The sequence below is a fragment of the Cryptomeria japonica genome, chromosome 8, assembly GCF_030272615.1.
Source record: "Cryptomeria japonica chromosome 8, Sugi_1.0, whole genome shotgun sequence".
In the NCBI taxonomy this organism is placed as follows: Eukaryota; Viridiplantae; Streptophyta; class Pinopsida; order Cupressales; family Cupressaceae; genus Cryptomeria; species Cryptomeria japonica.
Window position 1 is genome coordinate 213,510,153 of NC_081412.1, and position 72,089 is coordinate 213,582,241.

Here is a 72,089-nt window from a genome sequence, read left to right on the forward strand (position 1 = left end):
TTGCATTAAAACTAAAGTTATGGGGAATGTTCATGAATTTTATTCAATTCCCACAACCAGTCACATAGAGACGCCTGGCCAAATTTAACAAAATCTCACCCAAACTACATCCTTTTGGTCTAAAATATTTTAGATATTAAAAAAAAATCCCAAATCCTCCATTTCACCAATTTTTAGAATTTTCTCATGGTGAATTTGAGAGAAATGGGAAAATGAAGTTGAAACCCTAGGAAAGGGCACTTTCACAGGCTGTTTGGATCTGTTACAAATTTTCTCCCTCAATACTCCACCTCCAGAACTCTGGTTGGATTCAAAAGAAATTTATTTCACCCCTCTAACTCCCCATTAAATAATTTTTGAGTTTGGAGGTCATGAAATTCCGTACCAACTGAAAGAACAACAAATTTTCTGGAAAATTGCAGTTTTTTTAATTTCAAATATCAAGTTTACAAATTCCACCCACAACAACCCCCACACAAGTTTTTGGAGGCATTTTATAGTTTTCCCAACATGTTCAAACTTATTTTAGATGGTCATGAACATTGGGCAACCAATTACAACAACTTTTTGAAAAGTTGCTTTACAAATTGATAACTTTGTTAATTTTTGACAATTTTTTGTATTTTGCCATTCAAACTAAATTTATTATCAACCTAGGGACCTAAAAACATTGAAATGGATCTAAATAGACCAAAAAAACCTTTACTCCCTAATTCTACTCATCCTAAGTCCCTTTGACCATGGTTGACCATAGGGTTTATAATGCACCCTAGGCCATTAGGCCTTACAAAATGGACAATTAGGACCTTATTACAAAACAAAACATAAACAAAGGATTCTTTGATCCTTCCCAACACCTTTCTATCAAAAGCATGAAGTGTTCATACAATAAATTATGAAATTGAGGCTTGTTTCCCTGCACCATAGGTACCTATCCAGATTAGGGTGCCTTCCCATCAGCATGATGCACAGATTAGGGCCCTTCAGATATCTATATTGTAGTTGTAGGCACATGTTTTGGTGCAAAAAATAAAAATTGCCTAGCTGTAGATGAAGAGGCATATGTAGTTCCCCTACCCTAGTCAGCTTTGTAAAACTGGTTTGACCTTGGTTGACTTTTTTTTATGTGGCATTCTTGGATGGTTGATTTACCATTATGTAATGTTGTAGTCAGATATTGTGATTATTGTGCATACCTATTAATGTGCTTTCGCATCAATTCTTATGTAAGTTTAATTGTTATCCTGATTCTTGTTATTAATCTTGAGCTAACACTTTCATTAAAATATATATATATGTATGCTTGTGTGACTCATGGTTGGAGGAGATTGTAGGTACAGTACCGCCTAGGTGCGAGGTTTGTTTCACCTGGATTCGCAGGTTTGAGTGTTCCTCTTTGGCCCTTAGAAATTGGATTAGGTGGTCGGGAGACCCTCATGTGACCCTAGTCATGCCCTAGTGAGAATTGTCAGTCATCTGTCATAATTCCATTGGTTGGGGATGTAGGTCGTTTGTTTGTTTGGCTTTCTTGGTTTCCATGTTTTGTATGTGTGGCTAAATTGAGTAATTATACTTTTTTATTTAATTGGATTAAATGTGTGTTTATGCATAAAAAAATTAAGGGACTAAATTAAATAGGTTCTCTTTATGCGATTAGTCATTTTTTAGAATTGCTCAATTTAAATTTGTAGCTAGTTTAATTAAATGGTTAACTTTAATTGATTAATTTATTTAGTTATGCTTTTGGAAAGGAAAGATTTAAATTAATTTGAAATAAAATTAATTTAATCTCCTTGCCTTTTAAACCAATAGAAAGGTTGTTTTTTAATTAATTAAGAAAATCAACTTAATTAAAAAAAAATGAGATTAAAATGTTTGATATAATTTTTTTTAAATAAATAAATAAAATCGAGATTTTATTTTAGTTAAAAAGTAAAAATAAATAATAATATATTTTACCCTCATATAAGTTTGAAATAGAAATGCTAAGTTGTGTTAATTTAAAAAAAGAAATTAATTAGAAATTACATGAAGAAGAGAAAAGCATTTTTTCATTTTTTTCTAATTTGAAAAAGATAGATGCTCTTATTATTAAATATTATCATTAGGGGAAAATAATTTGGGGGAAAACCTAAAAAGTTTAGGTTGCATATATTTTTTAAAATTGGGAATACCTGGGGGTTCACAGGAAGGAGGCGACTGCCTATAGAAAGAAGAAAATCCTTCATTTTTTTGATGCAGGTTGGAGGAACAAGAATCTGGAAGGAAGGTTGGGCATGGATTGTTGGTGTAAATAATTATTCATCTTGGATATTATTACACTTACTTAAGTTTACTTAGAAAATGCATCTCATAGTAGTTTGGGTATGAGACACTTGGGTGTTTGTACCACATTGGGATAGTGTGTGTAGTTGAAATTCCACCTTTTATGGTGTTGATCTTGTTGTTACACTCCACAGTCAGTGGGTGATCCACCTCATGTGGACTATTATATTATTTCTCCTACCTACCCACACCTATTTCCTACCTACCCTTGTTTCTTATTGAGCCACATGTCATGTTTGTGTGCTCACATATCCCTAGCCTTGCCTATATAAGCAAGCTCATCTACATTGTATGTAATTTTTATTATTGATCATTTTCTATTAATGAGAATACAGTTTATTCTTGTCTTATATTGTGTCTCTATTTTGTACATTTCATTGAGCTCTTGATCTTGGCAAAATCTCACATGGTATCAGAGCAGGTTGAGCTTCATTGTTGAGTCCTAGACCAAATCCGACCTTGCCATTGCGTCCAGAAGGCCGTTTCCATGAATTTTGGTTATAAAGTAGACCTATTTTGGTGAGAAAAAAATTTTCGCCAATTTTGCTATTATTGTATGAATTTCAAAATTTTTTTATATATTTTCTGAAAATAAAAAATCAAAAAAAATTTTGTCAAAAAAAAATTAAAATTTTTTTTTTTTGAAAAAAATTGAAATAAATAAATAAATAAATAAAAAACGCAATTTTTGGGGGGTCCACAGACCCCCCCTGTGACCTGTCGTACCTTGTAGATCTGCAGTGATGTCAGCCCACGCCTTGTTCTGCACGCCGCCTCGTAGAACGTCCCACCGGTGGCCTCGCTCCTACCGTCGGTCGCTTTACCTCCCGCTGCCAACGTCCTGGCAGTCGCCTTTCTCCGCTCGCTTGCCCATCGCCGCGCCGGCTCCTCCCAACACCGGCCCCCATCCTCAATACCTCTGGCGACTGCTCCCCAGCCGCCTGTCGCTACCTCCTCTCCGGCGCCCGCTACCTCAGCCACCACTGCTGGCCATTCGGCTCTGGCCGCTCCCTCCACTGGTAGTCAACCAGACAGGAGGACCCGCGTCCGCCATGTGGCATGTGGCCACTAGCCCACGGGTAAAACCTGTACGCCATGTCATCTACCACGTAGAGCTACCCAGTCAGCAAATTCATATGGTACGGCCTGCATAGTCATCTGCCACGTCATCAGTCTATACAGTACGGACGCCCAGTCAGCAGAGAGGTGAAGTTTTTGTGATGGTCATACAGCCATCAAATTTAACATAGTGACTTGTTGATGTCAGTGCCATGTTATCATTTTTCAAAAATTTTGCATGCCCCTCTCATTGAGCTTTTTGATTTTGCAGTTCAACTTCAAATGGCCATAACTTGCTCATTTTTGCTCCTTTTTGGGAGCAATTTTTTTTGAAATGGGCTAGAATTTCATGCTCTCCGTAGTGGTGAAGAAATTTTTTGATTTTGATGCACTGATTTTTCAAAAAATGCAGTTTTTGGTGACTGTACCTAAGTAATCCCAGTTTTTGCAATTTCAGAGGCTTCGTTTAGGGTCATACGACCTCCTTTTCAGGTTCCCTTATTTTTGAAAGTGCATATTTTTTCGTCTACTTTCACATGATGCTATCAGATTGATGCCATTGTAAATATAAATATGATGCTATCAGATTGATGCCATTGTAAGTAGAAATTGTACTTTCAGATTTTGGCCATTTTTGGCTCTCTTGGTACTTGTATATATGCTTGAATCTCAGTTAAATTCATTGCACTATTGATTGAAGTCTCTTGTATCTCATTTGAGAAGTTGTAAAATTTGCTTCATAAGTCCACTTTGCCTTGTTTTGGAAGTGGCTCATTGTAATCACACTAAGTATAAAGTGCCAAAATCATCACTTTGGGGGGGGTACTTTGATTGAGTGAATTTGGGGGGGTGTCTCTTGTGCTTTTGTGCTCTTGTGTTCCTTCCTTTTTGCTGCTATGGGTTCTTCTAAGTTTCCTCTCTTAACTCCTCATAATTATGCTACTTGGAAAATTGATGCATGGAGTAAACTTATGGAAAAAGGACTCACTCATTACATTGATGGAACTATTGTTGCTCCCGCTGATCCTAAGGTTGATCCAGTTGGTCACTTGGATTGGCTCACTAAAAATATCATGGCAATTGGTACCTTAAGAAAGTATGTATCAAAGGATCTCATTTTTCATATTGAGAAGTGTACTCTAATCAAGGATTCTTGGCAAAAGTTTCAAGACTTGTATGGTCAAGTTGATGAGATTAGGGGATATCAAATTGATAGTGATCTCACCATGTTAGATCCCAAGAACTTTGATACTATACGAGATTATGTCACTAAGGCAAATGAGTTGAGGGCACAACTCAAAGATTGTGGCATTGATAAAAAAGATACTCAATTGATATTCAACTTGATAGGCAAGCTTCCACAAGAATATGCAGCATTTGTTTCTAGTTTCCAAACCCATAGGATGACAATGGGTCCAAGCTACACAATGCCTACATTTGATGCTTTCAATGAAATGTTGATGATGGAACAAACTAAGTTGATAAGCATGGGCATTCTTAAGGCTTTTAAGTCTCAAGCATTAGTGGCAAATCAAGGGAACAAAGGAAATCAAGGAAAGGACAACTCAAACAAGAAGAAATGGCAATCAAAGCCTAAAGAAAAAGCACCATCTTCTCCACAACAAGGAGATTCATCCTCTTCCAAGAGAGATAATTCACCAAAGAGGGAGAGACCTACTTGTTCTTATTGTAAAAAGATTGGTCATGAGGAGCATCGTTGCCATTCTAAGAAGATTGATGAGCTCACACATATCATCAAAAAGAATAACATTGATTTGCCTAAAGTCTACAAGAAGGATGATTCATCAACTTCCACTTCCTCACATTCAAAAGGAAAAGGGAAAGCATTCATGGCTTCTACAAGTGGGAAGACTCACTCTTTTGGAACAAGAAAAGGAAAAGCTCTATGTGCTACTATTAGTCATGATTCAGAGAGATGGCTTCTAGATTCAGGGGCTTCTCATCATATGGCATCTTCACAGTCTATGTTCTCTACATTTGAGCCTTGCACCATGCCACATATTTTGATGGGCAATCATACATACATGGATGTGATTGGGAAAGGATCTATTGACATTGGGGATAACTCTTTCAATGATGTGTTGTGTGTACCCCACTTGACAAACAATCTCCTTTCTATCTATCAAATCACACATGGTGCAACTAAGAGAGTTGTGGAGTTCACACCTGACTCAGTTTTCATTAGAGACTTGGAGACTAGAGCTATCATTGCGACTGGGGTGGTTGATCATGCATCTCGGTTATACTCCTTTTCAGATTTTGTTGATGATGATGATTTCACATTTGATGATTCTACACATGATGATCACACTTCTTGCAATGGTTCAGTTTTTGAGGAGAACTTTGGGCACTTGAACATGGGGATTCTCACATGTGACCCCATTCTTGAGTCTTGTATTTCATCTCCTCATATTGATATCACATCACCTATTACACCTGATGATGCAGATAGTGCGACAGTTTTGCCTTCATGTGATTCAGTGCAGCAGGATATTTATTGTCTTCCAGCTTTAGATTCATGGGATGATTACTTGACAGATATTGCAGGTTTGTTTGTGGAATCCTACATTGCAGATTTGGGAGACATCATTGATGACATTCATCTTCTCTTTGATGAAGGTGATCCTTCTTCGATTGTTGCGAGGGCACACTCTGACCCTCTTGTTCATTCTCTACATGATCATTCTTTCAAGGTTGATATGATTGTGGATACTTATGTACAACAGTTGGAGGAGGTCTCTTTATTTTTTGAGGAGACATGTGAGTCTTTGGGACATGTTCTACATCCATCTCCACTAGATCTTGGAGTGCCTTTTTCAGTAGTGTGGCATAGTTTACCACCTTTGGAGGGGGTATCTTTCAGCATCGACATGGGGACACTTGAGCAGTTTTTAGAGATTCCTTTCATCATGAGTTTTCTTCATACATCTTCCCTTCATGATTGGGGAGACTTCATGGATACACCTTTGGTTTTGTTTCTTCCTAAGGGGAGGAATGTTGTTTGATGTTCGTGGAGAAGTTTCTTCATACATCGAGCTTCTATCATTGGTGCAGATTCCACATTGAGGGGGGGCTTCCTAGCTTCTCTTCTTCTCTCATATGGGGGGGACTTTTTCCTCACATGGGGTTTTGTCCTTCACATTCTTCTATGAGAGTTCTCTTGTATGTTTTTCATCTCTCTTTTTGGGGAAGGTTTTTTCCCATTGGGTTTTTCTCTCTTTCCCCACTTTGCGAGAGTTTTCATTGCATTGGTTTGCATTCATTTGTACATGTGTACCTAACATGGCCTCGTAGCCGGGACCCATCTTGCATTGCTTAGTTGCATTGTAGAATTAAGTGCATTCCCCTAAGTTGCACTTAAGGGGGGGTGTTGGTGTAAATAATTATTCATCTTGGATATTATTACACTTACTTAAGTTTACTTAGGAAATGCATCTCATAGTAGTTTGGGTATGAGACACTTGGGTGTTTGTACCACATTGGGATAGTGTGTGTAGGAGAAATTCCACCTTTTTATGGTGTTGATCTTGTTGTTACACTCCACATTCAGTGGGTGATCCACCTCATGTGGACTATTATATTATTTCTCCTACCTACCCTTGTTTCTTATTGAGCCACATGTCATGTTTGTGTGCTCACATATCCCTAGCCTTGCCTATATAAGCAAGCTCATCTACATTGTATGTAATTTTGATTATTGATCATTTTCTATTGATAAGAATATAATTTATCCTTGTCCTATATTGTGTCTCTATTTTGTACATTTCATTGAGCTCTTGATCTTGACAAAATCTCACATGGATATCTAGTTGCATGAGCTCTTCCTCAAGATATTTCAGGAAAGCTTCCAAGTTTGGATAGCTTCTGCCTATTTTTAATTTTTTGTTATTTATTAGCTTAATAAATTTATTCCTCTTTGTAGTTCTGTGTCTTTGAAAAAAAAGAATAAATGGAAATTGGTTGTGTCTTCCATTTCTAGTTGTGCTTTGCTTTGTGTAGGAATAAATGTTTTGGTTTTCCAATTCGAATTCACAGGGGTTATGCTAGCAAAATTTTGCCAAGATTTCCCTCTTGTGCTTACAGCCTTTGCATTCCTTCTGGTATATTTGTTTGAATGAAATAAGAAAAGAAAAAAATAATAATCATATTTCCTCTTTCTCATTCTTGTGTTGCCTAATTTCTTTGAGATGTTCAGCCAATATGGCTTTGTGAAAGAATTTGTTTGGATTGGTGTTTTTCCCAATCTCTCATTTTTTTTTGAGTATCCGAGTATATTATTTCCTAGTATTTATTTTATGAGTTATTGTTTTGATTTTATAAAAAAAAAAGGATGTAAATTTAATAAAACTTATAGTTTTTTGGAAGAAGAATTATTTTCTTAGTCTATGTGAGACTGGTTTTCTTTTTGGCTGTGTATGTCACAGTAAATAAAATTTTTAAAAAATAAAAATATAAAATAAATTGGGGGGGGGGGGGGGGGGGGTAGCTTGCTACCGATGGTAGAAAGTACTATGGTAGCAGCTACTATCGTAGGGTAGTAGAGCTACCATGCGGTAGCAATGCTACCATACGGGTAGTAGTGCTACTGTACAGCAGCATGCTACCCTATGGTAGTAAAGCTACCAGACAATATTAAATTACCTTAACTTTTTACATGCCTCCAGTGTGTGGTGATTTGTATTTTTTTAATTTATCAATATATATATATATATATATATATATATATATATATATAGTTTGTTATTTATTTCATTATGTGGAAAAAGGTTAAAGTAATATTTTGGAAATAAAATATATTTATTGTTTAGTAAGTTTTAAATAATATATTATTATCTGAGAAATTAGACGATAATAGGTTATCAGGAGATTTTAGAAATGAAATAATATAGTGTATTTGGGTAATTGGAAAATAGGAATATTATATCATTGGGTATTTTGGACACTTAAATAATATACTATTGGAAATATTGGGAATTAAATAAAGTCCTATTAGGAAAATTTGGCAAGTAAATGAAATTTTCATTTAGTAGAATAAATTGTTAATTTATATTTTTCTTTGAATTGGGGAATAGGCAAGATTGTACTAGTGCAATTGTGCTATTGAATTTACCTTGTAATGGTGTTTTGTTTTCTGTTATTGTATTTTGAGAACTTAGATCATTTAGAAAACTTGATCGACATTTAGTTTTTAAATCAATATGGGAAAAGATTGCCTCTACCGGTTAATGCCTATGCAAGTTTAGTTTCTATACTCACTTTTTCTTAAGTAATGACAAGACCTAATATGTTTGTTTGGACCCTGTTGTTTGGTTGATTTGGGGTACCTGTTTATATCAACGATCTCTAGTTCGGTTGTTGCCTTGTGATTATGTTATAATTGGTCTTGTCCTTTAATGCGGGAGTAGTGTGTCGATTTGTGGTTGACCATAGTTGGTCAGGTCTCTAGTTAGAGTACTGTTAGGCAGTGGACCTTTGAATTTGCTTTTAATATGTTTAGTTAGATCCGTTTCTATGTAGGGATCGTCTATGTATTTATTGACCAATTTGGTCATTTGTATATTGGATAGGTTTGCCTTGATGGCAGGATTGTAAACGTGAACCTTATGTAATCTTAACTTATATGATCAGAAGGGGTCTTGCAGTTGAGCAGACCCGAAGATGTAGCCCACTAGGGGTGAACTCCGATATCAATTTGGTGTTATGTGATGCTTTTGTCCTTATGTTTCATGTTTAATGTTAGGATGTATGGATGGCATTTTGATAGAATGTATAAGTGGATTAGATGAGATTTATCGTATTGCATGTATGCAGTCATCTCTTAAATGCAGTAAATTGGATCATGAAAGAATGCATTTTATTATCATTAATGAAAATAAGTATGCTTGAAAAGATCTCACCAGTTATGATGAAATTATGGTGCATTTTGGAATAAGATGTATTGCATGTGTTTAATGTAAAATTGAACGTAATCAATGGATAACGATTAATTGGGTGAACTCATCATGTTACCTAAATTGTAATTCTAATGGATGAACTTCATTTTGTGATTCACATCTTAACCTTAATAAATGAACTTCATCTTATTAGCTATATTTTAACTATAATGGATGAACTCATATGGTTATTTATATCTTAACCTTAATAAATGAACTTCATCTTATTAGCTATATTTTAACTATAATGGATGAACTCATTAGGTTATTTACATTTTAACCTTAATAAATGAACCTCATCATATTATCTATATTTTAACTAAATTGGATGAACTCATCTAGATACCTATATTTTAACCTTAATGGATGAATTCATATGTTATCTATGTTTTAACTTCTATGGGTAAATTTCCTCATGTTAGACTCATCTCCAACCATAACCGTTGAGCGCGTCCTATTTTCTACAAATTTAAAATACCAAACAAATTATATCTATGTTTTAAGTAATAACATGTAATTAAGTTAACCTACTTAATTGGATCAAATGACGTGAGTTGAGTTAGATGTTAAGTTACGTAATTACATTGGGAAACTCCTTAGGTGTTGATTATTCTTCTGCTGTGTTATCTAAGCTTTTGATAACTCAATGTATAATCATGTTGTGTTTAAAACTCTAAAAAAAATATTAAAAAATATATTTGCAGTCCATTTGTGTGTTTTAGCTAAATCCCTTTGGGGTTTCCTAACGGGCATTACATTTGGTATCAGAGCCCATGTTGCAACACTGGGATCTTTGGTTTCGCTTGTTCCCTTAGTTGGTGTGAGGTGTATCGACCTTATGTTATATTCTTGTCCTCCTTGTTGTATGAGTGTGATCGAGCAGACCTTAACTTGTGTGTAACATGTGTGTTCACACCTTGTTTCACCTTCTTGATATGGGTTCTTTGGAATGATTATATGTTCTTTGTCTACTTATTGAGGTCTTTATCTATGATTTCTCTTATTCTGAAAGAGAGTCGTATGTACCTTGCTTATTGATTGTTGTACTCTTTTGACTAATCCTTTTGGGTTGGCTAGTGTTGTCTTGAATCTAAAAGTATGAAATGTGCTTGTTTAATGTTGTGATCTAGCTTATTGTTGTTCACTTGAAGGACTAGTGTGGTACATATTGAATGCTTATTATGTAGCAAACTAAATAATTATCACTCTTCCTCCTCTCTCTCTCTAGAAATTAAAATGTTTTTTATATGTGTAATTATCTCTTATTTGAGTTTTGTTTTGTGAGAGAAGGTTGCGACTTCTTGAGCCTTGTGTGAGCCTTATAACGCTTATGTGTTTTAGATTATAAAAGGGCTTTAGTTTGAAATTTCATATTTGTTATTGAGAAAAAAAAAAATTCTATGTTTACATTAAAGAATTTTCCATGTGTTTTGTAGGAGTAACATAATTATATTCTATCTTAAGTAAGGTGCATTAATATGCGAATAGTTGAATTATGTGAAACTGCTTTGTTTGTAAAAGAAGTACCAAAAGGGAACATGTTATAGTAGCTTCGAGAGTGTATTAATGTGTTCCACAAAAGGTTGTTTTATGTGTTTCTTTGAAACAATTTGATTGAGGATCTATTTTAGCAATGCTCCCTTTAACTTGCCTTTGGATATATGTAATTACCTTATTATGTTTAGAAAGTGAGAATGAAAGACTTTTTTGATGCATATGCATTAATGTGTATTATTTAGTTGATATCTCCTTGCTCATCTTTTTACCGTACCTTGAATTTTCAATGATAGGTTACAAATTATGATATGCGGTTGTATTGTATTAAAGTAGTGAGTGTTCTCAAGAGGTCTTGCACTATCGATAATATTACCTATTTGATCTTTGTTGTTTGGAAAACTAGAACATTTTGTTGCAACCATAATAATTGTAAATGTCTCATTAGGCTATTTGGCATCCTCCTAAAATTGTAGCAAAATGAAAACTGTGCAACTAAAATGATAAGACTTATAGTGAGAAATTTTAGCTTGTAGTGTGATCTTGTTGATCTTGTGTCTTTGTAGGAAATAGACTGGTTATCAAACTCTGTTAGGCCCAATATGGAAAGCTAATGTACTGAGAGGGGAGGGGTGAATCAGTACTCCAAAACTTTTCTTGAATAATAACTTTACTGTTATGCATAAACAGAATAGTGCAGTAACATAAAATAAAGTTAAAACAAGTAGATAACAATCATACATGATTCACTCCATAACACATGTATTTTGGTTATGCAAAAACTCTTGGTTAGAGAGAAAAACTGTGGTGGGGATGGCACCCACAACTTCACTACTGCAATAATAAAGAGTGCTCGGTTAGAGATACATATTAGCTATTTCTGATAGCTTACCCTATTAGGAGTAACAAGATCTATTAGATCTACCTTGCTAAAGGATTTTACAACATTTATTCTGAATGTTGCACCTGGTTAGAGGCTTTACAATTTATAGACTTGATTAGAGTCTTTTACCCTGTTAAAGGTTTCTCTTTCAACTTCACAATATTACAATAAAATCATTACAAATATCTACAACTTTACATCTGAAATGTTATAGCAGATTCTATGTGCTCATAATAGATTACCTTGCTTATAGCATACCTCGGTAACCCATATAGTAACTCGGTAAACCCTTCTATTTACTTTGTTCTTTGACTATTCTCTGAAAACCTTCTCAGTGACCTTTGTGTCTCTGTAACAGTCTTCTTACTTTTTTTTTTATATACACCCTTAACTCATGCTATATAAATAGATCTCTTAAGATGGTGATCTACTTCATTGCTTCAATCTTACAAACAAGATTCCTCAAATGAATAACTATACAAAATATTTCATTGGTTAGATTGATCTCAAAATCATACACAATCTTCTAGTGCAATTTCCAATGTGATAATAGTTAGATGTGCCTCAATCTTGTAACACATTTTTCATATGCATGTCTAGGTTCAATGTATCTGGTAACATGTTTCACTCGGTGTATATCAACTCGGTGTGTCATCTTTTCTGCTTGGTAGCCATAAAAAGATACTCAGCAGATAGCTCGGTCTATACTACATTTTGTGACTGCTTTCTTCTATAACTGACTAGACTGTGCATACCGACTTCTTTGTGTATACCGACTGCATGATTCGGTAGTGTTAACTGACTAGAGTATATAGTATGACTTTGACTATAAAAACTAATGGCAACTTGATAAGTAGTAACAATCTCCCCTTTTGACATTAGTTGAGATGTTTGACAAATACTACTTTCAAAGTCATAACTCAAAAATCTATATACTTTGCAAAATGACTATCTTTGACAGTATATACAATAGTCAATGAAATAGTATATTCAGATATACTCCCCTTACCATTATACTATACATAACTCTGATTTTGCATGCTCGGTTTTGTGCTTGTGTGCTCTGCTTAGTCTACATACTCTGCTCAGTATACTCCCCTGTATACAATACTCCAAATACTATATCAAAATTGTATCACCATAACTGTATCACTCTCAAGATTATCATATTACTCCCCCTTTTTGACAAACATCAAAAACTTAATTTCCATTCGGGGGCGGCAACTGGTCAAAAATAGATTTGTACTTTGTCTTGGCATCGGTGAGTGTGATAGAGAGGGCATCTTTGACACTTTCCATTAAAGAATTTTGTGCTTGAATATCAGCCAATAGTGATATTAAGCCATCAAGAGTGCTTCCCTCTTGTGTAGTAGAGAGGTGTGTGGCTTAGTTAATATGTTCTTGAACTGATGAAAGATGAGGAAGGAATAATGTCTAGAGTGTCATTATATCCATCCTAATCTTATGTTCTTCATTTCTTAGTTCCAATTGTTGAGTCGTGAGCTGTTGAAGCTTGGTATAAAAATTCTGAATTGAATTGGGCTTTGGAGTCAACTTATTTGAGAGATCGGTGATCTCTTTCTCAATTGCATCAGTTTTATTCTTGATATCTTTAATGAATATAGAAAATGTACAAACTTTCTGAAATAAATAAAGAATATGCTTGAGTTGAGGGGACAACTCAGCAATGAATTTGACAAGTTTGACTTTGCCAATAGTGAGAGCTTTTTGTACCTCTTCTATCATTTTTGTAGTAAGCTCCTTGTCTTTTAGCTTGCTCAAATACCTAGATGCATCAACTCCGGATGTTTCGATTTGATTAAGGAGTTCATCCAGTTGAATGTGGATGTCTGCATTATTTGTCACTGTAGCTATAGGTAGCATATCTGATAGCAGTGTCTTCACCTTCTGAAGTACTTTATTTTTCTTTTCTGTGGCCATCTTCTTTTCTTGTTTGGCCTTTTCTTTGCATAGTTCACTAAAATCAATGAGTACTTGCCCCTTTAATTTTGATATATCCACATTGGGCAACACTATTGGTTTAGATAAATCAACTTTGAAACTATGCTTTTTTACCTTCTTCTCTTTGCCTTTGGTTGGTTGGACCAAGACAATAGCTTGAGAGGCTTGCCGACCCTCAGTAGGTTGCTCAGTAGAGGCAACACTTTGGTCGGTTCCTGTAGCTGCTATGGTGTCTTTTGGTGCCTTGGTACTGGGTGTCTCAGCTGCTACATTTTCGGTGCTCGAAGGTGCTTGAGAGGTCTATTCTAGAGTAGTATCTTCTCCTTTTGTAGACTTGTGACCTTCGGTGCCTTATGCTGTATCCTGAGGAGCTTCGGTAGAGATAGGTTGAGTGATCGGTGGATAAGGCTAAACTTGTTCTAAAATGGATTCACTAGATACAAGTTTTGCATATGTAGTGCCTTCTATCATTACCTACTTTGGTTCCTCTGTATCCATGACATCTTCATCTATTTGAATAGTGTCAGCTGGGTCTTGTTCGGTAACATCAGGACCTTGCTCAGTGACATCAGGATCATGCTCGGTGACATCAATGATTTCAACTATAGATTGTTCACCGACATCCTTTATTTTCAAGATTTCCTGCCATTTTGCTTTTGTCTCATTCTCTACGTCAATGTATAGCCCATTCATTAGTTTTAAGGCTCTCTATTTGACAAGAAATTTTGAATTGTAGGTTGTAAAATGTTCCTTTATTTCGGCTACAAACATATCAAGAAATAGATGGACTAGACTTCTTTCTCTGATTTGTTTCTCTAAGTCCATTGCATACTTCCACCTATTATCAATATGCAAGTAAAGTTCATTTGGAAGTGACTTTACTAGTTCCAATGGAGCTAACTGGAACTTTAGAAGTGTGTAGATGACAACTTCTTCAATTTGTCTCTTCTCATCATTATTTTTAGTTTCATACTTGACAAATCTAAAAGAACCAAATCTGCCATATTCTTTCAGATTGGCACAAAATTTTTCAACACTATGTATATTTACCTTCTTGCTCTTGACAATCTGGAATTTACTGGCATCCTCAGATTATGTATCACTAGACTCTTTTGCCAAAATGAGTCTTCGAGTAGATTTCTTGTATGTCTTGGTTACCTTGGGAATAGTAACACTCTTTTATTTCTTACTCGGTGATGTTGCTGATGCTCTTGTATTAGGTCTCTTTGTTGGAGGAGTTGGTAGGGCCTTTGAAGTGTCCAGTTTCTTTCTTTTTAACACTTTACCCTTAGGCAATTCGATGCTCAGTGTTATAGCTACCTCTTGAGCTTCTGATTCCTCTTCGGTGATGGCAAGAGTGCCTTTGACAGGTGTGGAGGAAGAATCTTCTTCTAATTTCTCCGTTAAAACCTTTATCATCTTTGTTTCTTTTCTTGTAGCTTTGGGTACTACAATGCCCATTTTTACTTTTCCCTTCACCTCTTCATAGGTTCCATACCTTAGCTCGGTAGCATGCCTTGGTAATGTAAGATATGCATCAATTTACTATTGTGTGATGTCAAAGTCAATCTCATAACCTATAGGTGGCAAAGATTGAGTCCTTGGTTCCACATCGTTCACATAACAATAGTCAGTGTCTACCTCAAAGCATATATCATCTTTATATTTCTCCACTAGCTCGGGTGGAATTCCGTACCTATTGTGCATTTTCTCCTAAAATTTACTAAAATAATCATCCATTATATCATTGAAATTATCACCTAGCTTCTTGATAAAGTCATTAATCTAATGGGTGATTGGTCAGTGTAGCTCCTAAACTACTTTACCAACTGCTGGAAAGAATTTTTCAAAGTATAAAAACATGCATACAAGAAGTGAACCAAACTTTAGTGTATTTACCAAGTTGTTCTTCTTCAGCTTCCTTATTGTGTTCAGATTCTCAAACAGGTTCTTTAGTAACACCTCACATAAGTCAACTTTCATTCCCTTTTTCACAATTTTATAAGCTAAGTCAACTGCTACATAGGGTACACTATTTTCCCTTCCTGATTGGAAGAAACAGTAACCGATTACTCTAATGGCAAACTTAAGTTCTGCATCAGTGACATTGTTCAGTTTTAGTCCTCTGTAATCAGATTCTACTCCAGTTAAACAAATTAATTCCTTCTGTGATATCATCTTTTGAGCTCGTGCATGATCATAGATAGGATAACCAGTGATCACATGAATGATTTCCTTGGTGATTTTAAATGGTTGCTCTTCTAGCCACATGAAATCATCATGAGCTCTGCTCAAAACAAAATTGACCCACTGGGGTTTGAACACATGAGGATAGGTTAGGGATTTAGTTAATCCTTTGATTTTGATGTGTTCATACTTGTTGTTTGATACACCATCAGTACATAGTTCATCATAGGTGTCTCTTATTTCAACATGACCGAGTTCTTCAACATGGCATTTAGTGAAGAATCTCACATCTTCGACTAACAAGACTCGATCTGGGATGAGTGAAAAGGCGGTTTTGTCATCCGGTTCGGAGGCAACTTTAGGAGTCAAAGAGTATTTCAGTGAGGGCTTCTCTACACTCTTGACAATAATGGGATCTTGGATCTTGGGCACCATTGAAGATTTCAGGTAAAAACTTAGCAAACTATCCTTAGGGTTTGACGGTTTACAAACGGTAGTCACTTCACACTCAGCAGATAATAACAATAAGATCGGTAAGCTAGCTTAACAATGCGATGAGATTTGATGTAAATACCTTGAATTTGCTTTGAATGAGGCTTGATCACCTTGATTCACTCTGCTCTGCTCTTTCAAAAACTTGGTAAGTGTAAATAACTACGGAAATACTTTTAAGTACACAAAATACCTTATCGGGCTCCGTGTGGGTTAGGTCAAAAACATTAAATGCACTCGATTCACCTTTAACCGATTTACTCTCTTTTTTTTGTTTTAACCAAGTAACCAAATTTCCTTCATTTACCGACTTGACAAGCTTCCTGTATTCACCGACTTGATAGATTTCCTATAAAGTGCTTCAAAGACTTTGATAGAATTTTCAAACTTACTAATGCACCTTAACTATGCAGATTTTGAATTTAGTACATAATGGAATAGGAATTGTTATGATTTTATCCTTCAGAGAATGCAGTCCCTTAATACCTTTTCTGATTAATTTGGAATAGGTGCACCTAACTCGGTAGGTAAGGTGCTTTCTTCATTTGACATGATTTCCTTCTTTTTCCAAATCATCTTTAATTTCTCTTTTATTTCTTCAGTGTCTCCGCTAGGTTGATCTCTGCAATCTCCAGCTAAATGTCCAACTTTGTGATAATGAAAACATGCCATACCAGGATTTCTCCATGATCTTCGGTTGTTCATTGCAAACCTTGTAAAATAGTTAGCACTAATATGTCCATATCTTCCACAACATTCACACCATATCCTTGTATTGTAATCCCATGGTACTGTTTCATATTGTCGGTAAGGATCTGTGTGAGTTCAGTAACCTCTAGTGTTTGCTCGGTGTGCAGACCACATGTAGTTCTTTTGCTTAAGCCAACACTTCTCAGTACTATGTCCATATCTATTGCAGTTTCTACAAAACCCTTTGTATTTTTCCTTCTGATAGTTGTTAACAGACTTTGTCCTACATTGGTTAAATGTGTGACCATATTTATTACAATTGTAACAATAACCATTGGACTTAGTGATATTTAGTTGCTTACCTTTTCTGATTTGGCACATGTTGGCAGTGTGACCTTGATTTCCATAGTAGTAGCAAATAGTATTCTTTCTTTTGATGTTATTCTTGTTTCCAGCTTGCTTTGATAATTCTCCTCTCTCAGTAGAGTCTTTTCCTTTGTAATTGAGTCCTGCATCTCTATTGGGTCTTCTTGTATTCAGCTGCTCATCCAACATCTTTGATGCTTCATAACTCTTCTTCAGTGTTTCTTTGGATTTCTTCTCTATTTCAAGTTCATTGGTCAACCTTGATACTTCAAGTTTCAATGCTTGATTTTCATCATTCTTCAGAATTGCTTCATGATGTGCATAACCTAGTTGATCTGTCATATTTTGTTGAATCCTAGTCAACCTTATGATTTCATAATTTTTATCAGATACTAAGACTTCAAGTTGTTGTTTCTCTCTTTCTAGATCTCTTGTTTTATCCTAAGCTATCCTTAATGCATCTATATTTTCATTCATTTGTGTGCTAAAATGTTCATGTTCTCTTTTCATTGCTTTTAGTTGATCAACCAATGCTTTGTTCTTTTCTTTCAATACCCCAATCATTTCTTCAGTCTCTTCAGATATACTGTTCTTAGATGATGTCTCAATTTGTTCCACTAACTCTTGAGAATCCTACAAGTCATCAGATAATCTTCTTCTTACTTTAAGAGATTTTTGCATTTGCCTTTGCATGTCTGCAATCACTTGATTAGCATGATCTAGCTCTTCTTGCAAATACACAATCCTCCAAGATTGTTTGTAGCCTTCCATTGATAAGATCTTTCTCTTTAGGTAGTTAAACCCTTTTCCAAGATTCAAGCTCTGATACCAATTGTTAGGCCCAATATGAAAAGCTAATGTACTAAGAGGGGAGGGGTGAATCAGTACTCCAAAAATTTTCTTGAATAATAACTTTACTGTTATGCATAAACATAATAGTGCAATAACATAAAATAAAGTTAAAACAAGTAGATAACAATCATACATGATTCACTCCATAACACATATATTTTGGTTACATAGAAACTCTTGGTTAGAGAGAAAAACTGTGGTGGGGATGGCACCCACAACTTCACTACTGTAATAATAAAGAGTGCTCGGTTAGAGCTACATATTAGCTATTTCTGATAGCTTACCCTGTTAGGAGTAACAAGATCTATTAGATCTACCTTGCTAAAGGATTTTACAACATTTATTCTAAATGTTGCACCTAGTTAGAGGCTTTACAATTTATAGACTTGATTAAAGTCTTTTAACCTGTTAAAGGTTTCTCTTTCAACTTCACAATATTACAATAAAATCATTTCAAATATCTACAACTTTACATCTGAAATGTTATAGCAGATTCTATGTGCTCAGAATAGATTACCTTGCTTATAGCATACCTCGGTAACCCATATAGTAACTCGATAAACCCTTCTATTTACTCTGTTCTTCGACTATTCTCTGAAAACCTTCTTAGTGACCTTTTTGTCTCTGTAACAGTCTTCTTACTTCTTTTTTTATATACACCCTTAACTCATGCTGTATAAATAGATCTCTTAAGATGGTGATCTACTTCATTGCTTCAATCTTACAAACAAGATTCCTTGAATGAATAACTATACAAAATATTTCATTGGTTAGATTGATCTCAAAATCATACACAATCTTCTAGTGCAATTTCCAATGTGATAATGGTTAGATGTGCCTCGATCTTGTAACACATTTTCATATGCATGTCCAGGTTCAATGTATCTGGTAACATGTTTCACTCGGTGTATATCAACTCGGTGTGTCATCTTTGTTGCTCGGTAGCCATAAAAAGATACTCGATAGATAGCTAAGTGTATACTGCATTCTGTGACTGCTTTCTTCTATAACTAACTATACTATGCATACCGACTTCTTTGTGTATACCGACTGCATGATCCAGTAGTGTTAACCAACTAGAGTATATAGTATGACTTTGAATATAAAAACTAATGGCAACTTGATAAGTAGTAACAAACTCTCCTTTTTCCTCCTCTTTGCATAGATTATTAGATTTTAGTAATGCTTCTAAAGAGTGCATTGATTTAAAAAGAGTGTTTATAAAACATGTGAGATTGTACTTTTTGTATTTTTGGCTTTTTATGGAAAGATGAAAGTCTTGAGCTTCATAACGAAATTTGCATAGTTCTGATTAATTAGAAAAATAGGTTTTCAGGACCTAAAACCTTTAACAAAGGAGATTAAGATAAGACACTAAAAAGTCCAATACTTAAGAACAGCTTACAAAACGACTGGCAAACAAACCAGCAAACCAAAAAGATAGCTAAGATAAAAACAACAAAGAAACAAGGAAAGTGCTACACAGCTATAGTCTTCAGCAAGTCCTTTGCTTTTTTCACTAGTTGGTCATAGGTGGCCCCAACAACTTTGAGATCTTCCAGGTCCTTGTTAGGTTTCTTTTCTTTCTTTTTGCCTCTGGTACGGGTTTTGGGTCCTTGAGCTTCCCATGTACTTTCAGTGTCCAGGTCAATATCCAGGATCTCCTTCTCTTCATCCAGTTTGCTGATGAGAGTGTTAGTGTTGCTAGCAGAAATCTTCAGGATGCTTAAACTCTGTTCAACAATGCTCTTCAGACACTCCTCAATTTTGCCAACTTTACTGGCAGTATCCAAGATAGTTTGATCATTAGCGTCAGCAAGATTTTTCCTTTCCAGCAGATCTTTCTCTATTTTCTCAAACCTGGGGTTGAAGGAGTCTCTTATGTTTTCGATTTTAGCAATTTTATTTTTTAGGTCCTCTATGTAATCAACCATGGTCTTCCCTTCCCCAGTGTTGATGGTTTCCAAAATCTGAATTTTGTTACTAAGTTTTTTGTTGTCGTCCACAGCTTTCTTGTAACCAGTTATAAGCCACTCCATAGTATCCATGAAACCTTGCATACCCTCTGGAGGAGTGTGAGGGGGAGGATCAACCTTACCAGGGATATCCTGTTCCTTTTTTGGGGTGTCCTAAATAGTAGTTGTGTCTTCAACCCTAAGAGCCTCATCCATGGTCACCTTCTCCGGATTCTGTTCGGCTTCCAAGGTCCTTTCTTACTTATAAACCTCCATCTCCTTAACATTCTCCTCCTTCCTCTTGTGCTTATTTCTGGTCTAGGTGTGAACTTTAGTCTTCTTTTTCAGTGACCCTTGAGGGTTCTCCTTCTCTGAGTCTTCAGAGGCCTCCTCCTCCGAGGAAAGGCTAATCTGGGGGATTCTGCCTTTAGGGTTTTTACCCTTAGAGGAAAAAGATCTTGTTTTATTGTGTTTCCTCTTCTTTCCAATTTCATAATCCAAATTATCCATGCTCTCCTCAGAATCACTCGATGGGTCACTATCAGACTCCTCATCCATTGAAAAGGTAGAGTCAGACCCATCCTCCTCAGACTCTACAGAGGGTTGCATGCGGGCTATTTTATTAGCCTTGAGATGGTCGTAAATAAGGACCATTAAGCCTTGATGCATGGAAGTGTCTCCCATAGGGTTATCTTTGTAGGCCTTAATGGTGGCATTCATTGAGCAGAGTAGAAAATAAGGAAAATTAACCTTCTCATTGTGCCTAAAATGATTCAGCAAGACAAAGTGATAACCATTAACTTTTGTAAACCTACCATCTAATGTAATGTAGTGCATTAAAACAAAGAGGACCTCCTGCCAGGGTTTAACAAAAGCCCTAGGTGGGTAGTAAGTTTTACTTTACTTCACCAAGCGTTTTTTCTCCTTCTTGGTTTCTGGATATCTATCAATGGCCTCCTTTCTGACTTTCCTGTCTCTGTAGAAGTTGCGTCCTTCTCTTATGAGGTGCATTAGTAATGTGGTTGTGAATGCTTAATAGATTTAGAAAAGATATCAGAATGATTTTGTTTCCTTATGTAATGGTGAATTGTTAAGAATTTTAGTACTGGTATCTAAAGTAAACTTTATTCAGTGATTTGTGGAAAGCATAGGTAAAACCTTTCTTGAGTAAATGATAGCGTATTGAAAAAGTACTCCCCATAAATGTGAATAAACCAGTAATGGTGCTATTCCTTATGTATTGTAAGAAACCTGTGCTTGCTATGTGTGCCCATGGGATGGTGAAGTAATCAACCATGGAGGATGTGTTTACTTATAAGTATGGGAAACCATACTGTTTATGTGATGATTGCTATTTATTTCCTTACTAAGTGCCAACCCACGAGTTGTTGATAAGTCAGTATGTGAAGGGGTAGTATTAGAAGTCACCATTCCTTGAACAGTATGGAATGGTGTATGAGTAATGTCGACACAAAGCGACTTTAGCTTCTCTATTTTGAGGATAAATATAATTTTGTAATGAAACTGTATTTTAGGTGTACTCAATACTTTCCCTTGTGATGGATTGATTTATATGGTTCATGTGTGCTAGCCTATTCCTCTTTATTTGAGCATATTGATGTTAGTTCTTGAGCAGAATGATGGTTTTATTGGAGGGTATTTTTCCTTGTCTTCATGAAAGGTATGTTATTTTTCACATGATGTTGCCAATTGTCCAACATTGGTAGACATGTGGGTGGACCTTAGCCATGTATACCTCTGGCTTATAGCAAGTATCCTGAGAGGTACGTCGCTATACGTGTTGTGACCTGTGCGTGCCCTTTTCTGTGAGGTACATTGTCATGCGGGATATTTCTATTATGTTCCTTTTCCGCTTGGAGTATTGCCATGTCATGCTGAGACACCATGTAGGATGTAGTAGACATTATCATGTAGCCTACTGACTGGTTTAGGGTAGAGCCATGTCGTGTGATGACATGATGCGGGGTGGTGTCGCAGTGCACACTGCCATGCCATGCGGATGTGTGACTAGGCCACACCACATGATGAGCTACTGTGATAGCTAGACGATTGTTCCTTCCTTCCTTGTTGGTGGCTAGATGCTAGTCACATAGTGATGTTATGTGCACATGATTATTTTTTTTAATTTATTTATTTCCTTGTGGGCCAGTAATTTATTTTATTTTGACCTTGAAGGTTTAGCCATGATCTTGCGATCTTTTGCTTACTTGATTTGATGTTGCAATTCTGGAATTATTTTCTTGCCTTACTATTGGAATTGATGATTATTATCTTTATTCTTCTGTAATTTGGTGGCTAAACTGGTTTATCCTTGTTGTTTTCATATGCTGGCCTTGTGTTGAAATGTGAATTCCTCTCCAAGAACGTAGGAGACGGTCTTGGTTGAGTGTATACGAGGAAGTAGACGTAGGGAACCTTGAAGATGGGGGTATGTGAGGCTGTGAGATAGCTAGCATCCACTACCTACCTATGTGTTGTGACTATCTCTTGGAGGCTAAACACCTTACGCACCACTATAGTGTGCCCTAGCACCATCAAGCCCTTGAGTGAGATGTTGGATATTTATGATCATGTTATTGGTTCTGAGATCAGGTATAGAGATGTTGGTCATGCATGTTATCTTTGACTAAGCATTAAACATGCTCACATGTGGTCTTTTGAGTTGTGCATTCTAGTTATGTGGATAGATATTATGTGTAATCATGGATTAAATGGTGTGAACTTGTCACTATGTTATGGGACATAGTCATTGGAAAGGTTCTTATATGCCTAGAAAGTGTAAACAATTGAGTTATTGATGTTGCTCTTATTTATTGAGAGTTAACTTGGTTGTAGAAATTGATATTTGAAGCTAGTTCTATGCTATAAAGTTTTGTGAAAAGGATGAATTGGTAAAAGAAATTGATCATGATGGCATGTTCTCTTGTCCTGTTTGGTAGATGAGTATGGTAATTGTTGTTTACCTCTTTTTTAAGGCTTTAATTTGGTGTAATGAAAGGAAGAAAATTCTTGTTTATCTGCTATGATTGTGGATAATTCCTAGAATATTTTAAGAAGTGTATGGTTTTAGATGTATCTTGCCTATGGATAATGACATTCATAAAGGTTTTTGCAATAATGTTTCATTTATTTATGAAAAGATTCATATCTGCAAATTGATAATTTTTAATTGAGTTTCAGGGCTAATAGGTGTTGCATGATTTTCAGCTTAACCTTACGACTTTCAGGAGTAAGTCGGCACCTAGGGGGGAGAATGTAGTGCCCCTATCCTAGTCAGCTTTGTAAAACTAGTTTGACCTTGGTTGACTTTTTTTTTATGTGGCATTCTTGGATGGTTGATTTACCATTATGTAATGTTGTAGTTAGATATTGTGATTATTGTGCATACCTGTTAATGTGCTTTCACATCGATTCTTATGTAAGTTTAATTGTTTTCCTGATTCTTGTTATTAATCTCGACCTAACACTTTCATTAATATACATATATATATATATATATGCTTGTGTGACTCATGGTTGCAGGAGATTGCAGGTACAGTACCACCTAGGTGCGGGGTTTGTCTTCACCTAGATTCACAGGTTTAAGTGTTTCTCTTTGGCCCTTAGAAATTGGATTAGGTGGTCGAAAGACCCTCATGTGACCCTAGTCATGCCCTAGTGAGTGTTGTCAGTCATCTATCATAATTCCTTTGGTTGGGGATGTAGGTCATCTATTTGTTTGACTTTCTTGGTTTGCATGTTTTGTATGTGTAGTTAAATTGAGTAATTATCCTTTTTATTTAATTGGATTAAATGTGTGTCTATGCATAAAAAATAATTAAGGGACTAAATTAAATAGGTTCCCTTTATGCGATTAGTCGTTATTTAGAATTGCTCAATTTAAATTTGTAGCTAGTTTATTTAAATGGTTAACTTTAATTGATTAATTTATTTAGTTATGCTTTTGGAAAGAAAAAATTTAAATTAATTTGAAATAAAATTAATTTAATCTCCTTGCCTTTTAAAAAAATAGAAAGGTTGGTTTTTAATTAATTAAGAAAATCAACTTAATAAAAAAAAAATGAGATTAAAATGTTGGATATAGTTTTTTTTAAATAAATAAATAAAATCTGGATTTTATTTTAGTTAAAAAATAAAAATAAATAATAATATATTTTACCCTCATATAAGTTTGAAATAGAAATGCTAAGTTGTGTTAATTAAAAAAAAAAAATTAATTAGAAATTACACGAGGGAGAGAAAAGCATTTTTTGATTTTTTTCTAATTTGAAAAAGATAGATGCTCTTATTATTAAATATTATTATTAGGGGAAAATAATTTGGGGAAAACCTAAAAAGTTTAGGTTGCATATATTTTTCAAAATTGGGAATACTTGGGGGTTCACGGGAAGGAGGTAGTAGCCTGTGGAAAGAAGAAAATCCTTCATTTTTTTGATGCAGGTTGGAGGAATAAAAATCTAGAAGGAAGGTTGGGCGTGGATATCTGGTTGCATGAGCTCTTCCTCAAGATCTATCAAGAAAGCTTCCAAGGTTGGATAGCTTCTGCCTATTTTTAATTTTTGTTATTTATTAGCTTAATAAATTTATTCCTCTCTGTAGTTTTGTGTCTTTGAAAAAAAGAATAAATGGAAATTTGTTGGGTCTTCCATTTCTGGTTGTGCTTTGGTTTGTGTAGGAATAAATGTTTTGGTTTTCCAATTTGAAGTCACAGGGGTTATGCTGGCAAAACTTTGCCAGGATTTCCCTCCTATGCTTATAGCCTTTGCATTCCTTTTGGGTAGATTTGCTTGAATGAAATAAGAAAAGAAAAAAATTAATAATGATATTTCCTCTTTCCCATTCTTGTGTTGCCTAATTTCTTTGAGATGTTTAGCCAATATGGCTTTGTGAAAGAATTTGTCTCGGTTAGTGTTTTTCCCAATCTCTTGTTTTTTTTTTGAGTATCCGAGTATATTATTTGCTCGTATTTATTTTATGAGTTATTGTTTTGATTTTATAAAAAAAAAAATGATGTAAATTTAAGAAAACTTAGAGTTTTCTGGAAAAAGAATTATTTTCTTAGTCTCTGTGAGACTGGATTTCTTTTTGGCTGTGTATGTCATAGTAAATAAAATTTAAAAATAAAAAAAAATAATATAAAATAAATGCGGAGGGAGGCAGGGGGGTAGCTTGCTACCGATGATAGCAAGTACTACCGACAGTAGCAGAGCTACCATGTGGTAGCAATGCTACCGTAGGGTAGCAATAAAGTTTTGTGAAAAGGATGAATTGGTAAAAGAAATTGATCATGATGGCATGTTCTCTTGTCCTGTTTGGTAGATGAGTATGGTAATTGTTGTTTACCTCTTTTTTAAGGCTTTAATTTGGTGTAATGAAAGGAAAAAAATTCTTGTTTCTCTACTATGATTGTGGATAATTCCTAGAATATTTTAAGAAGTGTATGGTTTTAGATGTATCTTGCCTATGGATAATGACATTCATAAAGGTTTTTGTAATAATGTTTCATTTATTTATGAAAAGATTCATATCTGCAAATTGATAATTTTTAATTGAGTTTCAGGGCTAATACGTGTTGCATGATTTTCAGCTTAACCTTACGACTTTCAGGAGTAAGTCAGTGCCTAGGGGGGAGAATGTAGTGCCCCTACCCTAGTCAGCTTTGTAAAACCAGTTTGACCTTGGTTGACTTTTTTTTTATGTGGCATTCTTGGATGGTTGATTTACCATTATGTAATGTTGTAGTCAGATATTGTGATTATTGTGCATACCTGTTAATGTGCTTTCACATCGATTCTTATGTAAGTTTAATTGTTTTCCCGATTCTTGTTATTAATCTCGACCTAACACTTTCATTAATATATATATATATATATATATATATATATATATATATATATATATATATATATATATATATATATATATATATATATATATATATATATATATATATGCTTGTGTGACTCATGGTTGCAGGAGATTGCAGGTATAGTACCACCTAGGTGCGGGGTTTGTCTTCACCTAGATTCGCAGGTTTAAGTGTTTCTCTTTGGCCCTTAGAAATTGGATTAGGTGGTTGGGAGACCCTCATGTGACCCTAGTCGTGCCCTAGTGAGTGTCGTTAGTCGTCTATCATAATTCCTTTGGTTGGGGATGTAGGTCATCTATTTGTTTGACTTTCTTGGTTTGTGTGTTTTGTATGTGTAGTTAAATTGAGTAATTATCCTTTTTATTTAATTGGATTAAATGTGTGTCTATGCATAAAAAAAAATTAAGGGACTAAATTAAATAGGTTCCCTTTATGCGATTAGTCGTTATTTAGAATTGCTCAATTTAAATTTGTAGCTAGTTTATTTAAATGGTTAACTTTAATTGATTAATTTATTTAGTTATTCTTTTGGAAAGAAAAAATTTAAATTAATTTGAAATAAAATTAATTTAATCTCCTTGCCTTTTAAAAAAATAGAAAGGTTGTTTTTTAATTAATTAAGAAAATCAACTTAATAAAAAAAAATGAGATTAAAATGTTGGATATAGTTTTTTTTAAATAAATAAATAAAATCGGGATTTTATTTTAGTTAAAAAATAAAAATAAATAATAATATATTTTACCCTCATATAAGTTTGAAATAGAAATGCTAAGTTGTGTTAATTAAAAAAAAAAAATTAATTAGAAATTACACGAGGGAGAGAAAAGCATTTTTTGATTTTTTTCTAATTTGAAAAAGATAGATGCTCTTATTATTAAATATTATTATTAGGGTAAATAATTTGGGGAAAACCTAAAAAGTTTAGGTTGCGTATATTTTTCAAAATTGGGAATACTTGGGGGTTCACGGGAAGGAGGTAGTAGCCTGTGGAAAGAAGAAAATCCTTCATTTTTTTGATGCAGGTTGGAGGAATAAAAATCTAGAAGGAAGGTTGGGCGTGGATATCTAGTTGCATGAGCTCTTCCTCAAGATCTTTCAAGAAAGCTTCCAAGGTTGGATAGCTTCTGCCTATTTTTAATTTTTGTTATTTATTAGCTTAATAAATTTATTCCTCTCTGTAGTTTTGTGTCTTTGGAAAAAAGAATAAATGGAAATTGGTTGTGCTTTGGTTTGTGTAAGAATAAATGTTTTGGTTTTCCAGTTTGAATTCACAGGGGTTATGCTGGCAAAACTTTGCTAGGATTTCCCTCTTATGCTTACAGCCTTTGCATTCCTTTTGGGTAGATTTGCTTGAATGAAATAAGAAAAGAAAAAAAATAATAATCATATTTCCTCTTTCCCATTCTTGTGTTGCCTAATTTCTTTGAGATGTTTAGCCGATATGGCTTTGTGAAAGAATTTGTCTCGGTTGGTGTTTTTCCCAATCTCTAGTTTTTTTTTTGAGTATCTGAGTATATTATTTGCCATTATTTATTTTATGAGTTATTGTTTTGATTTTATTAAAAAAGAAAATGATGTAAATTTAAGAAAACTTATAGTTTTCTGGAAAAAGAATTATTTTCTTAGTCTCTATGAGACTGGATTTCTTTTTGGCTGTGTATGTCACAGTAAATAAAATTTAAAAATAAAAAAAAATAATATAAAATAAATGTGGAGGGAGGGAGGGGGGGTAGCTTGCTACCGACGGTAGCAGTGCTACCATGTGGTAGGAATGCTACCATACGGGTAGCAATGCTACCATACGACGGCATGCTACCCTATCATAGCAAAGCTACCAGGCAATATTAAATTGCCTTAACTTTTTACATGCCTCCAACATGTGGTGATTTGTATTTTTTTTTTTATGAATATATATATATATATATAAAGGGTTAGAGTAATATTTTATTTGGAAGATTTTGGAAATAAAATATATTTATTGTTTAGTAAGTTTTAAATAATATATTATTATTTGAGAAATTAGACAATAATAGGTTATCAGGAGATTTTAGAAATGAAATAATATAGTGTATTTGGGTAATTGAAAAATAGGAATATTATATCATTGGGTATTTTGGAAACTTAAATAATATACTATTGGAAATATTGGGAATTAAATAAAGTATCGTTAGGAAAATTTGGCAAGTAAATGAAATTTTCATTTAGTAGAATAAATTGTTAATTTATATTTTTCTCTGAATTGGGGAATAGGCAAGATTGTACTAGTGCAATTGTGATATTGAATTTACCTTGTAATGGTGTTTTGTTTCTGTTATTGTATTTTGAGAACTTAGATCATTTAGAAAACTTGATTGACATTTAGTGTTTAAATCAATATGGGAAAAGATTGCCTCTATTGGTTAATGCCTATGCAAGTTTAATTTCTATACTCGCTTTTGCTTAAGTAACGACAAGAGTTGATATGTTTGTTTGGACCCTATTGTTTGGTTGATTTGGGATACCTTTTTATATCAACGGTCTCTAGTTCGGTTGTTGCCTTGTGATGATATTATAATTGGTCTTGTCCTTTAATGCAGGAGTAGTGTGTCGATTTGTGGTTGACCATAGTTGGTCAGGTCTCTAGTTAGAGTATCGTCAGGCAGTGGACCTTTGAATTTGATTTTAATATGTTCACTTGGATCCATTTATATGTAGGGATCATCTATGTATTTATTGACTGATGTGGTTGTTTGTATATTGGATAGGTTCGCCTTGATGGCAGGATTGTAAATGACGTGAACCTTATGTAATCTTAACTTACTTATATGATCAGAAGGGGTCTTGTAGTTGAGTAGACCCGAAGATGTAGCCCACTAGGGGTGAATTCCGATATCAATTTGGTGTTATGTGATGCTTTTGTCCTTATGTTTCATGTTTAATGTTAGCATGTATGGATGGCATTTTGATAGAATGTATAAGTGGATTAGATGAGATTTATTGTAATGCATGTATGTAGTCGTCTCTTAAATGCAGTAAATTGGATCATGAAAGAATGCATTTTATTATCATTAATGAAAATAAGTATGCTTGAAAAGATCTCACCAGTTATGATGAAATTATAGTGCGTTTTGGAACAAGATGTATGGCATGTGTTTAATGTAAAATTGAACATAATGAATGGATAACGATTAATTGGGTGAACTCGTCATGTTACCTAAATTGTAATTTTAATGGATGAACTTCATTTTGTGATTCACATCTTAACCTTAATAAATGAAATTCATCTTATTAGCTATATTTTAACTGTAATGGATGAACTTGTATGGTTATTTACATCTTAACCTTAATAAATGAACATCATATTATTAGCTATATTTTAACTATAATGTATGAACTCATTAGGTTATTTACATTTTAACCTTAATAAATGAACCTCATCATATTAGCTATATTTTAACTAAATTGGATGAACTCATCTAGATACCTATATTTTAACCTTAATGGATGAATTCATATGTTATCTATGTTTTAACTTCTATGGGTAAATTTCCTCATGTTAGACTCATCTCCAACCATAACGGATGAGCGCATTCTATTATCTACAAATTTAAATTACCAAACAAATTATATCTATGATTTAAGTAATAACATGTAATTAAGTTAACCTACTTAATTGGATCAAATGACGTGAGTTGAGTTAGATGTTAAGTTACGTAATCACATTGGGAAACTCCTTAGGTGTTGATTAGTCTTCTGTTGTGTTATCTAAGCTTTTGATAACTCAATGTATCATCATGTTGTGTTTAAAACTCTAAAAAAAATATATATATATTTGCACTCCATTGGTGTGTTTTAGCTAAATCCCTTTGGGGTTTCATGGTGGGGCATTATAGGATACACTTATTGAGCAATAGGGTTGAGCAAAGGCCCTCGTTGATAGGTTAGATAAAGCAACCGTGGGCACCCCTCTTAGAGACAGACTCAAGGAGATACAGTACTTTGCAAAGGAGGTCGAGTACTATGGATGTTTATATGAGGATTTGATCCCTCAAGAGCGGAGAGCACCTAGTTATGTTGTAGTTGCCTCCACCCGATATGGATGCAGTGATTCCAGGATGAAGAGTAGAGGTGTTACAGGACTAACATCATATGATCCATCTAGTGGGGATCCATGAGCAGGGACATTCACCGTGAGACATTCTGTCTCAGGGAATAGTCACATTTGATAGGCTCATTTTTGTGATATGGATCATTGTTGTTGTACTCATAGACATGATATTCATTTTGTATATTTTGACCTTATTTTGAGATTATATGATATAGGATAGCGATTCCCTTTGGTCCACATGTGATGTTTTATGATGATTATTGATATTTATATACAGATGTGATAATGTTATGATACTTATGATGATGAATTCAACTAAATGTATGAATGCAACTAAATGCACCAATGATTGTTTTAATTGTGTCATTGTCATTCCTATTAGCCACTTGTTTATGCTCTTTTTCTCATCATTGAGCTTTTGAAATGTTGGAAGTTAATACAAACATCAATGGTATAAGTGAACCATGATGACCTGAGTATAACTTACACGAGTTTTGATATTGCATAATGACACAAGTGTCAAGGTATAATTAAACCGAGATGACCTAAGTGTTGTTTGTGTGAAACAGACAAGAGTTAACTATTTTTATGTGCAAAATGGGAAATATCTTCAATGATATCTTTCCAATCATGTTTTGAGATAAATTTGCATCATATGAATGATCTCCTCACAGTTTGAAAACCAAAGAAAATATTAGATTCCTTCATTGCTTCTCTAGCTCGGTGTATCCTTGAGTCATTCAGGAGATCGAATAGTTCAAAAATCAAGATACAAATAGTCAAAACTTCATACTAAATGTAAACAAATCATAATTTAGAATAGATCATCCACCATGTTTGATTTTGTGTGAATTCTGACAGTCATTCTGATTTCCAAACCGATGGTTAGTTTTTACATTTGGCTCCTTGGTATGTTGTAATCCTTGTTTGTGATGTGTTTCCTGCCTGTTTGATGAAAACTAAAGTGAAATGCCCCTATTGAGATCAAGATTTTGCCCCCAGCTATGGCCTCTTTTTTGATGTGAATATATAAATTGATCACCAAGCCATGATGAGATATTTATGTGGATAATTGTTTAGATAATCAAGGATGATGACTATGATAAGTGTGTCTAAGATTTTGATATATATGTACAAAAGTTGTGATGGGCATAGGATTAGTGCAAAAAGATATGATATGAGTATGTACAGATGGAAGAGTCGATCTATCACAAACATGACATGTTGCTAGGTTTTCACTACTTGTTTTTATTGAACTTTTTTATTCTATTTTTTATTTTATTTTTATTTTTTTTCTTGATTTTTATTTGTATTTTTCTCTTATCTGTGCATTGGATAACTTAGGTATAGAACTATTTGAGATGCACACTATTGATAGGTTCATCAAACAAGTCCCCTTTTGATGTAGATAACTGATATGCTCCTGATCCGTAAGTAGATATGATGACAAAAGGACCTAGCCAATTTGGTTCAAACTTGCCCTTCTTTTCTCGATCCTATTGATTACGGGGATTTTCCTTTAATACAAAGTCACCAATTTGTAATTATCTTGGTTTTACCTTATGATTATAACACATGGTTCAAACTTCCCCTTCTTTGCATTATTGATATGCTTTGAGATGATCAAAAGCACATTGTTGGTGCTCATCTAGCAGCTCCAATTCTTATAGTCTATTTACCCGATACTCCTCTTCTAGAATGAGGCCTTTAAATGATACCCCAAGTGATGGAATTTCTACCTCAATAGGTAGGATAGCCTCTTATCCATACACTAATGAGTATGGTGTAACTCTTTTGGGTGTGTGGAAACTTTTTCTATATGCCTAAAGTGCAGGATTAAGTTGGACATGCCAATCTTTACCAACATCACTCATTATTTCTTTAATGATTTTTAGGATTGTTTTGTTTGAGGCCTCAGCTTGACCATTCCCTTTTGGATAATATGGTATGGAGAAACAATACTGGATATGCAATCGTTCACATAGTTCTTTCACATCAGGATTCTTGAAAGTTCTTCCATTATCAGTGAAAATAGAATTAGGAATGCCATATGGACAAATGAGATAATTCAGGATAAAAGAGGATATTTGTTTTCCAGTAATAGTAGTCAATGGGACAACCTCTATCCACTTTATAAAATATTCAGTGGCCGTGACGATAAAATTATATCTATTTGGTGAAGAAGGATGAATCTTGCCCACTAGGTCAACTCCCCATTGACAGAATGGCCATGATGTTGTGAACGGTTGTAGCTCCTGGGTTGGTGCATGTATAAGATTGCCATGAATTTTGCATTTTGGACATTTTCTGGAAAACTGATATAATTTTTTCTCCATGGTTGGCCAATAATAACCCATCCTTAGAAGTTTGTTGATGAGAGTAGGACCACTTGAATGTGTGCCACAAATACTAATCCGAATTATGGATTCGGATGACAACACCTAAGTGAAAACCTGCGGTATTGTAGATTCTGTTTACATGAACAAGAAAGCATAGAATTGAAGCAAGCCAAAAAGTGATCTATTCAATTTGAAAATCCAACATATATCAGTCCAAGGGATTCCAAGGGTCACCAACAACTCCTTGAGAATCAAAACCCAACATTCACATCTTGTTTATTTACAAAATAAAATCTAAAACTATGAAATTTTAAAAAAAACTATATAAAAATTTGTCCTAACTTTAACTAGGCATAACTTTCTGCATAGGACTCGACACCAAATAAGAGTATCATCAAGACCTCAGCAATAAAGTGTTTCAACGGTGAGGGTATAATGGGTTGCTTGATGTATAAAGCTATATTTTTGGTTTCAGGATAGGTCTAATGGAAGGATATTGTCTTTTAGGTAAGTTTAGATTTTTCCATAGGGTGAATTGGAACCGACTATGTGGCATATAAATTGGGATTCAAAATTGTCGTAGGCAAGGGGAAATAATTGTTCCACCAAGAAATCATAACGATTTTGTTTGTTTGGTATTTTTAGGAGGGAGGAAATGGTTGCCATGGCATCTGCAATTTTGTTGTTCACCATTGGAATCTTCTCAACTTTGATGTCCAAAAAATATTTCTTGAAGTCATCCACCATGTGTTTATAGGGCATTAGCTTGTCATCCTTTGTTTGATAGTCATCATTAACCTGATTAACGACTAGGTGGGAGTCTCCAAAGACTTTCAATTCTGTGTTCTTCCACTCTATGGCCATCTTGACACATGTGACTAGGACTTCATACTCAACAATGTTATTTATACAAGGAAACATTAATTTGTAAGATTTAGGGATAGTGTTTCCTTCTGGAGTAATAAAGAGAACACTGACACCTGATCCTTGCTGCATGTATTATCCATCATAATATAAGATCCATGGTTTGTCAAAATTGTGAGAATATCTATATCTGGAAATTCCACCTGGATTGGATGAATGTCTTGTAAGGGTGGCTCTGCTAGCTGATATGATATAGCTTGACCTTCCATAGCCTTTTGGTCTATGTATTGAATATCAAACTCACTTAGAATCATGACCCATTTAGCTAACCTTCCTATGAGAGTGGATTTGTTGAGTAGATATTTTAAGGGATCAATCTTTGCTACCAATTTGATTGTGTGGGCTAGCTTGTAGTGGCAAAACTTTTGAGAAGCGAATACCACTGCCAAACAAGCTTTTTCAATGAATGTGTAGTTAAGCTCGTATCCATTCAATATCTTGCTAATGTAGTATATTGCCCTTTATTTTCATGGTGGATCTTCTTGTGCTAGTAATGCCCCTAGTGACACTTTTGTTGCTGATATGTAGAGAATGAGTGGTGAAAACTTAATGATGAACAAATAGTGCCAAACTGGTACTAAGAGGGGAGGGGTGAATCAGTACAGGCAAAACACAACCTTAAACTGGTTTGTCAACTAAGACTTATGCACTGATAGACAAATAGCAGCATCGATCCTTCAAAAGAGTTCAACCGACAAAACCTAGTGTAATTGAGACAAGCAAAGACCGGTTGACACTTATCTTCTCGTATAATCTAACTCTTCAATCCAATTTCACCCTAATGCATGAACAGACAATCTACCATCAAAGATGTACATATTAGAACAAGATCAACATGCATCACCACTTAATTAGAAAACAATCATAACATCACATGAAGAAAGCATCACACATGACACACACATTTTTCATGTGGAAACCCAACTGGGAAAAACCACGGTGGGGATGAATACCCACAAGCTTGTTTTTGAACTCTTTGGAAGTTCTCTCTATTAGGAGCCTTGTCTGGTTAAAGACAGATACAATAGGTTCTATTAGGAATTGATCCTGTTAGGGATCACCTGATTAAGGGATGGCTACAATACCCGATTAAGGGTTAAACCATGTTAAGGGTACCTTGTTAGAGGATTTCAAGAACTCAATAGCCAAAGGATATCAATGACTTAGTAGCTTCGAGTTACCGTGTTAGAGGATTTTCAACAAGCCGGTTAAGGCTACCCTGTTAGGAGATTTCACAACTATTGAAGTGGTTAAAGATCAACAGGTATATCAATGACCTGATAATAGCACTTAATGCCAATGCAGATCTACTTAAGCTCCTCTTCACCTTCTGCACTTACACTCTACAGATATAACTTCTCTCCTCTGGTTTGGCAAGAATCATGTATCTCTTCTCTTAGATACACACACACAACTTTTGCCAACAACCTCTGAAAGAATCACAACATCAACCTTATAGGACAACAGACAGGTCGGTAGCATAAACCCTAAACCCTAGACCTGTTAGGTTAAGGAATTCAAACGATTCAATCCTGACCATTGATCATACTGTATTGAATGCAATAGTCTTGATCCAATCTCAAGACATTCTCCATCATTCATTTTCCACCGATTTCATGGTGGTTGATAAACCATCACATGTTATCACCGTTTTACAGACTTCGCACATTCCTGAGGTAGATAGGAACAATCTCCTTTATGCAAGATCCTTCACGTGCACTGTTAGGTCCTGGAGACAACTAAGAGGGGGGGGGTGAATCAGTTGTCTAATAAATTCAAACCAAAAACTAATTAACCAACTTAATGCTTAATATCGGTAAACCAGTTAAGTATGCCGATAGACAGTGTTAACAGTAAATTGCTATACCGGTAAGGATTAATGCATGAAACATAAACATAAAGTCATCCACAACACATAACACCAATATTTGTACGTGGAAACCCTATAAGGGGAAAAACCATAGTAGGAAACCTTACCCACAATCAAATGATACTACTACAGATAGTAAGTGTACATAAATGGGGTTTGCACATGCAGAAAGGCCAACAACCTAGAGATCACTACTCAATCACGAAATGGGAGTCACACTAACTATAGTTGGATGGTTAAATCCAATAAGAATGTATTGCACAAAATAGCATCTTCATATGCTGGATTCAATATCAGTGTAATGCTGATATGCTTATACAAAAGCCTAGCTTCACCTTCAAATGATGTCTTCGTGTATATCCCTACTTGATCTCACATATACCTTCACTCAATTCTTTTTTTGCATTCCACACTTGATCTTACAAATAAGATCTTACATTTATACCATACCCTAAGACCAATTTTAGTAGGTCGGCTCTACAAGATATAACAATAAAAACATTTTACAAACAATATAATATCCGATGCAATAACCGATTGAACATGTCAACTTGATGCATTTACAACACTAATAAATCATTTCCATAGTGTGCCATGCTGATCTGGAAAAGATAAACCTATCGGTGTAACCCTAGATAACCTGGACCTATTTTTCGGTAAAAGCAAATATGCAAATATGAATATACCAATGATCAATCCTTCAAAACAAAGTGTCCACACGATGTTTTTGACATTACCAAGTATCTTCCATATCATTCTAGGTACCGGTGAACCATATACCAGTAACTGTTACACAGTTTACTTGCTTGCCGATGAATGTTGCTGGATCTCCAAAGTGCTTGTATTCAGTAGGTGTTGATATCAATGACAAAACCATACCAAAATACCAACAATCTCCCCCTTTGGCATTGATGGCAACACAAGATGGAAAACCGTCAAAGTGCCAAAACAGAAATGCCAAATACAAAAACCAACAATCTCCATTTCTCCCCCTGGGAGTAATATGTATTTATCCAAGAATTTATTTTCAATACCAATCCCTCCTTAAATGTGTTTTTCAAAATCTCTCCCCAAAAAGATAATGTGTTTTTCCATAGATATCTCTCCCCCTTTGACATCAAATGCCAAAGTCAAGTTCATACAAAATACCAACCAATTTTTACTATACCAACTACTCCCCCTAAGAAGTAGCTTCCTCATCAAATACAGGAATAAAGATTTGTCTTTTTAATTATGTCGGTTGATGACAATCATCGACTGTCTAAGTCTCTACCGGTGGTGGTATGACTCCAAGCTAATCTCTGAGATACTCAAAAGTCTCCTTAGGCAAAGGTTTTGTGAAAATATCTACAAGTTGTTCTTTAGTATTCACATAAACCAGTTTTATCTCCTTTTCTTCAACTTTTTCCCTTAGAAAATTCAGTTTGATAGAAACATGTTTTGTTTTAGAATGTAATACCGGATTCTTAGATATATCAATTGCTGTAGTGTTATCATAGTATATAGTAATGGGTTCCTTGCATTTTACCTTTATGTCTTTCAACATTTTCTTAAGCCATAATACCTGTGTACAGTTAGTTGTTGCTGCAACATATTTAGATTCTGCTGTTGATAAAGATATACAACTCTGTTTCTTACTCAACCAAGAAACTAATCTCTTTCCAATAAAGAATGCTCCTCTAGTGGTGCTCTTTCTATCATCCACATCTCCTGCCCAATTTGCATCTGTGTATGCACATAGGTCAAAAATTTTATCTCTAGGATACCATAATCCAAGATTTGTTGTGCCTTGTAGGTATCGAAAAATCCTTTTTACTGCTGATTCATGATTTTCCCTAGGATTACTCTGAAATCTAGAAACAATACATACTGCATTCATAATATCAGGCCTGGTTTGTGTCAAATACAGTAAACCTCCCATCATAGATTTGTGTCTAGTTGGATTAATAGGTGTAGATTCATCCCTTTGAGATAATTTGTCATTTGTAGTCATAGGTGTGCTTACCAGTTTAGAGTTCTCCATCCCAAATTTCTTTAGTAATTCTTTCAAGTACTTGGATTGACTTAAAAATATACTTTTATCAGTCTAAGAAATCTACAAACCAAAAAAGAATTTTATTTCTCCAATCATAGACATTTCAAATTCTTGTTGCATTTCAATAGAAAATTCCTTACATAATCCATCTTCTCCTGCAAAGAATATATCATCAACAAATACTTCAATAATCAAGATGTCATCATTAGTTATTTTGTAGTATAAATTGCTATCTGCATTTCCTTTAGTAAAACCAATCTTCAAAAGATACTTATCCAACCTTGCATACCAAGCTCTTGGGGCTTGTTTCAATCCATACAGAGCTTTTCTTAACCTGCAAACCATATCATTGTCATCTATCAAAAAAAATCCATCAGGTTGTTCAATATATACTTCTTCTTCAAGATCTCCATTCAAAAATGCACATTTAATATATATTTGATAAACTTTGTAATCCTTGTGAGCTGCAAAAGCCAAAAATAATCTAACTGCCTCAATTCTAGCTACCGATGCAAAGGTTTTAGTGTAATCAACTCCTTCTTTCTGAGAATATCCCTTACACACTAGTCTTGATTTATTTCTAACAACCTTACCATCTTCATTATCTTCCATAGCTTTTATCAAAAATTTATCTTCACATGCCTCATTGATAGATGATGGTTCAATTTGAGAAATAAGACATACCTCTTCATTTGCCAATCTTCCTCTTGTCATAACTCCTTTAAATTTGTTTCCAATTTTCTGATCTTCAGAATGATTCAATCTTACATACCGGGGTGTCGTAGTTTGTTGTTGTTCTTCAATTATTGTGGAATCTTCTAATGATACCGGGGTAACTGGATCTTCATTTTGTACCAGTGGATTCAGTATAGGTTCATTTGTCACAATTTCTATTTCTAGTTCAGAGTCTATATATCTTGAAGTTCCTCTGAATTGTTCATCAATCTTTACATTTGTACTCTCTATAATTTTCTACAATCTTTTATTAAAACATCTATATGCCTTGCTCTTAGATGAATAACCAAGAAATATTCCTTCATCACTTCTAGGATCAAATTTGCCAATATACTCATCTCTTCTAATATAACATTTACTTCTGAAAATTCTAAAATACTTAAGAGTAGGAGTGTTACCAAACCATAGTTCATGAGGGGTCTTATCGGTTTCACCTTTGATGTGAGCTTTGTTGAATGTATAGACCGCTTTGCTGACTACTTCTCTCCAATACACATGTGGTAAATTTGCTTTTGATAACATACTTCTTGTTTCATCCAAGATTGTTCTATTTTTCCTTCAACAACTCAATTCTGCTGTGGTGTCTGAGGTGTTGATAGCTTTCTTCTGATTCCATTCACTTCATAGAATGTATTAAGTCCTTAGATGTGAATTCTCCTCCTTGATCTAATCTTAAACATTTGATTTTCTTACCGGTTTTATTTTCAACCATTGCTTTGAATAGTTTGAACTTTCCAAGTGCTTCTAATTTCTCTTTGAGAAAAGTAACCCAACACATTCTAGAATAATCATCAATAATTAGCATGAAATATCTGTCACCTTGTAAGCTTCTAGTTCTAGTTGGACCACATTTTTCAGTGTGAATTAAATCAAGAGCATTATTGGATTTTTCTAGAATACTTTTGAAACTATCTCTAACTTGTTTTCCAAATTGACATTCCTTACAAAATGTATTATGAGGTTTCACAATTTTAGGTAGATCTCTAATTGCCTTAGAAGTACTAATTTTTACCATGCAATCAAAATTTACATGACATAGTCTCTTATGCCATAACCAACTTTCATCTATATGTGCAATTAAGCATGCCTTTTCACTGTTATTCAAATGAAAGATATTGCCTCTAGTCTGATTACCAGTTACAATTTCCAAACCAGTTATATTCATGATTTTGCATTTTCCATTTTTAAATTGTAACTGAAATCCCTTCTCAACTAACTGACCAACACTTAAAAGATTATGCTTTAATCCTTCAACATAGTAGACATTATCAGTGTTATGCTTACCATCAAGAGACATTGAACCCTTACCTTTAATTGAATAGGCTTTGTCATCTCCAAATCTTACTAAACCTCCATTATATTCTTGAAAGTTCAAGAATTTACCTTTGTCTCCAGTCATGTGATGTGAGCATCCTGAGTCAATGATCCATTCATCCTTTGCTTCAACTTTAGCTGCTAGGGCTTGTTCTACCGGTTGAGCAGTAGGTGCCAGTTGATCTTCTATTATAGCAACAAAAACCCATCCATTGTCTACTGGATCCTCATTAGAATCATCAGTCACACCTTCATCAGCAATGTAACAAGATTTATCTTTGTTCTTTTTAAATCTGTATCTCTAATATTCAGGATTAGGCTTGTATGTTCTTCTAGCTTCTTCTCTTAGTCTAGCATGTCTATCAGGGCATCTTGAAGCCATATGACCAATCTTATTGTAGTTAAAACATTTAAAGGGTGCTTTACCATCATACTTACTTCCAATTGGACCTTTTGGCATTTTCCTTGCAAATAGTGCTTCAAGTTCTTCAAGCTCTTCATTCTCCTTTCTGGATTCTTCAAGTTCTCTTGCATAAAAGGCTCTCCAGTTTGATTTGTCAAATGATGGAGCAGATGATGTTGATGCTTTAAAGGCTCAATCAGTTTTTATAGTAGCAACAGGACCAAATTCCTCAATTTCAAAGGCTGAAAGTTTTCCAATCAGTGTATCCCTAGTTATTGATGTATTAGGCATTGTTCTCAACTCATTTATAGCAGTAGCCTTCATTTTATATGCCGGTGGCAAACCTCTTGAGATTTTTGAAACAATTTCATCCTCACTCAAAGTTCCTCCAAAACATTTAATTCCTAGAACAATTTCATTTACTATTTCCATAAAAGCAAAAATCCTTTCATCTTCTTCCATTTTCAGATGTTCATACCTGACTCGGAAGCTTTCAAGTTTTGCAATATTGACTGTGGAATCTCCTTCATTCAGTGTTTCCAAATGATCCCAAATAGCTTTAGCAGTAGACCTATATGATAATCCCATGATTTGTTGATCTGATAATGCACTCAAAAGTGCTTCTCTTGCTTTGCAATCATTTTCTTCATCTTTGGCTAAGGTAGTTGGAGCAGTCTGACTAGCTATAGCGGCGGTATAACCATTCTTAGTAACTTCCTAGATGTCTTTACCAATGCAGTTCAGATGTGTCTCCATTCTGATCTTCCATATCCCATAGTTGGTTCCATCAAGTTTAGGACTATCCTTCCTGAAATAATTAGTAGACATTGGATCTCCTCAAGTTGTTAAACTTCTGCAAAAGAGGACTAGACTCTTATACCAATTGTTAGGTCCCAGAGACAACTGAGAGGGGGGGGTGAATCAGTTGTCTAATAAATTCAAACCAAAAACTAATCAACCAACTTAATGCTTAATATCGATAAACCAGTTAAGTATGCCAGTAGACAGTGTTGATAGTAAATTGCTATACTAGTAAGGATTAATCCATGAAACATAAACATAAAGTCATCCACAACACATAACACCAATATTTGTATGTGGAAACCCTTTAAGGGGAAAAACCACAGTGGGAAACCTTACCCATAATCAGATGATACTACTGCAGATAGTAAGTGTACATAAATGGGGTCCGCACATGCAGAAAGGCCAACAGCCTATAGCTCACTGCTCAATCACAAAATGGGAGTCACACTAACTATAGTTGGATGGTTAAATCCAATAAGAATGTATTGCACAAAATAGCATCTTCATATGTTGGATTCAGTACCGGTGTAATGTTGATATGCTTATACAAAAACCTAGCTTCACCTTCAAATGATGTCTTCGTGTATATCCCTGCTTGATCTCGCATATACCTTCACTCAATTCTTTTTTTGCATTCCACACTTGATCTTACATTTATACCATACCCTAAGACCAATTTTAGTAGGTCGGCTCTACAAGATATTACAATAAAAACATTTTACAAACAATATAATATTTGATGCAATAACCGATTGAACATGCTGGCTTGATGCATTTACAACACTAATAAATCATTTCCATAGCATGCCATGTTGATCTAGAAAAGATAAACCTATCGGTGTAACCCTAGATAACCTGGACCTATTTGTCGGTAAAAGAAAATATGCAAATATGAATATACCAATAATCAATCCTTCAAAACAAAGTGTTCACACGATGTCTTTGACATTACCAAGTGTCTTCCAGATCATTCCAGGTACCGGTGAACAATATATCCTGCCGGTGAATCATATACCAGTAACTGTTACACAGTTTATTTGCTTGCCGGTGAATGTTGCTGGATCTCCAAAGTGCTTGTATTCAGTAGGTGTTGACATCAATGAAAAAACCATACCAAAATACCAACACGCACAAGGTTGTCATGGCAACATGATTTGTTCTTCATTACAATGCTAACTCATCACACAATGTCACCGGCTGAGCCATATAGGCTTGAAGCACTTCAACCGAAAACCCTAAACCCTAAACCTATTAGGTTAAGGAATTTAAACAGTTCAATCCTGACCATTGAGCATATTTCATTAATCTCCATCATTCATTTTCCAATGATTTCATGGCATCTGATAACGCATCACACGTTATCACCATTTACAGACTTCACACATTCCCGCGGTAGATAGGAACAATCTTCTTCATGCACACAAGGCTTACCTGGCAACATGATCTATTCTTTGTTATCATGCTAACTCATCACACAAAGTCACCAGTTGAGCCACACAGGCTTGAAGCACTTAAATCGGAGACCCTAAAGTTGAGACTACCAACTGGTAGTCTTACAATGCTTCCATGTGTCGGTTCCCATAACCATATGCCAGTTCACCTTGAACAAGCACACCGCTTCACTTTGGCACAAATGCCAGTTCACAGTGTTATACCGGTTCTCACATATGTCGGTTCATACCTCTTCAACATATTGACATCAATGACAACATACAATTTCATTATGTCCACATACCGGTTCACATAATGCCAACAATCTCCCCCTTTGGCATTGATGGCAATATACAAAGATATCTCTCCGCTTCACATCTTCTCCCCCAATTTGTGCAGATATCTTCTCCGCTTTACATCTTCTCCACCTTTGACAACAATGCCAAAGTGGAGGCACAAGCTTCCCTATTCCATTATGCTACTCCCCCTGAGGAGTAGCATCCTTCAACACATAATCCTGAAGAAAGATTTCACTATGCAATACATGACTAATGTGGAGCATATACCTTTAGTTCACCTCCTGAAGGGGTAGTACCCCTAATTCACCTCTTAAGTGTGTAAATGTAGTCTTTGGGAGAGGCTTGGTGAATATGTCTGCTAACTGCTCCTTACTGAACACATGCTCTAGTGCAATCTCTTTGTTCTGAACCTTTTCACTCAAGAAATGATACTTAAGATCAAAGTGCTTGGTTCTAGAATGTAAAACTAGATTCTTGGAGATATTAATTGCACTAGTATTGTCATAAAATATACTTACCGGTTCCAATACAGGAACTTTGAAGCCTTTCAATACATGCTTCATCTAAATTGTCTAAGTGCAGTTCATGAAAGCTGCAACATACTCCGCTTCCACTGTAGACTGAGAGATACAACTCTGCTTTTTACTCATCCAAGAGACCAGTCTACCACCAAGGAAGAATGCACCACCGGTTGTGCTCTTCTGGTCATCTACTTTACTAGCCCAATCAACATCTGTGAACACTTTCAAGATGAAGTTCTTACTATATAGATACCACAATCCATAGTCAATAGTTCCCTTCAGATACCTAAGAATCCACTTGAATACAACCAAGTCGGATTCTCTTGGACTTTTCTGGAACCTTGTAGTAATGCCAATTGCATGTGCAATATCCGGTATCCTATGTACTACATAATGCAATTTACCAATCATTAATTAGTATTCCTTCTCATCAACCAATGCTAAGTCATCCTGTTTGGATAGTTTACAACTGGTCACCATCAATGTACCAACTAGTTTTCTATCTTCCATGCCAAAAGTCTTCAACACCTCTTTGACATACTTGGACTGAGTGATAAAGATTCCATCCTTCATCTGTTGGATCTGTAGTCCAATGAAGAACTTAATCTCCCCTATGAGTGACATCTCAAACTCTTTCTTAATCTCATCTGCAAACTCATGACTCATCTTGTCATCTCCACCAAAGATAATGTCATTAACAAATACCTCATAGATCAGGATCTGATCTCCTTCAGACTTCAAGTAGATATTGCTATCTTCACTTGTTCTCTCAAATCCAATCTTCACAAGATGGGAATGTAGGCACTCATACCATGCCCTAGGTGCTTGCTTTAGACCATATACGGCTTTATGTAGCCTACATACCATGTCACTATCTTTAGATAGGGCAAACCCATCTGGTTGCTCAATATACACCTCCTATTCAAGTACACCATTTAGGAATGCATATTTTACATCCATTTGATATAATTTGAAGCCTTTATAAGTTGCATATGCAAGAAGCATACAAACTCCTTCCAATCTAGCTACAGGAGCAAAGGTTTCTCCATAGTCTTCTCCTTCATCTTGAGCATATCCTTTGCACACCAATCTGGCTTTGTTTCTAATCACTATGCCATCCTCATTGAGCTTATTTTTGAAGACCCATTTGGTACCAATGACATTTTTGTGCTCTGGTCTGGGTACCAAGTACCATGTACCACTTTTCTCTATCTGGTCAAGTTCCTCTTCCATTGCCTTGATCCAGTCTTCATCCTTATGTGCCTCTTTGAATGTTTTAGGCTTGAATTCAGATATCATACATGATTTTTCTCTAACTTTTCTTCTTGTAAGGATTCCTGCATCCTTATCTCCTATGATCTTCTTAGGATCATGATTCATCTTGACATACTGAGGAATGGTCTTGATAGATTCCTCTTGCTTTTCTTCTTCATCCTCATCTCCATTAGTATCAGCATCTACATCTGCTGGTGTAGGAACACTATTGCTGGGACTTAGTTGTCTGACATCCGGTTCCTAGAAGGTTGCAACCAGTTCACTTACCACTTGCACACTATTGGTTTCCTCAATTTTCTCAAAGGTTTCATCAACTCTTACATTGATTCTTTTCACAATTCTCTGAGTCCTGTTGTTGAAACACTTGAGAGATTTGCTCTTGGTGGAATATCCTAAGAATATTCCCTCATCACATTTCGCATCAAATTTGCTCTGGTGTTCACTTCTCTTGATGTAACATTTTCTACCAAACATTCTAAAGTAGTTAACCATAGGTGTCTTACTGGTCCAATACTCATAAGAAGTTTTATCCTTACCTTTCTTGATGAGTACCCGGTTCATTGTGTAACTATAGTGCTCACCGCTTCTCTCAAAAAGGTGTGAGCTACCTTTCCTTGAATCAACATGGTTTTGGCTACTTCAACTATAGTCCGGTTATTCCTCTCTGCTAGGCCATTCTGTTGTGGAGTCTAGGGGGCAAACAATTGCCTCTTGATGCCAAATTCTTCACAATACTTGTTGAATTCACTAGAAGTTAATTCCCCTCCTTGATCAGTTCTGAGGCACTTGATCCTTTTACCGCTTTCCTTCTCCACTAATGCTCTGAAAGCTTTGAACTACACAAAGGCTTCAGACTTGTCTTTCAAGAATGTGATCGACATCATTCTTGAGCAGTCATCAATGAGAATCATGAAGTACCTATCACCCTGCACACTTCTAGTTTTCATAGGACCACACAAATCAACATGCACAAGATCAAGCAAGTTGTCAGTAGTGAAAGATTTACCTTTAAAGGTTGAGGAAGACATTTTCCCCAATTGACACTCTCTGGACAAGGTATTATCTTGTTTGCTTAGCACTGGAAACCCTCTAACTGCCTTGATCTTACTAGCCTTCACAATGTTATCAAAGTTTACATGGCAGAGTCTCCTATGCCATATCCAGCTATCATCAAATTTAGCTGTAAGACATGTACTTATATTTGCATTCAGCTGAAATAGGTTACCTTTAGTCTGCATACCAGTAGCCACAATTTTACCATTCTTTCCTTTGATCCTGCACCCATTCTTGAATTCCAGAGTGAGGCCACTGTCATTTAGCTGGGTAACACTCAGAAGGTTGTGTCTGAGACCATCAACCCAATACACATTGTCAGCACTACCCTTTCCATTCAGAGAGATGGACCCTCTGCCTTTGACCATGCATGATGCATCATTGCCAAAGTGAACCACACCACCATCATACTCCTTACAGGATAGAAACTTGCTCCGATCACCAATCATATGGTGAGAATAGCCACTATCAATGATCCACTCATTGGAATTATCAAAGCAAGAGACAAGAGCCTTCTTGTCTAACACATCTTCTTTGACAACAACAAGCACAATATTTTCATTTTCTTCATCCTCTGATTCTTCATCTGTAACACCTTCATCAACTGCCACAAAATAGTTTCTTCGGTTTCCTCCTTTGAATTTCCTGAACCTTTCCAGTTTGTCCTTGTTATAACCATTAGGATAGTTTATAGCAACATTCCTATCCAATTACAAGAAAAGCATTTCAAAGGTAGCTTACCTTTGTATTTACCAGTTCCGTTAGGAAGATTCCTAGCAAGGAGAGCTTCAAATGCCATCAGAATCTCCTCATCATCCATTTCTCTGCTCTGTCTAGGTTCACCACTAGTGCTAGCTTATTTTCCTTTTCTGGATGGTATAGTAGAGGCTTTAAAAGCTGATTTAGTCTTTTGAACACTGCCATCAAAACTATTTATCTCATAGGCTGTCAACTTGGCTATGATGGAGTCCAAGGATACCTTAGTATTGTCTATTGATCTTAGCTCCTGAATAGCAGCAACCCTTATTGCATAGACCAGCAATAAAGATCTCAGGACTTTGCTTACCACAGTGGAATCTTCTATTTTACCACCAGCACTCTTGATATCTCCAACAACTATTTTGATTCTTATTCCATACTTCTGAATGGTCTCACCTTCAACCATCCATATATCTTCAAACTTCCCTCTCAGGCTTTCTTCCTTTGCCTATTTTACATGTTCATCACCACCATAGATATTTTCAAGAGCATCGCATACCTCTTTGGGATTTACCTTGTCCTAAACATCAATAAACTCAATGTCAGATAGACTACTAATAAGGGCTTCCATGACTTGCCCATTTTCTTGTATCTCTCTCTTTTGGTCATCGGTGAGAGTACCGGTAGAGGCAACATAGACATTTTCAACATAGCTCTAGTGTTGAGCACCCATGCTTCTGATGAATATCTTCATCCTATCTTTCCATATACCAAAATTTTCCTTGTTAAACTTTCGACCTTCCCTCTTCATCATTTGATTGGGATCTTTACCTCAAGCGATTAAGCTTATAACATAGAGGACCTAGAGGATGCTTTGATACCAATTGATAACTTAATGATGAACGAATAGTACCAAACCGGTACTTAGAGGGGGGGTGAATCAGTACAAGCAAAAATAGAACCTTAAACCGGTTTGTCAACTAACACTTATGCACTGATAGACAAACAACAACATCAGTCCTTCAACAGAGTTCAACTGACAAAACCCAACGTAACTGAGACAAGCAAAGACCGGTTGACACTTATCTTCTCATATAATCTAACTCTTTATTCCCATTTCACCCTAATGCATGAACATGCAATCTACCATCAAAGATGTACATATTATAGCAAGATCAACATGCATCACCACTTAATCAGAAAACAATCATAACATCACATGAAGAAAGCATCACACATGACACACATTTTTCACATGGAAACCCAACTAGGAAAAACCACGGTGGGGATGAATACCCACAAGCTTGTTTTTGAACTCTTTGGAAGTCCGCTTTATTAGGAGCCTTGTCCAGTTAAAGATAGATACAATAGGTTCTATTAGGAATCGATCCTATTAGGGATCACCCGGTTAAGGGATGGCTACAATACCTGATTAAGGGTACCTTGTTAGAGGATTTCAAGAACTCAATAGCTAAAGGATATCAATGACTCAGTAGCTTCAAGTTACCTTGTTAGAGGATTTTCAACAAGCCGGTTAAGGCTACCCTATTAGGGGATTTCACAACTCTTGAAGTGGTTAAAGATCAACAGGTATATCAATGACCTGATAATAGCACTCAATGCCAATGCAGATCTGCTTAAGCTCCTCTTCACCTTCTGCACTTACACTCTACAGATATAACTTCTCTCCTCTGGTTTGGCAAGAATTACATATCTCTTCTCTTAGATACACACACACAACTTTTGCCAACAACCTCTGAAAGAATCACAACATCGACCTTATAGGACAATAGATAGGTTGGTAGCATAAACCCTAAACCCTAGACCTGTAAGGTTAAGGAATTTAAATGGTTCAATCTTGACTGTTGATCATACTATATTGAATGTAACAGTCTTGATCCAATCTCAAGACATTCTCCATCATTCGTTTTCTACCGATTTCATGGTAGCTGATAACCCATCACATGTTATGACCATTTTACAGACTTCACACATTCTTGAGGTAGATAGGAACAATCTCCTTTATGCAAGATCCTTCATGCACACAAGGTTGTCATGGCAACATGATCTGTTCTTCAATACAATGCTAACTCATCACACAATGTCACCGGTTGAGCCATACAAGCTTGAAGTTGAGACTACCAACCAGTAGTCATACAAAACTTCCATGTGCCGGTTCCCATAACGATATGCCGGTTCACCTTGAACAAACACACCGCTTCACTTTGGCACAAATGTTGGTTCACAGTGTTATACTGGTTCTCACATATGCCGGTTCATACCTCTTCAACATATTGACATCAATGACAACATACAATGTCATTATGTCCACATACCAGTTCACAAAATGACTATTAACCGAGTCAAGTTTATAGGCCCATTTCAAAGTTTTGCCCTGTATTTCCGAATGATTAAAATAAGTCAGTTTGAATGGCTTAGTTTGAGAGGGGGTAAAATGGAGCCGGTTGATTTTCAGAGGGTAAGGCTTGGGATTCATGTCCCACACCTTTCATTTGGCCTATTCAGTGATGTGCAACTTTCAAGATTCAATTTGGATAAGTTTACGAGGTACGCAATTTGAGGGGTGAGCTGAAAGTGTATTTTAGGCACAAATGCAGATTTTATTGAGTAGCCTTCTTTGAGCGATTACATCTTTTGCCCTATTGATCGTCATGGAGAAATTCAAACCCTGCAAAATTTCAAGTCTTGACGAATCCATTTGCTCAGTTTTCAAAGCCGAATCCATTTGCAATTTGTGTGTTTTGGCAAGTCCCTATTTCAACAGCTAGTTGGAGCCCTATTTTGCACAAGTGTAAAAGTTGCCTCAGTAAGTATCATGTCAGAATGTTTGTCCTGGGCTAATGTTGGTATAAATGATGAGCTACGTTTCAAATTTAAAGGCTCTGCCAATCCGTTTGATCAGTTTTCAAAAGAGCTCATTTTGCCATCAAATTCAGTTATCCGCACTCCAGTGTTATATCAATTAATGTAGCCATTTTAGTGTGCGTACCCTTTGCATCCTGTCAGTCTAGTGATCGAACTGAGATTTCCAAGTTTTAATATGTACATTAAGGTTCCTATGTTCCGAATTTGAGGAACCACGGAGGTCGTTTGATATTTTTGAGAAAGGCGTCATGTGTTGCAAGGACATTGACTTCATCAGGTCCGCAATGTCGACAAAGCCAGTTTGTCATTTTCGAAAATTAATATCTCTTCGCTCGGGACTCGTCTTGAGAAACCGTTTGGTAGAAGTCATCCTTGTATACCAGGGTACACGCCTGTCAGATGGAGAACTTGAGAAAGGTGTTTTGATAGGTTTGAAAATTACGTCTTCGCGATTAAATGCGAAAATTGTGGCGTAATTGCCTGAAGGTTGTAAAATGCGGATTAATGATCCGAAAATGATGTCGATTGTTTCCAGACGTGTGTTTGAGGTCCGCGAAGCATTCTAGAGGTCAGTTGCATGAGAATGAAAATTTTTTTTAGTCGGACCCACTTTGGGGCCCGACCTAGCTCATGCTTATGCATTATTTTTTTTTTGTGGCGAACTATTCTTGTTTCATGGCAATGCATTTTCCCATGCCTTGGCCTTCGCATCACCAACATCATTATTCAAATGCTTCGACTTCTTTCAGTGAATGTAATGGTATGCAATCTCCCAGGGACAGATATATACAAGTATGCAAAATCTCTATTAGAGAGGTTTGAAGGAAATTAGAGAAACGTTTCAGAACCAAAGTTTATTGAAGCACAGTGCAAGTGCAAGCATGAAATATTCTCCTATATTATGGATTAAATTTGAGTGTGCTAGATTGAGTAGAGTATTTACATTAAGACTTCCATTAAAATGCAATGGTAGATCAAAACCAAGAGCTCCATGTGGTCTTCCCATTCTCCTTGCTGTGTGTGATTTGAGAAAAAGGATCAGTAAAAACATTTAAACAATGGCAAACTGCATTAATCTCCTTCTCCTCACGTACCCCCAAATATACCTCCAAGGCAGCATGGTGGCCAAAGTAGTTTGTAGAAGATTTTGCTGTTCACATAGTGAAGAAAGGGGGGGGGTGCAGATTGAAAATTATAAAGCAAACGACAGTTAATCTTCTCCTTCTACGCTAGCATGTTTGAAGTTATAAATAAATTAAAGCAGCCAACTTTCAAAACTTAGTAAATTCTTTTCCCTGTGTGGCTATTTGGAGGCACATTAAACTTTATTGCAAAAGATAATTAGTAGAGCAGCTGTAAGCTAATGTTGGATGTGGTGATGAGGAAGGCTGCCATAAACAAATGAGTTTGATAAATGCCAACCAAAGATCTCCCTTTGCGTGGCATAGCAAAGAGGAAATCTGCAGAAATCTCCAAGCAAAGGTAAAACTTGCCAATACCTCCCCTCTTGCGTGGCACATGAGGTGATAGCAGCCCATAGAAATAGAGCAATGTAATTGACTGGGCCTACGCATTGGCTGGTAAAACCATGGAAACCTCCAGGCAAGTCCAAGGGGCTGCGTGGAGGGCAGTGTTTTTGAAAAGAATAAAGAATTTATTAGCCAAATTCATGGTGTGAAGTGTGGCGTGCTGGTTGGAGGAAAGGGAAATAGAAATTTTAAAGTAAATGTAAAAGGCCACCATTAAAGCTCAAGGAAAAGCTCAGAAGTGCAGTCCCAGGCATAAGATAATTATCCCACATTGGCTGTGCACTGGGAGCTTTTAGTATTTATATGTAAAACCTTACAGTAGTAATATGTCTAAGCCACAAAGGCTTTTGACACATGGTGCCCGATGGCGCCCAAGGCATGCATACCGAGGCAATGGAGGAGGTGTCTGAGCGGCGACCAGGTGGACCCCATGCAGGCACGCTTCTCAAGGAAGATAGGCAAAATTTTGCAGAGGAAGGCCGGGTTAACGAGTGAGAAAGTTCGAGAGAGATCGACAGCTCGCGCTATTTCGGGAAAGGAAGATGCACGTGAGTTACACCCTACGAAGTTGGGAAAGCCAGGTGGCGGGTACAGCCAGCGGTCCAGCAGGCGGGTCTCGGTGAGGTGGCAGTGACGTGGCACACATTTGGCGCACAGGTGGTAGTCCAGTGGCAATGACGTGGCGCTGAGGTGGTGTACGCATGGCAGCCAAGTGGCAATGATGAGGTGTCATCCCAGGTGGCATCCGGTCAACCCCATCTACCAATTGGAGGCTGCCACGTGGCAAGGTGTTACAGCACATCAGAGACAAAAAATTAAAATTAAAATTGTTTATTGTATAGTTTAAACTATATTAATAAATAAAAAATTTAAATGATGGTGCACATTGGGGAATTAATTCGCCTAGGACTCAATTTTTGGCCAAGGTATAAATTGTTATATATTTTCGGAAAGCTCTCGGAATGAGGAATCTGATTATGAGGTTAATTTTGACAAATGATAGATATTTTAGAAGAAGTATCCATGAGAACAAAATTCAGTTAGAGGGGAGACACTTGGCAATTTTCAGTTGTAGATTTGATTCTCTTCCCTCTCCTTCTTATTCCAAATTCTTCTTAGTTGTAGGGGTTCTAGTTTTTGAGAGATTTGCTCCAAGGGAGAATCCCGAAATTGCAGGTTCCAGTGATGGCATCCTTTTATCAATGCAAATGATAGTGTGTTCATCTATGTTTTCAGTGTTGTCTTTACTGTAGGTTTAGTTTCAGTTTGCAGGTTCACACATATGCAAGGCATGGGTGAGTTTCCATGAAATTGTCTCCAAAATGTACTCAGATTCATATAATTTCATATTATCAAGGATAATTTGAGTTGTCTCTTTTAGATTCCTCTAAGAGTGTAATGTTGTCTTTTGGGTATTCTTCAAGGAAGGATTTAAATCCTAAAACCCAGCATTAATGATTTTGAATGCATATTGGATATCTACATATAAGTATGGTTTTGTGACAGAGCAGAGGATTGTATTAATGTAAGGCATTGATACATGAAAATTTAATGTTGAAAAGAACCTACATCTGAGATTTCTCATCCAGTTTTATGGATGACTCTGTGGCCTGGATAAGGCACTGGTCTCTTGTAATATTGAAAGGTTGTCAGAACACCTTTTAAAAATAAAAAATCAGAATATCTTTTTATATTTTATGTTATGTGGAAGTGTCCCTCCATCTCATGATTCAAAATGTTGAGTTGCAAGTGTGGATCTAGCCCATCTATAGTTATCTCTTAGTTTTTGAACCTTTTGAGATCCATCTGCTTTTGATTGATACAGTTTTGTGTGTAATAGGTCTGATTAAATGCATCAAAGGTATACCCGCCTAGGTTTTGCAGAGCCTGAAGAGTAGAAGGATTCATATCCTTGTCATGTTGTCCAAGCCCTGAGGTGTTTCATTGATTGAGATTGGCTATCTCATAGATAGATTTGCAGGTATACTTGGTTTATCACTTTTGGTGAACAACAAAAATGGCAACTCTGCTGGGGAAGCTGAATAGAAATTGCCTAATTTCATATCCAGTTAGTCAGTCCATTGCATATGCACAGAGTATGAAACTGGTTTTATGTTGAAGAGAATAGTTCTTGTTCTGGATCTGTAACATGATATGTTTTACATGTCATATATTGTATGAAGGAGTAACAAATAAAAGTTATATTGCTTAGTTGTGAGCAAGTCCTTGCAACTGTATGCAAATTTTTCCCTAATTCCTTATTGGGTGGCGACTCTAGTCTCTGTAGTGGTGCTTGAAAGGAGTTTGTATTCCAAGAGTTTCACAAGATTAGTAGATAATCTTATGAATCATATTAAGATGTAGATGGATCTAAGTAGCAAATGCTCAGACATGGTGCTTTCATCATAAAAGTGTTATAAAGAAGATGCAGTAAAAGATTTCAATCACACATAACTCTGTGGTTCATACTAGTATTGAGAATCTTGTAAGAGTTTTTATTGCAGCGAGATCGAAGGAGTAAAGAGAATTAAATTTGTGTTTGAATGGTTCTGCTATTCAAAATATCCTCTGTGCAAGAGGTGGCGACTCTGATGTAAAAGATAGTGCTGAAAGTGGAAGTAAATCTCCAGATCTACAAGAGTTTACAGCTACAAATCTCTAGGTATTTTTTCAGAGGTTTCAAATGCAAAGATATGTGCTCTGAAAATTAGAATGTGTAATGTCATTTTCCCATTTAGTGAACAACACTAGTATAGAGGGAAAGAGAGAATCTCAAAATTGATTTGCATATCTATGCTGCTAAAATATTCAGTGTATGTTATCCTTTGTAGTATGCAAATGTGGAAGAAATTTATGTCGAGCAATGGTAAGGAATAGATTTGTATAAGGATATGTGCTTGAAGTTTTTTATTCCAGATTGTATAATCATTTGTGGAAGTAGAAAAAAATGAGCAATGAAGTTTTTCAGCATTGTGTATTTCCACATAGAGCCATGCCTAGTAAACTAGAACAACCATGTAATAGGAAAAGTTTTAGTATGAAACACTATGCTGCTCTTAACTTCGAAGGTATTCCGGGTTACCCAAATCCCATACCCATAGAAATCAGAAAGTATTTGCCTATATTCAGTGGGAAGAAATCAAAATTAGCATGCCAGCATGTGAAAAGAGTTTCATATTTGATAGGAGAATTTGAAATTTGTCAGGAAGATATATGCATGAAATTGTTTGTTCAGTCATTAAAAGAGGATTTCATGGATCAATTCGATGAGAAGGTGAGTGATTCCGACTTGTTGAAAGAATTCACTTATATACAAATTAGGGAAGATGAATTGGTACAACCATTTAACATCAAATTTTCACAAGCATTGACTAAAATTTCCAGAAAGTATAAGTATGATGATATGGTATGTCTGGATATTTATATGAGTGCTTTTGGTAAGAAGATGGGTTTCTTATTGAAGAAGAAAGAACCTAAGACTTTGTATGAAGCCTTTAACACAGCTAGGGACATTGAAAATAATTTGAAATTCGGGATAGCCAAGAGATCTGTGTCTGCTGTAGTTTCTTATCAAAATGCCTTCAATGGTGAAATACCATGTGAAGCTCAACCAATCATTCCTTGTCTAGGTGCATCCAGCTCCACAGTTCCGAATGGTTTTGTTGATGCATGTGCTTCAAATTTGAATGAGAGTCAAGATCCTCTACTGTTAATGTCGGTCTCCTCTCACAGTGATGATGGAAAGCTTAGTGTGCAATGTTGTGATAATGCTGATGCCAAGATTGATATATACAAGGGATATGTACCATTTGATCTGTATGTCGGTTATGCTGACTATGTGACTGCAAATTATCAGGTTAATCATGCATCTCCTAAGGTTAAAAATAATGAAAAGTATGGTGATGATGACCATCTATCTTTAAATGTTGCTAATGTATTTGATGTTCAAATACCAAATACTGAAGGATCACCAAATCTTGTTGATTATGTAAGTGAAGTTGTACAATATGATGAAAATCAGATTTTGGTCAAGTCTGATAAATCTGAAAATGAAATTGTGAATGATGTTGATAATGTGTTTAGTACAAGTATACCCAGTGATGAATGTGTTTCAGAATGGAGTGGTGTTGCTGATTATGAGGACAATGAGTTCTATTCCTAGCACCTTGAAGGTATGCAAATGAACAATAAAGATCAATTTCAGAATGAGAATGATCTTGGCACAAGTGTTTCACTTTCTTTTGATCAGCAAATGAATGCCAGTTATGCAGCTGAAAGTGGTTATGAGAATTCTTATTATTCATCTTGTGAAGATGATATAATAGAAGATCAAGTTATGTACCTTAGTTATGAATCTGGAAATGAAAGTGTTTTTGAAGATAAGAATGTATGTGATAGTGCTGGTAATGTTCTACTTTCAGATTTAAATGAACCCACACTTGAATGCTTTCAGAATTTCAAGTACCATGATGAGGATGTGAATGTTGATAGTATGCTTGAACCGGATTTGGAGTTCTTTGCTTTTGATACAAATATCTATGGTGCTGATTTAATTGATGAGAATGATGAAGTTTCCCCTTTTGCGGAACAAATTTGTAATACTGATGTAGTTCCAAACAGCAGTAGCATGGGTTGTAAGAATCTACTTCATGATGAAGACAAGAGGCATGGGTTATGTGATGACTTTTTCAGCCCACAAATGGAAGTGTTTCAGGTAGATGTAAGCCTGAAAGAGAAAGAGTTAGCTAAGGATTTGCTTCAGCCAGAGGTATGCATTCTTTTTCATGAATGGGATGTTGAGAATGCGGAGGTTTTCAGTTTGATAAACAAGGAGAATATAAAGTGTGATCAGCATATTGAAGTATCACATCTGGATTGTAATATTTGTGTTCCTTGTTTGCATCAGTTGGTTTGGAGTATCCCTCATTCTATTGATTTAAATGATAATAAGGTATGTGTTGATAGGAACTGCAATGTTGAAAAAGAGTGTTTTATTTTTCAAGTTCAGCATGGTGATGTCCTTGCAAATGATAGAGTTGAGCGGGATAGTGAAGTGTATTGCAGCTTGTGGGAAAACCTCTATGATGAACTGTCTCATGTTTTTACTTGTGTTGAAGTAGTGTGTGATTACAAAGTTCAAAATCAGACAAGAGGTAAGCACACTGGCTGTTACAGTGATGAGACAAAAGAGGTTGATTATAAGAATTATGCACAGCTGTTATTGAAAAGTGCCATTGTTTGGATCATGGTATGAAGTGATGAGAATCAGATTTTTGACAGAGGTAAATGCTAAGATTGATTGAGTAGTTTGTAATTAGTTGTTAGCATGTTTGTATATCTTGTACAGTCGCTTTGCTTCAGTTGTGTGGTTTTCAATAAAGTGCCCTACTGTTTGGGTAGAATAAGGAAGCCCTATTTTTGAAATGAAATGAGAAGAGAAGAATGATCTGTTTTTGGGCGGTCTGCTTAACCAAAGATATCTGGATTCTTGTGTTGATCTCACAATCAACCATCCCCAGTCACAGCCACTATTTGGAGCATTTAAAATTAAGTCAAGTTTATAGGCCCATTTCAAAGTTTTGCCCAGTATTTCTGAATGATTAAAATAAGTCAGTTTGAATGGCTTAGTTTGAGAGGGGGTAAAATGGAGCCGGTTGATTTTCAGAGGGTAAGGCTCGGGATTCATGTCCCACACCTTTAATTTGGCCTATTCAGTGATGTGCAACTTTCAAGATTCAATTTGGATAAGTTTACGAGGTACCCAGTCTGAGGGGTGAGCTGAAAGTGCATTTTCGGCACAAATGCAGATTTTATTGAGTAGCCTTCTTTGAGCGATTACATCTTTTTCCCTGTTGATCGTCATGGAGAAATTCAAAATGGATTCAATTAAATGCATAAAATTGAGTTACCTTGCAAAATTTCAAGTCTTGATGAATCCATTTGCTTAGTTTTCAAAGCCGAATCCGTTTGCAGTTTGTGTGTTTTGGCAAGTCCCTGTTTCAACAGCTAGTTGGAGCCCTGTTTCGCACAAGTGTAAAAGTTGTCTCAATAAGCGTCATGTCAGAATGTTTGTTCTGGGCTAATGTTGGTATAAATGATGAGCTACATTTCAAATTTCAAGGCTCTACCAATCCATTTGATCGGTTTTCAAAAGAGCTCATTTTGCCATCAAATTCAGTTATCTGCACTCCAGTATTATATCAGTTAATGTAGCCATTTTAGTGTGCGCGCCCTTTCCATCCTGTTAGTCTGGTGATCGAATTGAGATTTCCAAGTTTTAATACATACTTTAAGGCACCTATGTTTTGAATTTGAGGATCCACGGAGGTCGTTTGATATTTTTGAGAAAGGCGTCATGTGATGCCAGGACATTGACTTCATCAGGTCCGCAGTGTCGACAAAGCCAGTTTGCCATTTTCAAAAATTAATGTCTCTTCGCTCAGGACTTGTCTTGAGAAACCGTTTTGTAGAAGTCATCCTTGCATATCAGGGTACATGCCTGTCAGATGGCGAGCTCCAGAAAGGTGTTTTGACAGGTTTGAAAATTACGTCTTCGCGATTAAATGCGAAAATTGTGGCGTAATTGCCTGAAGGTTGTAAAATGCGGATTAATGATCCGAAAATGATGCCGATCGTTGCCAGAGGTGTGTTTGAGGTCCGTGAAGCATTCTAGGGGTCATTTGCATGAAAACAAAATTTTTTTTTAGTCGGACCCACTTTGGGCCCGACGTGGCTCATGCTTATGCATTATTTTTTTTTTGCGGCGAACTGTTCTTGTTTCATGGCAATGGATTTTCCCATGCCTTTGCCTTCGCATCACCAACATCATTATTCAAATGCTTCAGCTTCTTTCAGCGAATGTAATGGTATGCAATCTCCCAGGGACAGATATATACAAGTATGCAAAATCTCTATCGGAGAGGTTTGAAGGAAATTAGAGAAACGTTTCAGAACCAAAGTTTATTGAAGCACAGTGCAAGTGCAAGCATGAAATATTCTCCTATATTATGGATTAAATTTGAGTGTGCTAGATTGAGGAGAGTATTTACATGAAGACTTCCATTAAAATGCAATGGTAGATCAAAACCAAGAGCTCCATGTGGTCTTCCCATTCTCCTTGCTGTGTGTGGTTTGAGAAAAGGGATCAGTAAAAACATTTAAACAATGGCAAACTGCATTAATATCCTTCTCCTCATGTACCCCCAAATAGACCTCCAAGGTAGTGTGGTGGCCAAAGTAGTTTGTAGAAGATTTTGCTGTTCACATAGTGAAGAAAGAGGGGGGGTGCAGATTGAAAATTATAAAGCAAACAACAGTTAATCTTCTCCATCTACACAGGCATGTTTGAAGTTATAAATAAATTAAAGCAGCCAACTTTCAAAACTTAGTAAATTCTTTTCCCTGCATGGCTATTTGGAGGCACATTAAACTTTATTGCAAAAGATAATTAGTAGAGCAGCTGTAAGCTAATGCTGGATGTGGTGATGAGGAAGGCTGCCATAAACAAATGAGGTTGATAAATGCCAGCCAAAGATCTCCCTTTGCGTGGCATGGTGAAGAGGAAATCTGCAGAAATCTCCAAGCAAAGGTAAAACTTGCCAATACCTCCCCTCTTGTGTGGCACATGAAGTGATAGCAGCCCATAGAAATAGAGCAATGTAATTGACTGGGCCTGCGCATTGGCTGGTAAAACCATGGAAACCTCCAGGCAAATGCAAGGGGCTGCGTGGAGGGCAGTGTTTTTGAAAAGAATAAAGAATTTATTAGCCAAATTCATGGTGTGAAGTGTGGTGTGCTGGTCGGAGGAAAGGCAATTAGAAATTTTAAAGTAAATGTAAAAGGCCACCATTAAAGCTCAAGGAAAAGCTCAGACGTGCAGTCCCAGGCATAAGATAATTGTCCCACATTGGTTGTGCACTGGGAGCTTTTAGTATTTATATGTAAAACCTTATAGTAGTAATATGTCTAAGCCATAAAGGCTTTTGACACATGGTGCCCGATGGCATCCAAGGCACGCATCCCGAGGTGATGGAGGAGGTGTCTGAGCGACGACCAGGTGGACCCCATGCAAGCACACTTCCTGAGGCAGATAGGCAAAATTTTGCAGAGGAAGGTCGGGTTAATGAGTGAGCAAGTTCGAGAGAGATCGATAGCTCGCACTATTTCGCGAAAGGAAGATGCACACGAGTTACACCCTGCTTAGTTGCGAAAGCCAAGTGGTGGGTACAGTCAGCGGTCCAGCAGGTGGGTCTCGGTGAGGTGGCAATGATGTGGCACACGGTTGGCACACAGGTGGCAATCTAGTGGTGATGACGTGGCACTGAGGTGGTGTACACGTGGTAGCTAAGTGGCAGTGACAAAGCAGATGATGTGGCAGTGATGAGGTGTCATCCCAGGTGGCGTCTGGTCAACCCCACCGACCAATTGGAGGCCGCCACGTGGCAAGGCATCAGAGCACATCAGAGGCAAAAAATTAAAATTAAAATTGTTTATTATATAGTTTAAACAATATTAATAAATAAAAAATTTAAATGGTGGTGCACATTGGAGAATTAATTCGCCCAGTACTCAATTTTTGGCCAAGGTATAAAGTGTTATATATTTTCGGAAATCTCTTGGAATGAGGAATCTGATTATGAAGTTAATTTCGACAAATGTGGGATATTTGGGAAGCACTATCCATGAGAACAAAATTTAGTTAGAGGGGAGACACTTGGCAATTTTCAGTTGTAGATTTGATTCTCTTCCCTCTCCTTCTTATTCCAAATTCTTCTCAATTGTAGGGGTTCTAGTTTTTGAGAGATTTGCTCGAAGGGAGAAATCCGAAATTGCAGGTTCCAGTGATGGCATCCTTTTATCAATGCAAATGGCAATGTGTTCGTCTATGTTTTTAGTGTTGTCTTTATTGTAGGTTTAGTTTCAGTTTGCAGGTTCACACATATGCAAGGCATGTGTGAGTTTCCATGAAATTGTCTCCAAAATGTACTCAGATTCATATAATTTCATATTATCAAGGATAATTTGAGTTGTCTCTTTTAGATTCTTCTAAGAGTGTAATGTTGTCTTTTGGGTATTCTTCAAGGAAGGATTTAAACCCTAAAGCCCAACATTAATGATTTTGAATGCATATTGGATATCTACATATAAGTATGGTTTTGTGACAGAGCAGAGGATTGTATTAATGTAAGGCATTGATACATGAAAATTTAATGTTGAAAAGAACCTGCATCTGAGATTTCTCATCCAGTTTTATGCATGACTCTATGGCCTGGATAAGGCACTGGTCTCTTGTAATATTGAAAGGTTGTCAGAACACCTTTTAAAAATAAAAAATCAAAATATCTTTTTATATTTTATGCTATGTGGAAGTGTCCCTCCATCTCATGATTCAAAATGTTGAGTTGCAAGTGTGGATCCAGCCCAACTACAGTTATCTCTTAGTGTGGAAATTTGTCAGGAATATATATGCATAAAATTGTTTGTTCAGTCATTAAAAGAGGATGCAAGGGATTGGTTCTCTTTTTTGCCAATGAGTTCGATTACCTCATGGGAAGGATTGGTTTCAGATTTCATGGATCAATTCGATGAGAAGGTGAGTGATTCCGACTTGTTGAAAGAATTCACTTATATACAAATCAGGGAAGATGAATTGGTACCACCATTTAACATCAGATTTTCACAAGCATTGACTAAAATTTCCAGAAAGTATAAGTTTGATGATATGGTATGTCTGGATATTTATATGAGTGCTTTTGGTAAGAAGATGGGTTTTCTATTGAGGAACAAAGCTCCTAAGACTTTGTATGAAGCCTTTAACACAGCTAGGGACATTGAAAATAATTTGAAATTTGGGATAGCCAAGAGATCTGTGTCTGCTGTAGTTTCTTATCAAAATTCCTTCAATGGTGAAATACCATGTGAAGCTCAACCAATCATTCCTTGTCTAGGTGCATCCAGCTCCGCAGTTCCGAATGGTTTTGTTGATGCATGTGCTTCAAATTTGAATGAGAGTCAAGATCCTCTTCTGTTAATGTCAGTCTCCTCTCACAATGATGATGGAATGATTAGTGTGAAATGTTGTGATAATGCTGATGCGAAGATTGATATATACAAGGGATATGTACCATTTGATCTGTATGCCGGTTATGTTGACTATGTGACTACAAATTATCAAGTTAATCATGCATCTCCTAAGGTTAACAATAATGAAAAGTATGGTGATGATGACCATCTATCTTTAAATGTTGCTAATGTATTTGATGTTCGAATACCAAATACTGAAGGATCACCAAATGTTGTTGATTATGTAAGTGAAGTTGTGCAATATGATGAAAATCAGATTTTGGTCAAGTCTGATAAATCTGAAAATGAAATTGTGAATGATGTTGATAATGTGTTCAGTGCAAGTATACCCAGTGATGAATGTGTTTTAGAATGGAGTGGTGTTGCTGATTATGAGGACATTGAGTTCTATTCCTAGCACCTTGAAGGTATGCAAATGAACAATAAAGATCAATTTCAGAATGAGAACGATCTTGGCACAAGTGTTTCACTTTCTTTTGATCAGCAAATGAATGTCAGTTATGCAGCTAAAAGTGGTTATGAGAATTCTTATTATTCATCTTGTGAAGATGATATAATAGAAGATCAAGTTATGTACCTTAGTTATGAATGTGGAAACGAAAGTGTTTTTGAAGATAAGAATGTATGTGACAGTGCTGGTAATGTTCTATTTTCAAATTTAAATGAACCCACACTTGAATGCTTTCAGAATTTCAAGTACCATGATGAGGATGTGAATGTTGATAGTATGCTTGAACCGGATTTGGAGTTCTTTGCTTTTGATACAAATATCCATGGTGCTGATTTCATTGATGAGAATGCTGAAGTTTCCCCTTGTGCAGAACAAATTTGTAATGCTGATGTAGTTCTGAATAGCAGTAGCATGGGTTGTAAGAATCTACTTCATGATGAAGACAAGAGGCATGGGTTATGTGATGACTTTTTCAGCCCACAAATGGAAGTGTTTCAGGTAGATTTAAGCCTGAAGGAGAAAGAGTTAGCTGAGGATTTGCTTCAGCCGGAGGTATGCATTCTTTTTCATGAATGGGATGTTGAGAATGCGGAAGTTTTCAGTTTGATAAATAAGGAGAATATAGAGTGTGATCAGCATAGTGAAGTATCACATCCGGATTGTAATATTCATGTTCCTTGTTTGCATCAGTTGGTTTGTAGCATCCCTCATTCTATTGATTTAAATGATAATAAGGTATGTGTTGATAGGAACTGCAATGTTGAAAAAGAGTGTTTTATTTTTCAAGTTCAGCATGGTGATGTCCTTGCAAATGATAGAGTTGAGCAGGATAGTGAAGTGTATTGCAGCTTGTGGGAAAACCTCTATGGTGAATTGTCTCATGTTTTTACTTGTGTTGAAGTAGTGTATGATTACAAAGTTCAAAATCAGACAAGAGGTAAGCACACTAGCTGTTACAATGATGAGACGAAAGAGGTTGATTATAAGAATTATGCACAACTGTTATTGAAAAGTGCCTTTGTTTGGATCATGGTATCAAGTGATCAGAATCAGATTTTTGACAGAGGTAAATGCTAAGATTGATTGAGTAGTTTGTAATAAGTTGTTAGCATGTTTGTATATCTTGTACAGTCACTTTGCTTCAGTTGTGTGGTTTTCAATAAAGTGCCCTGCTATTTTGGTAGAATGAGGAAGCCTTATTTTTGAAATGAAATGAGAAGAGAAGAATTGAGAGAAGAATGATCCATTTTTGGGCGGTCTGCTTAACCAAAGATATCTGGATTCTTGTGTTGATCTCGCAATCAACCATCCCCAGTCAGAGCCACTATTGGGAGCATTTAAAATTGAGTCAAGTTTATAGGCCCATTTCAAAGTTTTGCCTTGTATTTCCGAATGATTAAAATAAGTCAGTTTGAATGGCTTAGTTTGAGAGGGGGTAAAATGGAGCCGGTTGATTTTCAGAGGGTAAGGCTCAGGATTCATGTCCCACACCTTTCATTTGGCCTATTCAGTGATGTGCAACTTTCAGGATTCAATTTGGATAAGTTTATGAGGTACCCAGTTTGAGGGGTGAGCTGAAAGTGCATTTTAGGCACAAATGCAGATTTTATTGAGTAGCCTTCTTTGAGCAATTACATCTTTTGCCCTGTTGATCGTCATGAAGAAATTCAAAATGGATTCAATTATATGCATAAAATTGAGTTACCCTGCAAAATTTCAAGTCTTGATGAATCCATTTGCTCAGTTTTCAAAGCCGAATCCCTTTGTAGTTTGTGTGTTTTGGCAAGTCCCTGTTTCAACAGCTAGTTGGAGCCCTGTTTCGCACAAGTGTAAAAGTTGCCTCAATAAGCGTCATGTCAAAATGTTTGTTCTGGGCTAATGTTGGTATAAATGATGAGCTACATTTCAAATTTCAAGGCTCTACCAATCCATTTGATCGGTTTTCAAAAGAGCTCATTTTGCCATCAAATTCAGTTATCTGCACTCCAGTATTATATCAGTTAATGTAGCCATTTTAGTGTGCGCGCCCTTTGCATCCTGTCAGTCTGGTGATCAAACTGAGATTTCCAAGTTTTAATACATACTTTAAGGCACCTATGTTTTTAATTTGACGACCCACGGAGGTCGTTTGATATTTTTGAGAAAGGCGTCATGTGTTGCCACGACATTGACTTCATCAGGTCCGCAGTGTCGACAAAGTCAGTTTGTCATTTTCAAAAATTAATATCTCTTCACTCGGGACTCATCTTGAGAAACCGTTTGGTAGAAGTCATCCTTGTATATCAGGGTACATGCCTGTCAGATGGCGAGCTCCAGAATGGTGTTTTGACAGGTTTGAAAATTACGTCTTCGCGATTAAATGCAAAAATTGTGGCGTAATTGCCTGAAGGTTGTAAAATGCGGATTAATGATCCGAAAACAATGTCAATCATTTCTAGAGGTGTGTTTGAGGTCCGTGAAGCATTCTAGAGGTCAGTTGCATGAAAACAAATTTTTTTTTTAGTTGGACCCACTTTGGGGCCCAACCTGGCTCATGCTTATGCATTATTTTTTTTTTGCGGCGAACTGTTCTTGTTTCATGGCAATGCATTTTCCCATGCCTTGGCCTTCGCATCACCAACATCATTATTCAAATGCTTCGACTTCTTTCAGCGAATGTAATGGTATGCAATCTCCCAGGGACAGATATATACAAGTATGCAAAATCTCTATCGGAGAGGTTTGAAGGAAATTAGAGAAACGTTTTAGAACCAAAGTTTATTGAAGCATAGTGCAAGTGCAAGCATGAAATATTCTCCTATATTATGGATTAAATTTGAGTGTGCTAGATTGAGGAGAGTATTTAAATGAAGACTTCCATTAAAATGCAATGGTAGATCAAAACCAAGAGCTCCATGTGGTCTTCCCATTCTCCTTGCTGTGTGTGGTTTGAGAAAAGGGATCAGTAAAAACATTTAAACAATGGCAAACTGCATTAATCTCCTTCTCCTCACATACCCCCAAATAGACCTCCAAGGTAGCATGGTGGCCAAAGTAGTTTGTAGAAAATTTTGTTGTTCACATAGTGAAGAAAGGGGGGAGGTGCAGATTGAAAATTATAAAGAAAACAATAGTTAATCTTCTCCTTCTACGCAGGCATGTTTGAAGTTATAAATAAATTAAAGCAGCCAACTTTCAAAACTTAGTAAATTCTTTTCCCTGCGTGGCTATTTGGAGGCACATTGAACTTTATTGCAAAAGATAATTAGTAGAGTAGCTGTAAGCTAATGCTGGATGTGGTGACGAGGAAGGCTGCCATAAACAAATGAGGTTGATAAATGCCAGCCAAAGATCTCCCTTTGCATGGCATGGTGAAGAGGAAATCTACAGAAATCTCCAAGCAAAGGTAAAACTTGCCAATACCTCCCCTCTTGCGTGGCACATGAGGTGATAGCAGCCGTAGAAATAGAGCAATGTAATTGACTGGGCCTGCGCATTGGCTGGTAAAACCATGGAAACCTCCAGGCAAGTGCAAGGGGCTATGTGGAGGGTAGTGTTTTTGTAAAGAATAAAGAATTTATTAGCCAAATTCATGGTGTGAAGTGTGGCATGCTGGTTGGAGGAAAGGCAATTAGAAATTTTAAAGTAAATGTAAAAGGCCACCATTAAAGGTTAAGGAAAAGCTCAGAAGTGTAGTCCCAGGCATAAGATAGTTATCCCACATTGGCTGTGCACTGGGAGCTTTTAGTATTTATATGTAAAACCTTACAGTAGTAATATGTCTAAGCCATAAAGACTTTTGACACATGGTGCCCGATGGTGCCCAAGGCGGGCCCTCACGCGAGCACGCATCTCGAGGCGACAAAGGAGGTGACTGAGCGGCGACCAGGTGGACCCCACACAAGAACACTTCTCGAGGCAGATAGGAAAATTTTTTCAGAGGAAGGCCGGGTTAACGAGTGAGCAAGTTCGAGAGAGATCGATGGCTCGCGCCATTTCGCAAAAGGAAGATGCATGCGAGTTACACCCCGCGAAGTTGCGAATGCCAGGTGGCATGTACAGTCAGCAGTCCAGCAGGTGGGTCCCAATGAGGTGGCAGTGATGTGGCACACAGTTGGTGCACAGGTGGTAGTGCAGTGGCAATGACATGGCGCTGAGGTGGTGTACACTTGGCGGCCAAGTGGCAGTGACAAAGCAGATGACATGGCAGTGATGAGGTGTCATCCCAGGTGGCGTCCGATCAACCCCATCGACCAATTGGAGGCCGCCACATGGCAAGGCATCAGAGCACATCAGAGGCAAAAAATTAAAATTAAAATTGTTTATTATATAGTTTAAACTATATTAATAAATAAAAAATTAAAATGATGGTGCACATTGGGGAATTAATTCGCCCAGGACTCAATTTTTGGCCAAGGTATAAAGTGTTATATATTTTCAGAAAGCTCTCGGAATGAGGAATCTGATTATGAGGTTAATTTTGACAAATGTAGGATATTTTGGAAGCAATATCCACGAGAACAAAATTCAGTTAGAGGGGAGACACTTGGCAATTTTTAGTTGTAGATTTGATTCTCTTCCCTCTCCTTCTTATTCCAAATTCTTCTCAGTTGTAGGGGTTCCAGTTTTTGAGAGATTTTCTCCAAGGGAGAAATCCAAAATTGCAGGTTCCAGTGATGGCATCCTTTTATCAATGCAAATGACAGTGTGTTCGTCTATGTTTTCAGTGTTGTCTTTACTGTAGGTTTAGTTTCAGTTTGCAGGTTCACACATATGCAAGGCATGTGTGAGTTTCCATGAAATTGTCTCCAAAGTGTACTCAGATTCATATAATTTTATATTATCAAGGATAATTTGAGTTGTCTCTTTTAGATTCCTCTAAGAGTGTAATGTTGTCTTTTGGGTATTCTTCAAGGAAGGATTTAAACCCTAAAGCCCAGCATTAATGATTTTGAATGCATATTGGATATCTACATATAAGTATGGTTTTGTGACAGAGCAGAGGATTGTATTAATGTAAGGCATTGATACATGAAAATTTAATGTTGAAAAGAACCTGCATCTGAGATTTCTCATCCAGTTGTATGCATGACTCTATGGCTTGGATAAGGCACTGGTCTCTTGTAATATTGAAAGGTTGTCAGAACACCTTTTAAAAATAAAAAATAAAAATATCTTTTTATATTTTATGCTATGTGGAAGTGTCCCTCCATCTCATGATTCAAAATGTTGAGTTGCAAGTGTGGATCTAGCCCATCTATAGTTATCTCTTAGTTTTTGAACCTTTTGAGATCCATCTGCTTTTGATTGATGCAGTCTTGTGTGTAATAGGTCTGATTAAATGCATCAAAGGTATACCCACCTAGGTTTTGCAGAGCCTGAAGAGTAGAAGGATTCATATCCTTGTCATGTTGTCCAAGCCCTGAGGTGTTTCATTGATTGAGATTCGCTATCTCATAGATAGATTTGCAGGTATACTTGGGTTATCACTTTTGGTGAACAACAATGCCAACAAGTGGCTTTCCGACAATTTTTGGTACCAAGATCGATGGATTCATCAGATATTGTTTGAGTTGATAAAATGATTCTACAGATCGATCTTCTAATTTGAAAGGGGCATTCTTATGCAGTAGATGCATGAATGGAAGACACTTGTCGGGTAGTTGAGAAATGAATCTTCTTATGGATTATAGCCTTCCTTGTAAAGATCTTAATTGGCTGATATTTTGAGGAGGTCACATCTCCATGATCTCTTGTGCCTTTATGGGGTCCACCTCTTTTCCTTTTTCTGAGACAATGTATCCCAAAAGTTTTCCTAATGTTACAGTGAAGACACACTTCTTAGAATTGAGTCGTACATTCAATTGGTCCAACCTTTGAAAGTATTTATCCAGAATTTCCAGATGTCCTTCTCTTGTGAATGATTTAGCCAATAAGTCATCTACATAGTCTTCTATGAATGTGTGAATCATCTCATGAAATATTATGGTCATTTATCTTTGATAGGTTGCTCCTATATTCTTCAATCCAAAAGGCATGACATTCCAGCAATAAGTACCCCATGGACAAGTAAATATTATTTTATCTTGGTCCTCTTGTGTTATTTTGATTTGATTGTAGCCAGAGAAACCATCCATGAGGGATAACATAGCATGCCTTGTTGATAGATCTACAATTGTGTTGATGTTGGGTAAAGGAAAATCATCCTTCGGACATGCCTTATTGATATCCCTAAAGTCTGTACAAATCTTGATGCTTTTATCTCATTTAGAGACTGACACAATGTTAGAGATCCATTCTGCATAATCATTGGGTCAGATGAATCCTACATCAATTAACTTCTTTAGCTCCTCTTTAACCAATATGGTGACATGTGTGTTCATCTTTCTGAGTTTTTGTTTGACAAGTTTATCTCCAGGGGCTATAGATAAGTGATGCATGATTAGATCTGGATCTATGCCTGGCATATCTGCATAAGACCAAGCAAATTGATTTTGTTTTCTTGAAGAATTTGATGAAATCGGGCCTTTCTTGTTCTGTTAGTGATTTTTCCAGGTGTATAATTTGTGTTGCTTCTTAAGTGTCGATATTGATTGATTGAGTTTGTTCAATCAAAATTGGTGATTTGTCCTAAAAATGCTTAGGAAGAGTGTCAAGTCTCTCATCTTTAGGTGTCTAATAGAGGTTTTCACCATCAGATACGTCCTTTGTTTTTACTTTTTTATGATCTAATACTACCATTAAATGGTTTTCACCATTGGATCAATTTTTTATTTTTCTTTTGCGACTAAGAGACTTGGAACTCTCTTGATTGAGAACTTTGTTATGAGTATCATTGGTGGAACATGTTTATGGCTTTACAGAACAACTGTATTGGACAATAGTTTCATAATCTAGGAAAATAGGTATGGTAAGTTGTTCAGGCTGTTCCTAGTCTATGAGTTCAAGATGGATTAATGGTAAGGGATCATTTGGTGGGTTAAGGTACATAAAAGTGAGAGTCATGATAGATACATTGTTAAAATTTTCATCATTTAGGCCAAAGTCTATGATGATACCCTCCTCAGAATCTCTTTCACTGGAAACCTGATCATGCTCACTAGAAACATTGATATGTTGTGATCCAACTTCAACTGATCTAGCCCCTGAATTTTGTCCATCATTGGGTATGGGTGTATATGTGTGGATTTTATCTACCTCAATGTCCTCAATGACATCAAAGTAGGCATCTCATTCATATTATTTTGAGTTTATCTCAGAATCACTTTCCAAGGCTATAACACTGGATCTAATAGGAATATTGTAAGGCAAGAAGAGTTCGCTGATAATGGATATAAGTTGTGTGGCTTATGTTGATTTAGGTTTTGTACTTGCTTGTACTCTTTATATTTGTTTATAAATAGTCTGATGAATACTAAGAGGGGGGGGGGGTTGAATTAGTATGCCAAAAATCTTTGCACTTAAACACTTTACAAGACTGATAGTAAATTGGTAAAACAGTTTAGCAGACAAACCAGTTACACACATGCAAACCAAATAGCAAATAATGCATTCACCCATAGAAAAACAAACACCATAACACATGAGATTTTGATGTGGAAACCCAAATGGGAAAATCCACGGTGAGATGGAACTCACAAGTAACTATCTACAGAATAGGAACCAGACCGGTTAAGGTCAGACTGGTTAAGGTCTTACAATGTTCTTTACCAGAATAGATCCTGTTAGGAATCTCAATCTCTATTAGGAGATAAGTCTGATTAAAGACTACCTTGCTAGAGGATTTTAGATCTATAGATGTGAACCACCTTGTTAGATGATTTACAAAAGGCTTTTGGGCCTACCCAGTTAAGGGCTACAGACTTGTCAAAGATATGAGTAATCAACAAGTGTTTGATCTAGCAAGTAGCACAGACTGCTTGGTTAGATCCTTGGTAGCTCGTTCCTAATGCACTCTAGCATTACTTCATTCTTCTACACATTCATATTCTCTCCAACTCCTCAATCACCTTAAACCCTAGCAACAACATAAACTTTCACTATTTTCCACATCAACAACCTAAAACCCTAGACATGATGTCCTTATAAAGGAATCTGATTTCATATCGGTCCAATAGGATTACATAACAATTTCCTAGGTTCAATGAACCTGGACATACTTGGTACCATGACACAAAAAGGCACCGTTTAGGTGTCAGCACCATCAAACAATCAATGGATGGTAACTCATCACAAAATGCCAGTTGGTAACTCATCACAGAGTATTACCAGTTCATACAAAATGCTAGTTGTCGGTTTGACAAAAATGAAGACTGGTAAAAATGTTTTATGCCGCTTTAGTCCCTCATACCACTTGGGATCTATGAACCGCTTGGGGTCAACATGCTGCTTTAGACTAGGAGACACATTCTACAAAACACCAATAGTCTAAAGACTATAATACAACATACCGGTTGGAACAAATACCGGTTGTGCTCTAACTCATACATATAAAGGGGATATCAATGCAAGTGTGTGTCCATCAATGACAATCACAACATAAACATCAAAATCCTTTGAATGGCAGGCTCAGCTTGTGGTGGTTCAGATTCATCTTATCTGTGCATTCTAACCATTCCTTTTATGACTGATTGTGTACTATTTGTATGTGATATATCTATTTGTAAGAAGCTTCCTCTCTTTGAATAGAAAGTTCATCTTTTTGTTCATTTCTTATCTTTGTAGTTGCTTGATGTAGCACTTCTTTCCATGATTCCTCCTGGTATGTGACATGTCTTTTCCATTGGGGGTTTTGATGAGATCTTTTTTTTGTACAGGTTGAATATACTGATCATACGCAAGTCCAGATTTATCTTTGGTAAGTTGTGAATGGTGTTGAATTTGTTCTGTGATGCCTTCTTGACGCTTGCCAATCGAACCTTTTCCTTGATACCCCATCCGTTGCATGATTTTAAATCCCTTTCCATATTGTTCCATGGGAATAGTGATGTTTATAGCTGTTGCTCTTATTTCTTCTTCATCTTTGTAGAGCCAATTCAAAACATCGGTCTTTTGTTTCATCTGCTAGTGTTCCTTCTTGAATAAACATACCATCAAACTTTTTGATAGGTTGTGAAGATTGTTGTTTGGAAGTTGATGGTTGTCCATGAGACCTTGGTAAAATCGACAAGTTTGATAGACATAGGGACTCAAATGAGTATTCCACCATGCATTTTTATTTTAACTTCATACCTTTTTAAAATTCTATGGATATATTTTTGAGTTGATCCTTTTTGTTTTTCGATGTAGAAGATGGAGCTTCCCTGTTATGGGGTACAAGAACATTCTAGACTTCTTTAATATTATTGCAATATTGGAAAGGATTAGCGTCTATTGTGATAGCAATTTCTCATTCATCATATGGAAATTTCAAGCATTGATGATATGTGGATGGCACCACTTGCATTTAATTTATCCAAGGTCGACCCAAAAGTATGTTGTAAGACAAGTCCATGTCCAAGACTTGACATAGAGTATCTTTTTGAACTGGCCCTACTTGAATGGGTAATACCACAAGCCTTTTTGATGATCTTTCCTCATCATTATATGCCTTGATTGTTATCTTTTTCTTAGGATCAATGGCCATCTATGAGAAACCCAATGTAGGTATAAGTTTTAGAGTGCAAATATTTAGACTAGCTCCTCCATCTATTAGTACTCTTATCACTTGATGTTTGTAGACTAAGACTTCAATACGAAGTGGAATGTTATATGGATGATTAAGAGAGACAACATCATGCTCTGAAAATGATAGATTGTGAGGCATAGTTAAATGTCCCACCATGGCTTGGAATTGGTAAACATATAGGTTATTTGGATCTGTAGTGTCCACGAGATATTTTTCTAGAATATCCTTGTGTGTAGGTGAGATCTTGAGAAGTTCTAATATGGATATGTGAGCAGGTGTCTTATTCAATTTTTCTACCAAGTTGTATTGAGAATTTGGAGATGTTATCATTTTGGAGGTATTCCCTTTCAATACATATCTAGATTAGGCCCGCGTAGTCACATTGACAAGGACATGTTCTTATTTATTTTTTATGATAATCACATTAATCTAATTGTCAGATGCTGATGTGTGATTGATAACATTATTGTATGCATGATTGATATGGGCTCCTTTGTTGTTCAAGGATGATGATGCACCTTTGTCATAATTTGGAAGTGGATTCTTAAAGGATTCATGATCATCGTTAGTCTTATGACCATCTACCATTATGTTACCATTATCGATTAAATCCCGAACCATGTTCTTGAACCTTAGGAAATCATTTGTGTGATGCCCTTTATTTCTATGATATTCACAATGTTAGATCCCAGAGACAACTGAGAGGGGAGGGTGAATTAGTTGTCAAATATTTTTAAACCAAAAACAATTTATCCAAACCAAATGCTTAATACCGGTAAACCAAAATTTATGCCGATAGACAGTTTATCAGTTAATTGCAGTACCAGTAAAGATTAATGTATGAAACAGAAAGACAATAACATCCACAACACATAACACCAATATTTGTAAGTGGAAACCCTATAAGGGGAAAAACCACGGTGGGAAACCTTACCCACAATCAGATGATACTACTACAGATAGTATGTATATATAAATGGGGTCTGCACATGCAGAAAGGCCAAGTGCCTAGAGCTCACTACTCAAACACAAATAGGAGTCACACTAACTACAATTGGATGGTTAAATCCAATAATAATGTACTGCTCAGAATAGCATCTTCATATGTTGGATTTAGTACCGGTGTAGTTTTGATATGCCTTCACAAAAACTTTCTTCAACCTTCAAATGATGTCTGCGTGTATAGCTCTTCTTATTCTTGCATATACCTTCTTAGAATTCCTTCCTTCAATCGCATATCAATCTTACAAATAAGATCTTACATATATACCATAACCTAAGACCAATTTTAGTAGGTCGGCTCTAAAAGATATTACAATAAAAACAATTTACAAGTAAATTAATAACCAATGCAATAACTGATACATGTTGGATTAATACATTTACAACAATAATAAATCATCTCCAAAGCATGTCGTGCTAATTTGGAATAGACAAGACTATCGGTGCTTATTCTGGACCTATTTGCCGGTAATAACAAATATGTAAACATGAATATACCAATGAACAAATCTCCAAGACAAAGTGTCCAAATGATGTCTTCAACATAACCAAGTGTTTTCCATGTCATTCCAAGTGCTAGTGAACATTATATC